This window comes from Sitodiplosis mosellana, unplaced genomic scaffold, assembly GCF_009176505.1.
Source record: "Sitodiplosis mosellana isolate CC-2019 unplaced genomic scaffold, AAFC_SMos_1.0 Smas_scaffold_6181, whole genome shotgun sequence".
In the NCBI taxonomy this organism is placed as follows: Eukaryota; Metazoa; Arthropoda; class Insecta; order Diptera; family Cecidomyiidae; genus Sitodiplosis; species Sitodiplosis mosellana.
This window is the reverse complement of record NW_022601422.1, coordinates 3,625,626-3,697,714: the sequence shown is the minus strand read 5'-3', so window position 1 is coordinate 3,697,714 and position 72,089 is coordinate 3,625,626. Positions and strand designations below refer to the sequence as shown.

Below are 72,089 nucleotides of genomic sequence, written 5' to 3'. Positions count from 1 at the left end.
ATTGAATGTAATCAATGTTTTATGGAGATATTACAAACACATGAATCAGCACTAGAACCATTAGCACTTTGTTTGTGTCTATTCCCATGTGAATATTGCATAATGTTTCGAAATTTAGTTGTATTTATTGCGATTTAATGGAAATTTTTCAAGGCAGATATTTTGAATTGTAATATTATCACAGGATTGCATGACACATTATCAAAGACACATTTCGACGAGGTGAATGACAAAATTGAAAAAATATCAAAGGCTCTTCAGTTTTTCTTCACTCAAACTATTATGGGTCTGATGATACCAAAAATGGTGGTCTTTTTGTACAAACTTTTCACAACTGAACTTCAAGCTGAAGACTATAAATTATCGTTTGTAGTATGGTGAGTGAATGTTTTTTTTTTTTTTTTTTTAATTCAAATTATTCGAAAACATTTCAAATTACACAATGATTATATTTCTGAACATTTTGCTTCAGTTGAGTTACACATATCGTTGATTGAATTAAAATTATTATTTAGCTCATGGTTGTTAGAATTTGTTAAAAAAAAGAAATAGGCATTAAAATCAATGAACAAATTTTGAATCTTTCTTGCAGGGTACCATTCAACCATAGTACACCGATTGGACACTTCATTGCTTGGAGCATTCAATTTGGACAGGTGTATTATCTCCTAAACTATGCTACTGTTATTTTAACTACTACAGTCGGATTGTGTTATTTGACCATTGCCTTTGCCGAGGAAACCAAAAATGATTTGAAAAGCCTTAACGAACTGAACAAAACTGAAGGGAGCCAAGACAAAGTTAGGCAGCGATTTAGTCAATTCATTCAGCTGCATGCGGACGCAAAACAGTTGAGTTTTTTTATACATCAAATTCTTTGATATGAAAAATGCCATCCGTTCTATCGACGAAAACAAATAATACAACTGTGTTTAGATTTGTGTTGCAGTTCACTTACACGTACCAATACATATTTGTGATTTATTTCGTATGGGGTCTGGTGTCGGTGTGCACTTCACTTCTTATGATTGAAATGGAAATAGTTGAGTAGTATTTTTATTTCATGTGTAAAATGGCTCAAAAATGATTTACTTTTGGCAACTAGATCCATCAATTTTTCAAACTAGATCCATAAATGAACTCGAATTTCTTTTTTTTTTTTTTTGTAATTGCAACACACCAGTCGCAGGACACCGTGAATTGGTCAACAATTCTGATTAACTTTTGGGAGCTCTTTTGGACATTCGCTGCGATGTTTTTATTTTGTTATTTTGGCCAAGATATTGCTACTGCATTTAAAAGTTTGAGCGAAGAGATCTATCAGTGTGATTGGAACACATTTCCATATAAGGTGCGACGTTTACTACCTTGCATCATGATGGTGGCACAACAACCCGTCTATGTTCAAGCATTTGGAGGCATCACATGCACACGCGACACATTCAAAACGGTAACTTCAGTTTTCGACTTTGAACAATTTGAATACATTCTGAATTGAATGATCGTTCACAGATTGTCAACACCGGATACTTTTATTACCAGGTACTTCGAACCATTGACTGAAAACCTTTTTGTGGCAATTCGTCGACTGTGGTTATTATTGAAGACTACATCTATGAACACCAAGTTCGAGCCCACAACATATACACAGTTTAGTTAAAAACTTTTAATTGCTGTTCATAATTTAAATGCACCAAATGCACTGTGTGTTTTTTCTTTATGTGATTCACGATTCAATCGGCTGGAAGTACGAAACATGTTCACAGTTTTCATTTAAAAAATTACCTACGATGAGATTTGTTTTTAGTTGAAAAGAAAAAACGACGTAAAATTGTTTCTGAAAGAGAATACGAGAGCGTTTTATTAGGTATACACTTTTTTTATCGTATTTTAGTACTTAATCAGTCAATCTATATTGTTCGTTTGTTATGCAGAAAAATATTTAATTTTCAAAGTAAAAGTGCATACTGCACAGTCTAATGATGAGCTTAATTTGGTTTCTAGTAAACTAATTTGGACTTGAAAAAAAAACGAACCGTAAACTAAAAAAAAGACTATATTTTATCTAAGATTATTGCAGTTTGAAATATCATTGTTGAAAAAAAACAAAGAAAATCTAACGAAAAAAAAAAATTGGATGAAAAAAAAAAAATCAAATGTAATAATTGCACATGCTCAATAAAATTGATTGTAAGCACAACAATTATTCGTGTTTCATTCGTTTTCAAGTTAGTATCTGCAAAACAAAACGGAAAAAAAATAAGTTGAATACTTTTTTGATGACGAAAACTCAGATAGAAGTTTGGATGTAAGAAAGGATTACAGAAAGCGAAAAAACTCACATTGGCAAATGAATGCGTTGCAAATTGCCTAATTTAACTTCTGCATTGCACAATGGACAATGATTTCGCGATGCGATGGCTTTTTCGATGCATCCAGAGCAAAATAGATGTCCGCATTGTGTTGAAGACACTCGCTGATGGATGATGTTCTCCAAACAAATGGCGCATCTGAGTTCGACTTGAAGACGACGCTTCCTAGGGTTAACAGCACTATTGACCGGGTTACGAAGTCGAATCTCGCATTCGATGACCACTGAATCGTCATTGACGATTCCTCGTTCCGGTTTAATTAAATTATGCCAAAGCAAAACGAACGATGCGTTTGGATTAGCTGAGTTGAAAACGCACTCGCTTACATTCTGTTTGAATGCTGGCTTCATTCCATTTATCGTTGACGATAAAAAGCTCAGAGAAATGGTCACATTCCATGACCAATCTGGATTTGAATTTTTGCATCGCACAGAAATCCCGAACATATCGCGGACATGGCCAGTCGTTGTACCAACTCTGAACGCGGATATTTCCCATGGAAGGCCACGTAGAAAGAATTGCGGTGAACAAGCTGCCAAAAGTTCACCAACATTGTACACCGTCCATCGATACGTTCCGCTTGACGCACTCGCACAACATCGATCCAAGCATTCAAATTCGGTGTTTCCGTCGCCGATTACAGGGCGATTTGCTTTTATAATTACTTCGATTTTGATCGCATCATCTTGCACAAATCCTTTTTCAGCGTCAAAAAGATCGGTCCAACTGATGAAATTAGCAATGCCCCAACCACTCATTGCATCATAAACATCGGGATTGATTGGCTTTGTCACGGAATTGAGGTCATCATTGAACGATACCAGCTTCACCAATGCCCATGCAGCACAATTCCAATTCGAGGATCCCCTGCCGTTGGAACAATGCAAAAATACACCTATGTGTTCATCGTCATTTTGAGTCGCAGTAAGTTTCGAAATTTGTATGTTCCAATTTAAATCACTAATTTTGACGGACGATGACAAAAATTCAGACATTTTACTGATGTTTGCAATCGTGATTTGTACTTTGGCTTCGGAAGCCTCGGTGTTTAATTCTTCGTTGGATGATTTAAACATGATGAATTTCACTTGATTTAAATCTTTGGACTTTTTTACTCGAAAATTGATCGTTGTAGTTTCGATATCTTGTGATAAAATGAGTGCTTAACACGATCAACAGTCAACCAGCTTGCAGTAAACTCTGTCTGGATTTTAACTTCCAATATATATTTTTTATCTTCTTTTTTTTTTAACTTTCAAATATCGTTTGAAAATCAAATTTTTATAAAAATTTCGATATCACGGCCCGTACAAATATTTTTCTTTGTAAAATGATTGAAATTTGGAAATTGAATGAACGAAAACCAAAATCAGAACTGACGAAAGAACGATGTATTTTCAACGATAGTCGCACTGTGAATGATCGCATTCCGAATTTTTCGAGCAAACGACAGCGGAACGCAAGCCTAACACTTGAGCCGAGATTTTTGACGCTCAATTCGGATTTGCCACACCGAATTCTTTTCTACGAAATTATTCAATATTTTCACTACATTTGGATTTCAAGCGAACCGAGTTCAAGAGCGTGAAATGAAAATGAAACCCAAACTCATTTCAAATATTTTTACGACTTACAGAGAAATGTGCGTGTGTCACCAGATAAATGAATCGAATGTGCGAGAGTTATTTGAGAACAAACGCAATGCATTGTTTCAATTCTGCTCTTGACCACCAACAATCGTCGTATGTAGTGTAAAACTAGAAGAAAGTAAGAGACACGATTTCATGTGGTCTCCCATCGCCATCCTTAACGATGGAAAGTGAAAGATGAGATAGTCAAAATAAACACATGAAACTCTAAGCGCTCAAAATATTATCGCATTTGTTTTTATGCTGCAAGGGCTGATGAACAATGAAATTGCTACAAGCATTTGACGTTAACTATGGCAACAACATCTGTTTCAAGTACCAAAGAATCTAAATAACCACTACCCATTCGAATGACTCTCCAAATTACGTATTCTCTTCATGTGCAGCTCTGAATCGAGCTGAACAGTTGAACCACCGCCGGATTTTTTTTTTAAACAAAAAAATGGTATGGTTTCATGTGTTTTTATGTGCATTTAATTAGAAAATGAAGAAAAAAAAATTGTGAATCGTAAAAAAAATGATGTGTATGATTGAAAAATACGACATGGTTGTGATGCACCATTTTTTGGTTTAAAACCAGTTAAACATTTGTGTACTGAAAGCATTATTCGATGTTGGAAGGAAATATGAATTCTTCAGAAGAAATTTTTTTGCATTCTGCACATTTTTCCGTTTGAAGGTGCTGTACATACTGCAGGCAAATATGTACTGCTTGGAGACACAAGCAAAGTGAAATAGAAGCCAAAAGGAATGTCACACGGATTGAATGTGATTATTTCGTAAGCGAGTGATGAAATAATTGGTGTAAACAATAGCAACAACTACGTAAAAGTGGCACAGTTCTAGCAAATACGCGCACTGATCGCTGACGACATGCCATAAAGGAATCTTAAAAGGCAATCCACAGCGGTATACAAGGCAAAAATTCTGGTAACATTCATCGCTGAGATTCTAATTCAAAAAGTAAATTCCATTTGAATTCCTTTGCGGCGTGTGTGTGTGTGTGTGTGTGAGAGTGAGAGAGAGAGTACGTGCTTGTGTTATTTGTACCGTACAAATCGGCAAAATAACCCTTTGGTTTTTTCTGTGTTTACTATATCAGTTTGTTTTCCCGTTTTTCTCTCTTTCTGTTTGTGTGTGTGCGCGCGCTACTTAATGAAATTGTTTTATGGTTTGGATAACGATATGGTAAATTCATACAGGATATTAATATTAAATCTCTTCATTGTTTTTTATAGTTTACATTCTTCATTCGGATTCAACCGCATGTGACATGGTTATCGAAGTGAATATTTATTTGATTTGTAATATTTGGTGGCGCTCCTCTTTTCATAGCTGGATGGGCCAGTCATTCTGCATACAGTATAAAGTATCAACGTATGTACAAATCCACTTGATTCGAATGATCAGTCGCTACACATACACAATTCCAACGGGGGCTGTATTGATATCCTGTTTATTGAAGTTGGTACGAAATCATTTTTTTAAAACCCAAAACAGAGTCGATTCTTGAATTACCGAATTCTTTTAAAAGACATTTTAAAAGAAAATGAGGTGATTTTGAGCCGTATCGAATATTTTTTTCAGTCTTTTCAACCAACGCTACAAGAAAAAAAGCCATCAAAGATAAAAAAGGAAGAAAGTTCTGTGGCATAAATAATGAAATGAAACAGCACATTTTCTAGTTAAATCCATGCACGGAATTGCTTTAATCAGAATAAGAAGAAAATGGCAAGCTACATCTATTTCATTTTTGTTTTGTTTTCAATGGGTTTTAAGTATTTTTTTTTGTCTTTTGTTTTTTGTTCATCACACTACGAACTATTCATTTCTATCAAATAATTTGTTTTTTTTTTCTCTTTGAACATTTTCTTGTGTTTTTTGTTTTTCGTTCCTAATGGAGACAATTCTTGATATTAAAATGAACTATTCCTGAGTTAGAACTAACAAAATATATGAACTATTGAACTAGTGCATGAATTTAAAACTATATTCAGAGCGTTGAGTATAATGTCAAAATATAGACAATGGATCGATCAACTGTTTCCGTTACTTTTACAGTCAAGAAATGGTTCTTCCAAAGAAAAAGGATGTGAGTAATAACATGTGCCAATTATTTTGTGTACAATGATTTTAAAATTCAAGTTTTTCTATCATAAAATTAAGAAATAAAATACAAAATATTTTAATTAAGGGATGGCTAAGTTTTTTTTTCTGAAACTTTTTTGGAATTTTTAAATTTGTTTTTCTCATTTTTCTTTTTATTGATTTTTTTCTATTCTTTTTTTGTACTGTTTGATGATCCATGAGTCTGTTGTGGTATTTATTTCATTCGGGTAAATATTAACTCCTTTTAACTTATGGTAGAAAAATTCGAATCAAGCTATTTGAATTGGCAGCCGTGTTGCATAGAGGGCAAGATTGGCGCTGTGCAATGGCATGTTGTATACAATCGGAACAACACCAATGGCCACATGAAATAGCGAATGTTTGTAGATCATCCACATTTCGTAGGCAAACTGGGCACTCAAATCCGATTCGTTGACCATGTCCCGATTCGTCGACACTGTCGTTATTTGCATCTCCTTCTTCTTCTTCAGATTTCACGGAACATTTTTTCGATGACTTAAACGGGATCGCGCATTCATACATCGACATCAACGCACCGAGCATCGATGCCATAGTGAACGGAGAAACTGCAAACGAATTGTTGGTGTAGTAGTGTGGGTTGCGGCAGTAGAGTGCTTCTTGCATCTCAACAGTTTTCGTTATACTGGCCATTGTGCGTGCGTTGATTTCCTCACAGAGAACGAAGTGACTGCGATCGAATTCGAACGTTGTATGAACACTATAGAAAAAGTAAAGAGGGTTAAATACCAACCATTAGACCATCGCAACGGTATGATCAGAACTCATGCACGCATCCGTATGCACTGATCACCGTGAAGCTGGTGAAGACCTGCATACGCATGTCTGCAAACCGATTGCACACAAAATCGTTCACCATCCCTTTGTGCTTCATTTGGTAATACATTTCTCAAATATCCCATGCAATACTTTACCGAACAATATTCGCTTCACTGCAGTGAATGAAAATGTTTGAGTACGCTTTCAGACAACAATTGGTCTCATTTCTTGTAGATCTTTTGGCATTGCTGACATCTGATTTTGAATGATGCAATCCCTTTTGCTTATTCTGACACCATTGACTCTGTTTTTCGTCGACTGAAACTAAAACGATACATGTGTTTGTACATTTTTGGCTGCTAAAGAGTTAGAATGCATCATGTGTTTCATAACTTTGGCAATAAATATGAACACTAAATGCAACAGACTATGAGAAAGAATATGAGATCGAAAAGCATTACCTTCGCTCATTTGAATGATCGTTAACATTCAGTTGGACATTGCTCTTCACGCATTTGACTATGAAACGCACTTTTGTCGCTGCATTTATCTGTTTAATGACCTGACACGGTGATTTTTGATCAGGCACACCGATTGACTTGTGTAGACGACGAATAGGTATTCAAAGATGAAGTTTTGAAATTTTTTTTTAACCTGTTGAACAGAAAAACGATAACCTCAATAAACCAAACAATTTGTTTATTATTTTTCATGTTTTTTTTTTATCCTCATTTATTTCTTTTTAATATTCGAGAATCCAAAAACTTTCACTTTAGTCCAAATTCTGAAGATTAAAATTCTTTTTTTAACGTTGGATTCAAAATTTTGTTCACTTCAACACTCATAACTTGAAAAAATGCACGAAATTCTTTGACACAAGTTTAAGCCGACACTTACCCAGAAAAGATGAAAAAAAATTGATAAAAATGAGAAAAAAATGGACTTAGCAAACAACGGTTTTGATTTCGAAGAACAATAACTGTTTTCTACTTGAAGATCGATTTTTTTCTCTTCATAATTTGGGTTTTTTCCTCTTCTTTCTGTGTTAAAAAAAAAGGAAATAAAGCACAAAACGTTTGAAAAATGCGATATAGAAGAGCAAAGAGTGAGTTTGAACTTGACAACTCGATGGTTGAAAAGAAACTGAATTCATGTAACGAACAAATGAAGGAAGAACCCCCAAATCCGAAAAAAAACCGGCCGAACATTTCTTATAGTCATCGGCGTTTGTATATTCCACTGCTTTCGTTTTGTTTGCATTGAGAACGAACCGAAGCAAGCGGTGATCTTGTCGCACACGCACACAAGTCTAATGATCGGTCGTATACGAAACGCTCATTCCACTTTACACACTGTTTCGTACGCTTGAGCAATATGCACTCAAGTGAGCAAAACGACTCCATTTGACTTTTAATCTTCTTCCAAAAATCCTGCTCAAATAAATTGTAACCATGTGTATGTGAGAAAAAACTTCAAGGGACATTTTCGGTAAGGAAAAGTACACATATCCAATACTCTGAACAAAAAGCCGTGAGACAAACACTTCAGAAACTATAAATGCGATGTTCATGTTCACTTTGTATTAAGATAAGAGATACCACGAACATACACACCAAATATAGAATCACACACTTGAGAATTACTAAGGGATGTATCGCTACAACACGTACGGTTCAAGTTAAACTAAATGAATGAGCTCACTAATGTTAGTGAAAATGAAACGATAGACGGTGTGTAGCTCAAAAGTGCGATTTTATATATATAAGTATAAATTTCAACTATCGCCGAATATGCGCGCTGTAGAGGTGTGTAGAATCGAAAATTAGACGAATCGCACCGTTTTCAAACGCTTCGACGATTGCATTCATGCTTGCCTTCGTGTATAACAGCGAACGATGACAAAAATTGGCTTCAAAATAAAAAAAAAGGACGTCATTGGTCTGAAAGGTTTGTTTGCACCATGTGCACTGCACATTTTCTTCTTTCATAATTATCAAGTCAAAACTTTAAGCCATGAATCTCAGAAATAATTGTGCCACAGTTTAATTTTAAGCGAACAGTTCTTGTCAATTAAGTTTATTGTTTTTTTTTCTGTTTGGTTTGAATAGGACTTTCTGGGTCATTTCTGTTGGAATATCATTGGTGTTGTGTGTAAGTTTGATTCAAAATGTTTATGTCAAATGGCAATAACGCCCAGTTATTGTGATATTCTCGGAAAAAGTGACGCCAGTTTCGTTGATCCCATTTCCCGCTGTAACTATTTGCCCGGAAACCAAAGCTCATGTGAACTCACAAACTCGACTATGCGACCGTTCTATTGAATTAATGGAACAAAATTTCATCGCTACGACGTTCCTTAACACCGTAAACAACATAGGACCCATTCTGAATGATATCATGTCACTCTGCCGTTGGAATAACGACGACACCAAATGTGACTCTCTTTTTAAAACAAATCTGGTCGAGGATAGTCTTTGCTACACATTCAACGCTCTCAATTCGCGAGAAATTTACACTGAAACGTATGTGAATATTTTCATTTTTTTTTTTCATTAATTCAATTCTATCAATTCATATGCTCAGCTCAGTTAGTGTTGATGAGCTCAGTTGATATATCATGCCCTGATAAAAATTAACAAATTCTAGCGTTTCGCTTGATTTGATGACAATGGCCAACAATCCGTCGGCCAAATATACAGAAGGCGGTTACAAAAACATTGATATTGAAGACAACACAACCTATCCGTATCGAGTATTCGGCCGAGGACACGTTTCTGGAACTACACTTATCCGACGGTTCAAACGATAGAAATGCCTCAACTTGCAATTGCTTACCAGCCTGCGTTTCAGTCAATTACGATGCAGAAATTAAGAAAGCGAAATTTGACAAGGTCAATTCATACATTGCACAAGAATATGAGGCGTCAAAGGGTGATTTAGTTAGGTATGTTTGTAGATCACAACTTTTGAATATTATTGCGTTGATTTCAATATAAATATTAATAAAAAATTTCCTATTTGTTATTTCCAGCGTGCAAGCCACACAATTGTCCATCTAAATACTTCAAGGAGCATCAATTTATTGCCATAAAACGATCCGAACTGTATGGTTATACTGATTTTCTTGCCAATTGTGTTGAGCATTATTGAGTGTATTTACTATTTCACATTTAACTTGAGCTGTGTACGTTGCCGCGAACGACAACAGTAGTTATTGGAGTCGATGTTGGCGACCGGAAACAAAATGATCCTGTCACTTTGATTAATAATGGTTGAAGCAAATACTATAAGCAGTGGCTACAAGCCATAAAAATTATTTTGCCCTACCACTTTGGAATCGGCACATTTTTCTGCGGAAATAACACAAAGAAAACTAGAATTATGATTTTTTTAAATTCAAGCTTTCAGTGTAGAGGATTCGTCGATGAAGACCACAGTTGTGAGGTTTTTTTTATGCCGTTGTAAGGATTTGTGCTTTTCAAGTGAAATCGAATTAGAATAAAGCACACCATTTGAAAACAATTTGTAAATTGGAAAGTGGTGCGTTAGAAAGCTTCCCCCTCTCTGATGGGTTATATGTAATCCCGTGTGCAAATATTGTAACTTACCAGTCAGTTATTTTTTTTTTTTAATTTTTTTTTTTTTATTGAGTATAAGGTGTAAATAACAGGAAAAATCCCTTTTACAATTTATCACCTATAGTTTGTTTTTACAATTTGATAGTTACTTTGGTCAAAGCATTTAAACATTTCAGTCAAAATTAAAAAAGAAAATTATTGAATTCTTGAAAAGTGAGTGAATAAGAAAAAAAGTAAATTTAGATTTTTATGAAAGAATGAAAAATAATCAAAATTAAATTCTATTTTTAATTGCATCTTTAAATTGCACTTTGCTCAGGCTCAAAATGTCAATGTCTGTAAATTTTCTATTATAGAGTAGTTGAGTTCGCATTGTTGGATTGCGATGTAGACCGTAGTCTGTTCTAGATGTCTGAGGATTGAAAAGCTGATGCGGTCTCCTAGATTGACGGTTCACTCTCATAATTGGCCTGTAGGTTCGGACCATATTTGCATCATGAACAATGTTGTGTAGGAGGCAAGCATCAAAGTATTCACGTCTCCCCTCCAATTCACTCATGTTTAATATTTCAAGTCTTTGTGAGTACGGTAGTGATTCATATTGGAGTTTAAAGAAGAGAAGACGAGTATACTTCCTCTGTACCTTTTCAAGTTTTGAGATTAACTAATTTCAGACAGTTAACTAATTTCGGACAAAAGTGACTCACTTTGATTGACATTAGTCAATCGTACTACGATACGTGTAGTGTAAGTCTATCAAAGTTAACTGAATTCGTTTAAAGTTACCAGTCAAAATAAATTGCTTATTTTGGGACAAAGTGATTTTCTTCATACAAAAACATAAATTCAATCAACTACAGTCAACTGAATCTAAAGTCAGTCAGTCATATATATTTTTTTTACACGGGATAGCATGCGTCTTTTTTTTTATACACCACACATAATGTGATGATAACAGGCGTATTATTTACACACTCAAGTGGTGGTTAGAAGTGCATAACGATAGTTAATAATAGCAGATCTATTGCTCCTTCTCCAGCTCGTTGCGTCTTTTTTCTCTTGTTCCGTTAGCTATCCAATAATCGAGCAATTTGAGCATGCGACCCTCTTTCGAAAATTCGCTATTCGAATTGGTGATATACGTTACAGTGTAGTCCGTCACAAACACCATTCCCTGAAACAATGATTTAACGAACCCAATCAAAATGCCAACTGCTGTATTTTTCAGATAATTTCCCGTGTATATTTTCTAATTTTTCCATTTGAAATATATTTTTATATATAACAGTAAATATGTGCCGAACCACATACGCTACACAGTATAAAATAAAATTAGTCCATTGTCCATAATCGTAATGATCTAAATAGAGTTTGTTTTTTGTTCTGTTCAAAGGAATGTTCAATCGTTAGTAAATTTACGCTTTCATCGATTTTATTTTATTATTTTGGTTTCATCATTCACTTTTGCTTCGCACAATTTTCTTTTCATGCGTAAACAAATTTTGTTGACAAATTGGAAACATAAAGAATTTGAATCGGAAATTCATGCTCCTTAATTAAAAGTTTACATCATGCAATTATCCAAAGTGCTCACTTTTAATAGATCAGCAATTAAATACTGCACTCAAAATGCCAATTTTTTCCCGTCTATCTTTTTTACTTGTTTTGAATTATTACCAAATGATAATGTTATCATATCAAAATTCGGAAATTTTGCTTTCAAAACCTTTTCCCCAATATTTTAGCTCTATTACATTAAAACGAGGATTAAAATCAAAGAAATATCTCAGAAAATTTTCTAATAGTAATTCTGAACAAATATTATCAATCGATTAATTTTTCAAACAAAGAAACCGAAAGTGTCCAAATCCAAACCAATTTTCTATAGTTTTTTCTTTCGATTTTTGTGTAATTGATTTTTTTTTTTTTTTCATTCTTTCTAATTTGTTGTCGGATTTTTTCCTGTTCTTCTGAAGACCTATGAATTTTGATTTTGAGCAATGTCGACTTGGAGTATGTTCGGTGAACATTTTGTCTACAGTCGTAACAGCATCATGTCTTTATGTGTTACACTTAGTTCTGCCTTAAGAAGCAATACTTTTCATTTGAAAAACTAAATGCAATTAAAACGATGAAATAAGCGCTTGATTGCGTGTGTCACCTTTTCAGTTTGATTCCTTGTTCAATTTAAACAAAAAAATGTCTTGTAAAATCATGGATTTTCTTTGTTCGATGGAAATATTCCATATCGTTCATTGGGGCTGTAGTTCGAGTGAGCTGTTAAAAGTGTGTGTGTGTGTCTCATTATAATATTTGGAATATTTTTGTTGTTATTGATATAGATTTTTGAGAAATTCGACGGGCATCTACCAATTCCGTCCAATTTCTGTGCTTATTATCTTAATTATGACAAAAAGAATTGCATTATTTTTAGATACGGTGATTACATGCTGCATTCTTTTTCTGGTATAATTTAATACTTATTTCGAATATTAGTAGTACACTCTTTTGTTTGTATTTTATTCTCTCATTTCTTGACTATTTTTGTTTTTGTTTTATTAAAATATTTACCCTGTGCCTTTGTTTGTGTTGTGAGTAGAATTTGCTATTTCTAATAATTCATTAAAATTGTTGTTGTTGTTGTTGTTGTTGTTGTTGTTGTAGATTCGCTATCCTTCGTGGTAGTAATTTGTGTCATCGTGTGATTATTGCATAATCTGGAGATGCGCTGTACATTCCCGTTGCATTTTTGTTTTTATCGTTTGCTTTTTGTTTTATTTCTTATGAGTTACGACTGGAGCATTGGCAAAAATTGTCATCATTGTTTCAAGTAAATATACTTCTGTGTTAAGTCTATATTATTATTGGTATCGCATTTTTTATTTAGTGTTATTGCGTATTTGGTTTATTCTTCATTTCTGTAGCGCACATTCATAAATCAATATGTTGAACAAGAAAAAAAAAGAAAAGGAAAAAAGGTGAAAGGAAGAGAGAATGATTGAAAAGACAGATATTAAAATTGTTCAAGATTTGAGCAATACCAACGATTGAAATTCAATCATTGAATGTTCAATTTTTACACAAAATGTTCGAAATGTCGAACGTTTGGTCAAGAAAGGGTTGAAAAATAAAAACAAAAGATGCAAAAGATAAAAACAAAACTAAATACTGAACTCAATGCTAAACTAATGGTGAAAAATACATTCCAGTTAATACTTACAAATTAAAATGGTGGTGGTATTGAAAAGCAGATGGATTTTTCAGAACAAAAACCAAAGCGAACAGATGAAAGGAGCGGAAAAATCATAAATTTACAGCAAAGTTAGGTATTAAATCAAAAAAAATAATTTTGTTTTATTGAACAAGAAGTAAAGAACAAAATTAAACAGAGGAATTGAGACGTATCGAGGAAGAAATACGAATGAATGAATTTTTAATTAGCAATTGATCAGCAATGTGCCACTGATTAAGCACATAATGAAAAAAAAAAAAAAAAACATAAGAATGACTTTAAAAAACGCGAAATTCCCGGCGATTATGCGCTACATTGAGTGTTTAAGAGTTAAGTTGCTTATTTGTTATTTTTAAGTGTTTTTGTCGAATACCCTGTATTGTTTTGTTATTGTAAAACAGGTTTGGATGTTGTGGCCAAAACCGTATGTTTCATGAGAATTCTGTTGTGTGTGTGCATTTCTTTTATTTTCTTTCGCTCTCTTTTTCTTTCTATTTTTCGCATCGTTTTGTGAAAGCGAAAATTATCTCGCATCATTTAAATGAAAAGTCCTGGCTACAGAATCAAAAAAAAAAAAAACAAATAAATGGAAAGAAAAAAAACGCGAATCGTTTTCATTTAAACACATAATTTGCATTTATTTGTAGAATTTTTATTCGATTACACATTGTCTTGGTGGTTGTTGTTGATTTTGTTTTAAGCTAAATAAATAAATAAAACTAAAATCAAATTAAATATGAGGGAAGCACTAAAATTCACATGATCGGTTCCCGAACAACACAGTGATGAAGGTAAAACCCAAAGATCAGAGATGACAGCGATTCCGAATATCAACGCAATGTGTGTCTGTTGGATTGACCAAGTGCGATTTTGATCAAAACCATTTTTGTTTCTTTTTTTGGTACTTTTCGAAGATTTTCAGTTTTGTGCTCTTCAATTTGCTTCTTCTTTTTGTAAAAAATGCCCCTTGCAAAACACTTTTTGATCCTTTGTTGATTTGAAAAAAAAAGAAGAACTTTTCTAAAAAAATGACATCAAAATCGCATCCCGTCAATTCCGTTGCTTGGTTGATTTGGAAATCTCTGTGATATAAATAAATAAAATTTGATAAATTTGATTGTATAACAAAAAAAAGGTGATTTCATTAAATTAGCGTTTGTAAATAGAAAAAAAGGTAAATAAAACGGTGACAAAATATGAATTGCACCGAAAAAATAAAATAAAAACAGAACTTAATGTTAATATCAACTGGATGACGAAAAAAAAGACACGAAAAAGAATCAGCCAGAAGAACGACGATGTGCCAAAAAAAAACGAAAAATTCTTTGGACCATCTCAACGCATTCTACGCGTCTGGTTCGGATTCTATGCAATTCCAATTCGTTTTGATTTCCTATATACGATTTGCTTTTTTCTTTTTATTTTCATGAAGAAGTTTAGTCGAATTGTCCTAAAAACAAACATTGGTCATGAGATCGGATTCTGTTGACCCAAAACGTTAATCGAAAGTCCTTGCCAAATGATTTTCGAAAAAAAAAAAAAAATCCAAAAATTGTTGCGAAAGGCGTCAATTTTCAAACAAAAATCAGGGAATGCGTGTTTCCAATGAGCGAATGACAAAAACAGAAAACCCTTTTTTTTGTCCATCTCCGGAATAAATATCGAGCGGAAATTAAAAAAAAAAAAGAAATAAAACGTAACGTTTCTATGTCGACTTATTTACATCACACCCATTCAAGGATTCTCTTGATAAATATTAACTAAAGAAGGAGATTTTCATCTGAATAAATATCTTCTCTTTTTTTTTTTAAATCTTGTTGTCCATTATATAAATATTGCCCCGTTCACAGGTTGAATGTGTGTATGTGTGTTTTGTCTTTTGTTTGCCTATTCAAGAGAATCTAAACTAAAAAAAAAATTCTCCATAATTTTCGCTTTTTCACATTTCTTTCTAACGCAAATTCCATTTCAAATCTGCCAGCTCCCGTGAAAAAAGAAACAAAACGATTTCATTTCCACTCGTGATCATTTGTTTTCATTTTACGGGGCGAACTTAATATAATTTCATATCATAATTTATTTTCAGGATTAAAAATGAAATCCGCCATTTTTTTCCTCGTTTTATTTACTAATTCACATTTATCTTGTTTCTTTTTTCTTAAATAAAAACGTTCTAAAGTAGTTTTTTGTGTTTTTTGTTTGTTTTGGATTTCCATGGAAAATTTGGTTTGTTTTGGGGGGGGGCCGGAGAGGCGTTCAGACCTAAACACACAGAAATCTTAAAATAAGTTGCTATAAATTGTTGTGTTTCTTTTGTGCGAATCGCAGGTTTTTCTTTATATTAGTGATCTCTCGACCAATTTTAGCCCAATTATACATATTTTTCTTTTATTTCTATGTTCCATTTGATTCAACACTTCTGCGTACCACCTTTTTCCTTCTTTTATTAATTGCACAAATAAACATCAATTTTTTTTTTCTTTTTTTTTTTCAAAAAATATCTTCGTATCAATATGAGAAAATCATCTTTCTGTTATGCTGTGTTTTTTCTTTTCTGCTTTGGTTCGCAGTGGAAAATAATCAGATTTTTCTGTTGGAAATGATGAAACAAAACAAAATCGGTTTTGTACATTGCACAAAACGTGTGTGTGTGTGTGGATTTGTTTGTGCCATTTGGGAGCTTTGATCATTGCGATTCAACCATATCTTAAACGGTATTATTTACAAAGCACAGAGAAAAGAAACATATGCAAGAAAAACAAAAAAAAAAAACATTGCAAAAGGAATGCATTTGAGGAGGGGGTCAAAATGGCCCATCCGTTTGAAAAATTTGGTATTGGAATCCAGTTGAAAAGATGTTGCTGTTGTTCATGTGAAAAATACTTGTGTTAAAGAAGTTAATATAAGGTTGCCGTCCGTTTATTTTAAGTTGTTAATTTTTCTTTACAAATCAGTAGCTTTTTGTGCGAAACTTGAGCTCAATTGGTTGAGCGCCAGCCGAAAAAAAAAACACCACGGTCTCCTCCGAAAAGAAAGACACACAAACAAATAACCTTCGTTTGAGAGTCATTTCGAGTCAAATTGCACACACACACACACACACACATACATTTGGAATTGATGTGTGTGTGTGTTGTTGTTGTTCTTGAGCGTGTTACTTGAAATTGGTTTAAGCTACGAATTCCCTATATATGGATAAAATAATTCCACACACCTCTTACTTATTGCTAAATACATGAACTATTGTATGTATAACTAATGTCTATAAGTAAATTGTTCTTTTTTTTTCTTCTTCATTTTTGTTATAAATAATATTTTTTTTTTCTTTCTTCTTTTCATCTTGCCTTTACTTATTTTTATACGTTTGGTTATTTGTTGTTCGATCATTTGAATGAATTTTTTTCTTCTTCTGTAAATTGTTGAATGAATTTACAAAAAGAAAACAACGAAAAATTCTTGTTTGTATTTTACTTAAATGTTTGGATGTTTTCCTTCTTTTGTTTTCATTAGAAAAGTTCAAAAAGTGAAAATGAATTGTATAAAATGGTGAATGCAAATGCAACCATTGGGCATTGCATCACATATCGCAAATGTATTCAATTACGTTGCATGTGTTTTTTGTTTGTTTGTTTTTTTTTTCTTTTCGGTTATTTTAATCTTGGCCATTTTGCTGAATGAGCTCGCGCCTGTCGTCTCGATTCAGTGGTAATGGTTGCGGCATCGGGTAGTCATCTTCTAGCGACTGTTTTGAGCGATCACTCTTGCAATCCTCGTCAATTTGCATGCCATGCAATGGTGGATGCCGATCCGGCGGCAGCAAATTCAACATGCTCAACGGCAATCCGGGAAAACCGGCCGAAAAATCGGGATAGAATCCAGGCGAAAATGGATTGAACATGGCATTCGGATTCGGTAATAAATCCGGCTCGGATGGTGTACTACGTTTCATTGAACTCAAACCACTCGCTCGACCACCTGCTGACGATTAATTGACGGAATTAGTTTGATGGTTTGTTTTTCGCATATTTTGTTTTTTTAAATATTCTTTTTGAAAATGATTCATACTCAATTAAATTAGAAATAAAACTGATTGAAAGTATGAACTAAAAATAATAAAAAAAATCTAAATCAAAGTTGATATCATCAAAATGAAATTTAATTTTTCATCAAAATGCAATTTCTTCATCTTTTTTCTCTTCTAATTTGATCTACCCCTGTCCCTTAACAAGTTCAATGTGTTTACCTTGATTTTCGTCCATTTCTTTGAGCTCTTTGTTGGATCGGCTGGAATTGTGACCGCTCTTCGACGGAGCGCCATTGTTATTCGTGTGTGCACCAAGGCCCATTGTCAGCAATTCAATCGGTGGCCCGCTGATGCAACCCTTTCGTAATTGTTCCAAATTCAAACTTTTACCGTACTTTCCGCGTACATACATCAATAGCGAATTGTACGGTATGCCAAAGAGTCGAGATGCTTGGCTCGTGGTCATTTTCTTATTCCAAACGTGATGCAACGCCTCGGTCAACTCAGCATTTGTCCATGAACGTGGCGGTCCACCGCGTGGCGCTGAATGTTGACCTTTGGGCCGGCTCACTGCAAATCATACAAATAAATAGAAAATACACACTCTCATATCACAAACGGACACCAAATAGTAGAAGAAAGAACTAATACAAAGTGCATCATCATTTTCGCATTCAATTTAAACGTCCGTCGCATTTTGAGTTCTACGGAATTCTCTCTCTCTCTCTCTCTCTCTCTCTCTCTCTGTGCCATTTAGATGGAATACGCTATCATTTTTTTCTTTCTTTCCATACTCTTCAGGTGGAAATCGAAAATCACCGGTAATTGAAATAATTGCAATTTGCGCGCGCCCAAACGCAACCCATGTCAATTTCTCGACTGTTTTGCGATTATCATTTCGTACATGATTCAATAAAACAGATTTTTTTTCTTTTCTTTCATGTATCTTAAAAACCTCAAACAGAACTCATGAACCAAAACGAACGAAAATAAACCAACAACAACAGGTAATTGATGGCGACGATGAAGCGTCGAGCGATGGACCGACGTGATGTGTGTATGTATGTATGGATGTGCAAAACACATTGACTGACTGCACGAAACAAATAACAACAAACAATGTACCAATGCACATGCCAATTTCAATCACAGCCATGCCATTGGTTCAGATCATTTCATTCTATTGCGAATTACTACATCAGTTCGGCTCATTCGCATCGCATTGTGTGTGCAAAATTCAATTTGAAGCACTTGATTCGGACGAGTTTTTTTTTTGTTTGCATGACCATAGAAGAACAATTCTTTTTATTTTGAAGACAAGCAGAAAAGAAGACGGAAACTGGTCGGTTTTGTGGACTTGATTTGCAAATGTGTGAATTGAAAATGTGCAGGACATTTTGAAAGTGATCGAGAACGAATGTCGATAGCACGAGCGCACGGTGAAACTGGTAATAATCAGAAAATTCGTTATTTCATCGGCTCCAATTCACACGCCATTATTTCATGAAACTTCCTAACAAATACACTCAACATGTTCGACGCAGTACAGGGCATAGCAAATAAAAATAAAAAGAATTATTTCGAGCTATAGTTTAAGAACAATTCAAGAAAAAAAAATTCTCGTTCTTCTCAAGTTTTTGTCATCGGTCAAAATGTATGACGAAATAAAATAGAAGTTGCGAATTGAAATGTGCCTTGTGAATTTTCTTCTCCTCACTTGATGTTCTAAAATACTTACGTTTGTTTTTCTTCTTCAAATATGGACCATGATGTGGATGCATTGATCTGGGATCGGGCATTTCCATTAGCGGATTGTACAATTTGCCAGGATCCATGCCAGGTGGAAAAAGCGACAGCGGCGAATCCAAGCCGAACACTAAAATTTGGAACAAATTGAATTGGAATTTAGATTTTTACGAGGAATTAAGGAAAATCCATCTAATTTCATCTTTAAAAAAAAATGATAAGGATGAGCGTAAAAGTGTTCATTTGTTCACTTTGTTATCTTCAATAAAACATTTTCTAACAAAGAATGAACGAATATGTTGAATCTTTTTTTTTCTCCTCAAAGCTGCCAAGTTTAAGTTGGTACAAATTATGATTTAATTAGGAAAAACGCGGATCATAATCGGAGAGCATGTATGTAAAATCACGTCACCGTCGTATTTGATGGCTTGCGGTGGTGTTTTGTGTTGGACAACACAACAAAAGAAAACAAAAACCAACTCGAGGTACTTAGAAGGAGTTAGTGGTTCGACCCAATTTACATTTGAAGAGTAGTTTTGTTTATTCCATAAAAGTAAAGAATAAATCGGATACCGTTGAAATGGTCGATCATTAAAGCGACTTGATGTGTTTTGTGCATAGAAGCGTTGGTCGATTTGCAGATGGCAATCGAGACTGACCTGAAGCAAAAAAAAAAAATCAACAACAATAACAGCACTGAATTGATCCGTGCGAGCAACAAAGAGCGCAATCGAACTGAGTCGATCCATCTGCTTCGGAGGTGAACGCGCCGCATTACTGTGCGGCGAGTGAATGCATGCATTCAAGTGAAAAATAAACTGTTCTTTATTACTCTAAATATTGTTTAATTTTCGTGTTGGACGCGAGAGTGTGCGCGCTCGTGCGCTCATGCTCTCGCTCCAGTTGCACAACAAAATCGGGTATATCATTTGGGATTAAATTGATTTCCGACACATCGACGGCATCGTTTGGATGCGTATGTGTGTTCACGAGCAAGAGAGAAATCGACCGGTCAATAAAGTACATGTAGCCTGTTGTTGCTTTTTCTTCTTTTTATTGTTGGTTTGATTGATTTATCTTGATTTTTGTATCATGTGTATAACAATATTATTATTTATTTCTCATTTATAGAAACAATAGAATCAAGCAGAGAAAAAGCAAAACGGATTGAAGTAAATTAGACCACTTGCGAGACTTGAAACCCGAACAGATTGAACCGTGATTATTCACTTTCATGTTTAATGTTTCATCGGAAACACCGAGCAAAACAACAACCGAACAAAAAGAAAAATAAAACATATAAACAAGAGTGCTATGTGTTAAGAGACTGAAATGTTTACCGTCGCGAACGATCTCTCTGTGCGCTCACAAACGGCGACTTAAATTCACCTGGCTCAACAATTTTCACCACATTTTGGATACCATTCGATCACGGCACGACTGTGAATGTTGTTGCCGCACTCTATTGTTTCACATTTCATTTTCCCGTTCAAATTGATATGTATTGTGTCCCTTTGAACACTTGAACACATTGTACACGAGAATTATTGACTCTCTCGAACATATCGTACACTTGAGCTACATTGAATGGCCAGTGCGATATCGTTTGTTTCGATAAAGTTCCAAAATTCAGGTTCATGCTTTCAAAATAGTAATGATGATTTGCGCATTTTATAACTCATATGTGCATGTTTCAGCGCTCTTTTATTTAATTTGTTTTTTTTCTTCTTCTCTCCTCTCGCAATCGAAAAATGATCTTGATTCACAATGTCTGACCATAGTTAACAATATTGAGAGAAAAAACGGTTATTAAAATCGTAGTTATAACTTTCAATGTACATTGTACAGCCACTTTGAAGCATATATCACGGAAATCTCAGAAACAGTTGTCTTCACGGAATAAATTCGATATTTTCGAATTCAAACGAAAAAGAGGGAGAGGGAAAGCGAAAGAAAATGCGAATCGAATCAAGAATTCAAACGACAAAATTCAATTTATTCCCGAAATAGCTTTCCCATTTCATAAAGAATACCGCATGGAAATTCGATTAGAGAAACATAATCGCTGTCATGTGAGCCAGTCGCTAGACTGAAAAGACAAACAACAACCATCTAGCTTTCTGCGATAAAATTTCCATTGCGTCAATTTAAATTCATGTCGCCGCAAAAAATGTGGCGCTCTCCGATGAACTATGAATGTAGCAAAAAACATCATGAGTCAAATATTCTCTTGGGTGTTATTTTTGGTGGGCTAATAAATAATGCATTTTCAGTCATGGAATATTTTTCTTTTTATCTGGGAATGAACTTCAGAACTTTACACTAGAGTAAATCACATTTCAATTTCCGGAGCATGCGTTTAATTTTTTATGAGCAAAATGGCGCTAAATTGATTGCACATTTAATTAATCACATGTGGCTCTGTTGATGATATAATTCACTTTGCGATGTGAGAAGATAAATGATAAATTATCATCAAGTGTCAATATAAAATCGTTGTTTTGCTTAGATTGATTCCATGGATGGGATTGAACGAGAAACGTTCCTCTGAAGCACATTTACTTAACACAATAAATTATTCGCGCTGAATACACGCAACACTCGTGGCATATACAATCAAAACATTAAGACCATTCTGTTAGACAGCTAGTCACTAAATAGCCCAACAACCTATCGATATCCAATATCTTTCTCCCTCTTGCCGTTTTCAATATCGTTAGCGAATGAAATTTATTTGAACGCGCGCGAAAAATGCTCGTGCGCTCATCTACACACACTTTTCTCCTCACCGTGGGGTGCGAACACATCAATATATCTATCGTTTTAACAAGCGCATACAGCGCGCGACCGTTTGTCTTGGGCGTTAAATTCCCCAACTCTCTGGATATTAATATTATAAAATGAGATATTTTATCCGATTTTTATGTGGAAAAAATTACTGCGCACCAACTATAGACGTACGGCATAATTTTAAATTATATTTTATTATAGAGTATCGAAATCGCGTCGACATCGCTATTTTGCACACAATTCATATTATTCTATGAATATCCATAATGAAATGATGCACATCTTTATTATCATCTCGACCGTACTAGAGAAACAAAAGAGACGAATAGAAAAACATTTTTGTTGCTATTTTCTTGATTTCATTTTTTCGTAGCTGCAAGTGAGAGACTATTGTTTTTGCGCCGCCGACGGAATCATAGTAAATGCAGTATGTGTGCGTGTGTGTGTTTGTGTGTGTGTGTGTGCGCGCTGAGAAATTGGCCAAAGAGATGTAACACATCATTTTGCGCGCCGTTTAACCTGTACGATATGCATTCGGGGCTCTCTTTCTCTCTCTCTCTCTCTATCTCTCTATCTCTCTCTCTCTCTTTGGCTGTGCCCAGCTATTGTGAAAATGATTTTATTCGCTTCGCGCTAATGTCATCGCACGATCGACACAAATGATTATTATGTGTGAACGATAATTTAAAATAATTAAGCGAGATTATGATCGTAAAAACCATGGACGATGGCTCTGAACAATCTTCGGCTGTCCTTCCTTCAAGGGATGTATAGAGTCGTTATCCGATAATACCTATCATTATTATCGACAATCAGTTACAGTAAGTGTGATACGATGCACAAATCGACTTCGAAAACGATTATCTTTTTTTCGGTTGTCTTCATCGTCGTCGTCGTCGTCGTCGACGCCGTCGTTTTCTTCATTCGCTTTGATTTATTTGATAAAATCAGTTATTTTAAAATCACCCATTAAATAACGCTTTTAACCGAGTTTATTTCATTTCCTGAGTTGCGATTTTTTTTCTGTCGTTCGTGGTCTTACTTCAAGTACTGAACAAACCGTTTCTTCTTCTAAATGTTTCTTCTACTTCTTATTTTTCATTATTTCCATTTTTTTTCTTTATTTTTCATGTTTTTTTTTGTCAAACGCTCGAAAAATACTCATGAAAATTAGATTATGGCCAAAATGTTTGTAGTAAAATGAAATGGTGACGATGCAAACGATTCGTGTGCATCAAGTGAAATTTTTGCCATTTGTACAACGAATGAATTTTTCATCACAAGCGCAGTTGCTTTGCACCTACGTCCATGTGCACCATTCATATTGGCTGTGTGTGTGTGTGTGTGTGCTTTTGACTAAATTGCAAAAACACTAAATTCAATATGGATAAACCACTGCAAAAACGGTGTGGCTCAAACAAATATGCTCTTATTTGAACTTGTTTTTCTTTGGTCGTTACAACTTTGTCTCCGCCGATTTTTTCTACTTACTTTTGATTTTTCAGATTTCCTCTCTTGGTACGCTTTGGCTTTTTTACGTTGTTTGCTTTAGCTCGTTTTATTTAACTTACATGGAACTCACATGCTTTTTTGCAATGTAATTTTTTTTTTTTGGATTGGCTTCATGGAAACTTCTTTTGGGGAAGTGCTCTGAAGTCATAGGACAAATAAAAGTCAAGCGCAGCAAAAGGAAATTGTAATCAAAGTGAAGGAAAAAAAAACCATTTCGGAAAAACGGAATATTAAATTCTAACCACCATTTTTTCGAACAAAACACGATTCCCAAGGAATTTCTGAATCTCAATTGAAACGGCAATTTTCAATTGTTCAACGCTCAAATTGGTAATTGTATAAAGTATAGGCTTACTGTGATGTGGCGGTGTTAGTGTCAATGCGGATGACATACCAGGAAATTGCAATGGCGACGGAGGATGTGGCGGACCTTCACGTGGATTGAAATGTGATTGTAGGCTCATGGGTGAGCTGGGTGTGAAGTCTGGAAGAATTAAAATGCATTGTAATTTAGTGCACACAAATTGATGGCGATTAATTTCTAAAGATAGATTAAAATGTAAACAAAGTCCCGACATGTTATTTCGAAAGGTACACAGCGATTTTTACGTCGAGATATTCATTATTAGGATTTTGTTTCATGTCATAAAATTCATGAAATTTTGAAAACCATATAAATCTTCATTTGTATCATTCATTGGTATAAACTGTTCTTTGTCCCGAGAAAAAAAAAACTCTATGAAACGATTTATCATTTGAGCAAATCACATTGGAAAATGTACTAACCTTTGTGCAAATTGTTTTCCAATTCATGGTGTCGCGAGTTCGGATGATGCAAACTGGCATTGTGATGATGGGCAGCGGCTGCGGCGGCAGCAGCTGCAGCCAACGATAAATCCATTTGGTCAATGTATGCATTTTCGCTTTCAAGCCGTGATTCGAGCGCTTCACGTTTCATATGTTCGGCTTGTGAATCCAAAAAGGCTTGACTATTGTGCGACGCCTGATGCAATTGACGTTGTTGCTGCTGCTGCTGTTGTTGTTGTTGTTGTTGTTGTTCCTGTTTATGCAATTGTTCCTGTCTCGATTGTGCCAAATGTTCGCCCTTTTGGTTGTGATGATGCACCGGAAATCCGGGAAAAAAACTTTGCCGACAATGTGAAGGTGGTCGATTCAAATGCCGAATGTCTTTCAGCGCTGTTTGGATGAGACGCAAAAGTGAAAATCAAAATTCAACCGAACAAAATGAGAAAAAGGAGTTCATGGGGAGGAAAAAGCAACGAAATTCTTACCTAAGCCTATCCGATTGTTATTATTGCTGTTGCTATTACTACTAGAGTTGTTGTCCTTGTTGTTGTTGTTATTGCTAACACCTTCGTTGTTTGAGTCTCTGGTATTTTTAATGCACAGATTTTCGGGGCCATCGGCATCATCCAGATCGTCATCGTGTTCGGGTGCGCTTGAGTCGCCATCATCGTCTTCGCAAAAGAATGGACGGCCTCGTTTCCTCAATTTGCGACCGTCCAGCGATAATTTGTCGTCATGCTCGTCAAGATCACGATCGTCTTCATCGAGATCATCATCCGCTTCCATGTCATCAACGCGCATATCATGCACGCCCGCCTCATTATCTGTGCAAACAAAGAGAAAAAAAAAACACACACACACACACACACATAATCATATCAAATGTTCTGCTAATTTCCCAACCAAAAAATAAGGTGTAATCTATCATATTCAGTTTTAATAGAACACGTTCAACTTGAAAGTGTTATCATTTGCTAAAATGTTTGTTGATAGTTTTTTCAGAATTTGTTTTTTTTTCTGTTGTCGGTTCAACAATAATAACAGCAGGAAAAAAAATAAAAACCATTTAATAAATTTCCAACTAACCTTCATCGTCATCGTCATCAAGCTCATTATCGGTCATGTCGTCCTCGTTAGCGTTCAGTTTGTCACGGATGATGGATTGTTCGATGGCGGCCACAGTGCAATCGACCACTGTGTCAGTGTCTAAATTGGCTGTATGATGTCCCGTCAACGATTCGATGCGTTTGTTCACCAATTTCCTTTGTTCATTTACATTGCTACTGTTACTGTGGCTGCTGCTGGTGCGGCTGCTGTTGTTTTCGATGCGTTCTTTGTGCATTTCCGTTTCGATTGTGTCATTGGCATCTGGTTCGATTGGTAGCGGTGATGCCGATTTGCTGGAATAATCGTGTGGACCACCTTCGCCCGACCGACGCCGTGGTCGTGCCTGTTTTCGTCGTGGCATTGGTGATGTACAATTTGTTTCACGGCTCTCGTTGGCCTGTTGTTGTTGTTGTTGTTGTTGTTGTTGTTGCTGATGATGATGATGAAGATGGTTTATCGACGACGATGATGACGACGACAACGGTTGTTGTATTTGTGTTGTGTTTACAGTTGAAGAAGTCGAAGCAGCAACCGAAATGTCAGTAAATGAATTCGAATTTAATAGACGCGGATGCTTTGTACCATTTTGTGCGGTTACCAGTAATGATGATGATGATGCAGCAGCAGCAGCAGTCGGTGCATCGTCATATTGTTCATTGACGGATTCGTTTGATAATTGTGGTGCGTCCAAGTAATCATCGCCGCCCAATGACGACGGTTCATCCAATGGATCAGCAGCAATGGATGCAACGTTGGTCAAATCCTTTGTAGCAACACGTTGCTCGACTAGACCACGGATTTGCAATGATTCGCCCACCTGGATTAATGTTTCTAAACGTTTTTGCGGCACACTGATTTCACCGCGATACATAAAATCAACAACGGCTTGCACCACCCAGCCCGGGAAATCTTTGAGTACGATCACAGGATGCTTGCACGGATTTTCGGCAAAAACATTTTGAAAAAATGGCGAACAGGCGGACAGAACGACTTTGTGAGCGCGTATACTGGTTTCGGCACACACCAACGTCACATCGACTAATGACTTTGTTTGTAACAGAGCATCAAACGCACGCAATATATGATTTTGGTGATTATTCCACCGCAAACTGTAATGTTCCTGTTCTGTCATTATTTTTTTGAAAGAAAAAAAAAACGTTCGTTCGTTCGTTTAGCTTCTATATCGCGCGCCCCAGACTCGCACTCTCACTCACTCTATTTGTTTCTTCACTCGCTCACACTCAGCGTTTCACTCTTGGCCTCTCTGTCTCTGTTTGGCTCTGTTTGTGTTGTGAATCAGTTTTGTTTGTGTTAATATTACCGCTATCTTTCAAGGCTCTTTCACTCTATCTCTTTTACTCACTGCACGCACCTTTTGCTCGATTTTATTCTATCTCTTTCTGCCACTGTCACCACGGTGTCTTTCACTGTTCAATATTGTCTCTTACTTTTTTTCTCGCTTTTTGCAACTAAATAAACACACTCTATGCACTGTTCGATTTGTAATGGCTGTAAATCAGTTTTTCGCCGCACTCGATACTCTTTGTCTCTGTCTTCATTTACGCACTCAACAACACTTTGGTTATTCTTATTAATTTTTATGTTGCTTCTTCTTTGTTTCGTGTGTGCTGTGTGATACCTTCTATATTTTTTTTTTATTCACACAATTTATTCCGTTTCCTTTCTCTTTGTTCGAAATCTCTCTCTCTCTCTCTCACTCACCGATACTCAGCACCGATGCACCGATATTCCCATTTGACTTTTGCTACGATTTTACTATTTTTGATGCTTTTGTTTATTATTTTTTTACTCTCTTTGCGTTGTTGTTGTAATCGGCAAACGCGCACGTTCGCTGATGATGATGATGTGACACACACTCTAACTCGATACGCGTCGTCGTCGTCGTAGTTTTCTTTTTTCTTCTTCCGTGTGTCGTTCCTTGCAATATTTTATGTGTCGGTGGTTAAACTGGCGTGAACAATGATTTTTAAATGTTTATCGCTTGCGGTAATTCAGATATCTGCAGAAAAAGGAAAAACGAAAAACAAAACAAAAACAATCAAAATAACAATGTATGAATATGCAGAATTTATCTTCCTTTTCGCTTGATTTGTATGTGGAATTATGATTCTTTTGTATTTTTGACACAAAACAACAGAAAAAAAACAAGCACACAGTGAATTACAAAAAACGATACAAAATAAAACACATCAGCATACACCGCACACACACACACACACACACACATACATAAATACACCAAACTCAATAGCCCAACTTTGAAATTGTCTCAGGATGAAATAAACAACTGAAAGTAACGTGCATATGCACGAAGAAAAAAAACAGTTGCACGACAAAAGCGCGCGCTCGTTCTACATCACACGCGCATCGACAATAAAGGAGAGAGTGAGAATGAACAAAAAAAAAAACCACAACGATGTGTCATTTACCGTCGCCTCCTCATCCAAATTAGAAAACCCTTTTGATTTGACTTTTATTCGTTGTCTCGATGCCCGTATGTGTATGCATATCTCTATTTTGTGGCGAAGTTTGTTTTTTTTTCGCTTTTCTGCTGACGATTTTCACTTTTATTTCATACAAAACAAATGAAACAAACCTAATACAGCAACAAATTGCTGTGGTTGCAATAAAACAAAAAAAAAGTGACACGAAAAAAAAGACAATAAACAAACGAAAAAAAAAAACTAACAGGATCACACACAAAAAAAATGACTGAAATGAATAAAACAAAGAGAAAACAGCCCAATCCTCACCGCCCACCACCAACAACTGAATTGAACGATGAACACAAAACACATGCTAAAAACAATTTCAAACACAAAACAAATGCACAACGAAAGTAAATCGACCCGATATTTGAAAGCATAATTCGTGTATGTTTTTCTCCTTTCGCCTTTCTTGAAACGCAAACCATTTCGACTGACTCTGACGGTTTGCTACACAGTTCTTGTTGTTGCTGCTGCTGTTGCAAAACGGTTTTCGGATGTGAGATTGCTGCCAACGAGAGAAGCATGGTGCAGGAGAAGAAGAAGAAGAAGAAGAAGAGGAAGACGACGAATAGAGAAAAAAGTATGTAAAACCACAACGGTATGTGTCTAAATGTCAGTGTCAGAGTGCTCGTGTGTTGGATCGCTTAATTGAGTCAAGACGGTAATAACTCACAGAATGCGTTGCGCGCGACTCTTCGCAAAACCGAATTCAATTCACAATTTGCACACCAACAAACGCACATGAATCGAAATAGAAACGCTACGAACAGCAACAACAATTTGCATGCCAACCGAAGAATTATGCCAAACGATGAGATCGATCGCTGGTGGTTTTTCTCTCTCTCTTCTCTCTCTCTCTCTCGTCTTCTTGGAATAACTTTTTTTTTCTTACCCGCCACTAATTTTACACACAACGGAAGCAAATATTTTTTTTTACGCTAATAATTGCTTTGATTTTTACTCTCTTTCCATCGGCTTTCACGTGAAAAATCCTCTCGATGGAAAAACCTTGACTTTGCAATGTATGTAAACGAATGAGCGAAAAAAAAAGAAATCAACAACAATAAATACAACTTACTCCAAAGTAAGACTCCAATTAGAATGAAAAATAGATGGAGAACGCATAGATTGTCACTGAAACGTATGGTTATCGAAACACTACTGAATGCACACAGCGGTCACTCATTTCGTATTTGCTTATATGCGAACACGAGATTGATTCGCTACACAAACACATCACACACATCCCAACCAAGTGGTTAGATTTTCGATGTGACATATTGAACGAATTGGGGAAGAGAGAAAGAGAGAGAGAGAGAGAGAGAGAGAGAGAGAGAGAGAGAGAAAGAAAAAAAACATAAGAAAATGAACAACCAATTGACAAGAGAGGTTGGTGATGTGTACGAATGAGAATCGAAGTGTGTTGTGTCAGTGTGAGCGAAAGGGTGATGCGTATGCGTTAGGGTTTTCGCATTTGGCCAGAGTGAGATACATGTGTGGCAATCGGCACGTATATATTCGGACACCGAACGATTAAAGATAAACACTTTTTGGCCAAAATGTGTTGACTTAGCGTAAAACGACCGCACACACCGAATCAAACGACCATATGAATACACTTGACTTACTATTAAGTAATTATGTATATTGATACATTGGCATCGACGCTGATATACACAGTAACATTGAAGGCGAAGGAAATTTCCAGACACTTTTTTCGTAATAGAATTTTAATAGGGGGTTTGTTTTTGTATTGCCTTCCAATCAAATTTATGCGGAATATTAAAAAAAAAAAGTCAAAAAAATCATCTGTCGCGATTTCGAAGAAGCTAGATTTTCCTTTCGCCTTCAATGTTACTTGTTGATAGTCAACAGATTTGATACGTTTGATACGCATTTTATAAATTTTTTTTTTCTAAAGAATATTGCGCATTATCCATAATTACGGAGGAATGATCGAAAATCTCTCATGGCATATAATTGGACAATGTACCATGTCTCGAAATATTTCAATGAAAGTTTTTCATCATTTGATAAAAGTACTCGATTCACGTTCTCTCTCACGTTCTCTCTCTCTCTTTCTCTATCTTTATTTTTCTGCGCATCAATTGAACTCGATTTTTTGCAGAGCTAGTAAAAAATGTCACATAAATGTACATTTCGGCTCGTTACATTCAAGCCCGGCTGTGGGTGAGTGGTGTGCATACTGCAAACATCATCTCAACTATGAACATAAATTATTTTACTGAAATTTGGATGCAAAAAAATAAAACTCTTGTACAAAGGGACACAAGATGATCTACTTTGGAGATGTATCACTACAAGAAGATGCGTCTAAACATGTTCATACACAATTCGATTTAGCTTAAATCGATCGCACATACCGAGTCAAATATATGAATACACTTGACTTACTATTAAGTAATTTGGTATATGTTGTTTATTGATGTATTGACATCGACTAATCAAAAGTACGAAAGAAATTTTTGGAGAGTTTTTGTTGAAGTGTCAAAGACTCTTATTGTTCCATCTTCTAAGAATCGTTTTGAGAAAATGCAATTCTTTCATTCGTTGAAAAATAATTCTCAGGCCATTCAAACTTTATTTGTTTTTCCTAATTATCTTGAGGGTTTTGCACTTTTAAGTGTGTGAAAAATGAGGATGTGGCATGAAACATGATATCCCACTTTTGGTTGTTGCCATATGAAATCCCGTAGAGCCCGGATCAAGTTTGGTCGAGAGTCGATAATTTACTAATATTATTGTTTTTGTGGAACAAATTGACATGTTTATCCTTTTTGGTTTTTAAATGAAAATAAACGAAGACATCAGCAGAACCGACTTTTTTCATACGTTCTTTCTACGGGTAAAAATTATTTTACTGAAAAATAAAATCTTTTATGTAATGAAGAAACATTTTAGATGTGTGGAATCGGGCTACAACCATATATTATGCGGTATTGTTATAAAAAAAAAAAATTCAATTCGACAAAACCAATTTAAAATTATCCATAACAATTCAATCATATAGTCGATTTGCGAACATCAACTAGACAATCACCATTGCCAAATCATTTTCCATTTATTTATTTTTTTATTGCAATCGAATGGGAGGCTGGATAGCAAAGCGTCACCAATCATCATATATTTGAATAAAATCAATCGGAATTTGGTGACGGCAGCAGTGTGTGGTGTTGAGCACCGTCTCAGTTTTCATATCGGTATGGGTTGTGTGTGTGTGTGTGTGTGTGTGTGTGAATGGTCCTCGTATTTGATTTTGTTGTTGCTTCTCGTGTTGTTTGCACAGCAAAGGCTATAACGGTAGTTAAAACTCACACTGGACTATTGGACAATGTGTTAAGAACGTATTATTCCAGTGCGAATGGTTAAATGTATCAATTTCGGTTTAAAGTAGAAATCTGACGGTCAAACATTTTGGTGCTGTGATTGCAGTAGAGAAAGTATCTAAAACACACAGTTGAATAGAAATCTGTAAATGTTTTGTTAATTCACGCTCTAATTTCTGTGAATGTTTGCGCAAAATGTTGTGTTTGCAAAGGTACCGATAGCCGAGAAACGGCATCTCGGTGTGCGCTTTAAGTCGAATGGTGTGTGGAAAGAGTGTGATGCGATGTGTGTGTGTGTATGAAGAGAGAAAAAGTGAGAAACGGGGAGAGAGAGAGAGAAAGAGGGAAGGAGAGAGAGAATACACTAATTTACGACAAAACCAATGAGATGAACATTTTGTATAATGTCCAAATGGTCATATTTTTGCGGCAATCATACCGTGCGGCAATTTTGATGGTGTCGATGTCATAATAGCCAGCATTTTTCATTATTTCATGTGATCCGTGTGAAATAACAAGCTGGAAAAAAAACCATTGCCCAAAATATGTGTATTGTTTCGGCTGTGTGATATTGCTATTTTCGGGTCTTTATTTTCCGATTTTTTTTTCTTGTTGTTGTTGTTTGAATGAGGCGATTTTTGTTGTCGCCGTCGTGGTCGTTTCTCTTATTCCATCTCTTGCCACACTCATTACAACCATCATTTGCACCATGCCACTCAATTCTTTGACTAAATGGTTTCTTTCAGCCGGTGCTTTTCTCGCTCGCTTCTTTCAATTCATTTCGGCAACACCCTGAATACACGAGCCATACGCACATACACACAACTAGAAACAAATCAAACAATTTTTTATGGAAATTCGTAACGACTGCTGGAAAATAATAATGGCGTTGAAAAGAATTATGTGCAAATGAATGTGTTACTGTATAGCCGTTGTTGTTGTTGTTGTTGTTGTTGTTGCTTTTTCCCTTCTTCTTTCTTCGTCGAGGGAAAACCGAACATTTTATTTATACAAGGCTGGTCAGCCGATTCTTTTTCATTGACAATAACGACGAAATGGGCACGCCAAAATAACACCACACCGAAATACATCTATGAACATATAGAATTGCCGTCAAACCGAATCCAATGACTTTAAACTATTGTTTTTCGGCTGTGTGTGTGTGTGTGTATTGGTGTTGGTAGCTCATTCTAATTAAAATATAATTTGACACACAATACCGCTAAACGTATTTAATACACATAGAAAAAAAAATCAACTAACGGAAAACCATTTCCACAAAACATAATCATACTTGAAAAAAAAAAATGACGCTGATACATCAAATTTATGCGAAATATTTAAAAGAAGACGATGAAAATCGTTTTGCGCCATTTCGGGGAGGTCGAAAGTTTTTTCTTTTCCAATTTGACGGTCAGCCGATTTCGAAACGTTGAGTACGCACTTTTAAATTAATTCACGCATTTTTGATAACTAATTACAAATGGCCTAAGATTTAATTGCAAAATGACAAACGGCCAGAAATGCTGTGACCAAAGATAACGGAAACATAAGTGTATGTGGCCTAACCAAGTAAGAAAGATTTTCCAACATCAACAGCAGTTTCGAGGGGAGAAACAATAAGCCAACAATGTTGGCCATGGAGAACGAAAATGGAAATGCTTCTTTTTGAAATGGCCAAAATGAAACACAATTTCAGAATTTCTGAATCTGAATATGAAACAAAATGCCTTAGATGCGAGATAAAACATGATCTCAACTATGAACATAAATTATTTTACTGAAAGTTGGATGCCCACAAAAAAAAACTCTTTCACAAAGAGACACAAGAATTACTTCGACAAACAGATGCTCCCGCACATTCGTCATATGCATTAACTTCTCACACTGCAATCGCAACGGCAGCAAAACTTCGTTTTTAAAATCATACGCCGCACAAAGTACATGCAACAATCATTACTATTAAACATACTTATGCAGGCTTATTCTTGCCAAAGTTGACAATTTTCTCGTTCACGTTGAACGACCAATGAAGCTGCATTGCATGAAAATCACACGAAAAACTTTGAAAAAATACAATTCGGCTAAGTGTTGCAACAATTTATGATCATTAGAACTTGTGCATGCCATATTCCAAAGACCAAACGAAAACCGTCTTGAAAAACGGAGATTTTTTCAATTTCTTCTAACGGGAATACATAGGGGGAGTCTTTTTTTACTAATACAATACATGTCCAATTACAATTGTCTTGCTGTTCTCAATAGAAAAAAAAATCAAATAAAAACTATTCCATTTAACTCAAAGAAAAAAAACGGAAACAACTTAAGAAATACCAAAAGTACTAAAAACCAAAAATTCGATCAAATTTCTGCTAAGTATTGAACTTTTCGCGTTTTTTCTTCGCAACGAAAGAGATGAGCAAATGTGCAGTGATTAAATGGCGTTATTGAGATGTTTGTCTGTTACAACGAAAGATATCACGTTTTTGTGTGCAACGATCGGCTTGTGCACATGATTTTCGCTCCGTATCTACACGATGAGTTCATGTAGCGACGACGATAATAAGCCAAAATGTTATCGTTAATCAATCATGATTCGGAAATTTTCTGTTATTATTTAAATTTATGTATCGTTTAGTAAGGTTGATAGAGAAAACGATCGGAAAATGTACCATCGGCGCCCCAGCCGATTTACAATGCACTAAACATTGGACGAGAAATATTGGATAGAAATGTTTCCTATGCGGGACGAGCATGAGACACACAAACGTTGTCTGAAGATGATGAAATAATTAGCGATGAAATTTATTAGTTTGATTCCCATGAATGAAAATTGCATTTTTTTTGTTCGTTTGTTGTTTGCTTGGAAAAATCGTGCATCCGATCGGCTGAATTTTGACCTGATTCACAATGGTATCCAACAGTTTTTTTTTCTTCGTCGTTGTCGTTGACGTCGTCTTCATCAATAGCTCGATTCGTTGACTAATCGAAATCAATCATGACTGACATCATTGATCACAAACACTTTTTCTTTCTGATTAGATTCCACTCTTTTCTCACAATCCACCACCCCGGTCTAACGAATAGTACATGCGTGTCTACCCAACATAGATTTTTGTCACTCTGTGTACCATTTTTTGTGTGTCTGTTTCTTTACTTTCGAAATGACGAATTTTATTCTATTTTCTTCATTAATTAGTTTGAAGATTTTCACACGAAGAAAAAAACATAAAATCATTTTTTTCAATACAGAAAGTAACAATTGTTAAAACGAATTTTGTCTTAAACACTCTTATTACATAGAACCAAAAAATGTGATTCAAAAATAAAATCAAAAAGAAAACTTGTTGAAATTCAACAGTTGAACCCTTTCTCAGAATCATTCCATCCCAAAAATATTAATAGAAACAAAACTGTATGAAAAAATTGGAAAACAACTGCAATTGGATAATCGGCGTTTCAAAATTCATTTGAAGGGGAAAATGATGAATCGTGATTATTGATTTGAAAACCGTTGGAAGTTGAAATTTTTTTATGTTCATTTGGCTTTTCTTATCAAATCTGAAGCCAAGTCAAAAATGGCCAAAATTCCACTAAAACACAACAAATTGCATTGCTAAGCTATTATTTGACACCGCTACATTTACGGAAGATAGTTTGAAATTCTCTTCAACAGCAATGAAATCAAATTAGAATTTTCATAACAACTCAAATGCACTTATAACTTGAAATTCAAGTCTTGAAAACTCCCAAATCACACATTTCAATTTAAATCACATTCATTCAAATTATTCTTCTCTCAAAATGAAAATTTACACAAAAAATGGAACGAGAAAAAAAAAGATCAAAAATAAAAGCGATGACATCGACGGCAAAGTGGACAAAATACGAAAAACAATTACAACTCATACAAAAGTTGCGCCAAATTAAAACTCTGTGCAAAGTGCCGAATTTGACGTTTTAATTCGATAGTTTAGCTTGTTTTGTAGCCAATAATCATTCAAAATATGAATATTTTGATAAAAACTACTCCAATTTTCAATAATAAGTCACACAACGAACACTTCTCATTCATACTCGTCCAATTTTCCATTCGAACGACACAAATAAATTCAAAATTTCAATCACGAAAAAAAAAAACAACGAACATACCTTAAATTTTGTATGTATCCAAAAAATTGTACTCGTTGAAAAACTTGGAAATCGGAATGTAATAAATGTTTCATTAAATTGCACAGCATTTGTTTTCTTCATTCAAGAGTAAATCATCACACATAAGCACATCAAAATGGATTGAACATGTTGGGTTGCACTTTAATTTCACATTTCATGTGTAGGTTCAAAGAGATCACAAAGTGCAAAAACTCGGTAAGTTTTCGCTGTTTCAAATTTTTTTTTTCGTTTCGAAGCACTCAAATGGATTGGTTAGTCAATTTGATTAGTCAAAGTGCTCCTAATATTTATTGCATATTTGATATGCCCGCTGGATCTCACATCGGTTGCGGTCATCACAGTCTTTGCGATGTAAATGGCGAGCATTTCCTAATTGCACGAACAAATCAAAGTCGAATCCAATCGATAAAATGTCACAATTACACCGTTCAAATTGTTCTGTGTCACAAATGTATCAGGCGGCGCGATCATATTCGAAAAAAATAGTTCCAACGAAAAGAAAAGAAACAAATCACGGTCTCCTTTGATTGTGAGCCATATGCTTGTGATCGGCGTAAAATGTGGACAATTCACCAATAGTAAACATTTCACCAGCAACAAAAAATGGTTGTCATTTGAATTTTCTCCCCAAGAAAATCCGGCCGCCAAGAAAAAATTTCTTATCAATTCTGTTTTTTTTTTTTCACTATCGACAGCTTCTTATCATTCGATTTTCCATCACATTTCCATTTAAGCGGCTATTTGGATTTGGGAAAACGGTTTCACAAATATTTTCACATTTCCCGTCAGCGCGAAATCTTTTGTTTCCACTTTTCCGATCAAGTAAAGATCTGTCGTTGATTTTCTTTTTTATTTGCACCGTTTGGAAAAAATTCGCAAAAATCAAAACCAAACAATTGTTTATTTTTTTTTTTTTTTTGTTGCCCAAAATTATTTTTTCTGGCTATTTCAAATCACGCGCGTTTCACAATTTTATCCATATTTACTCATCTATTCAATTCCGTTTCGAAACACTCGTTCGCGTTTGTTTTCTTTTTTCTGCAGTGGGAAATCAAGGAATAAAAATAAAATAACGACGAAGAGCGAAACCAAACACAAAACAAACCGAGTAACTATACTGAACCGAACATTTTAAGGTTAGCGCCGTGACTGACTTCGACCGACTGATTGTGTATATATATCGCTCGACTTACGAATAGTAAGTGCTTAAAATGCTACACATTATATTTTTTTTTGCTTCTCATTCGTTCCCATACACGCGCGGGACGATATGTACGGTAAATATTTTGTTTGGTGAAAATTCTCTCCATATAGAATAAATGCTGCTGCCTTCCAAACCGACGACTTAACGACGACGACAACAACAGCAACAACGATGACGAGCGCCGAACTATACAGCCAGTGCCTTCCACAGTCAGCCAGCCAGCCAGCCAGCGAGAGAAGAGAAAGAGAGCGAAACAGAGAAAGAGATGAAGAAAAAACACACACACAACACACGACAAACGAAAAATAAAACAAGCAACAAAATCGCTCAAACAGATATGTTTAAATGTTTATGTGTGTATATAGTCGTACATGTATATATAGGGAAAAAAGATATGTGGTGCCTTCGACTCAGCTCAACTCCATATACTACATGTGAAGCGGTGGATGAATGTGCGCGCATAAACACGAATTGTGTGTACTCGTATGTACCTACACTAGGGTGGAGTGCTTGCTGCTTTCCTTCATGCTCACAACTCGAACCCGTTTTGTCATATCTCCGATACACGAACAGAACGATGCTCTCGTCGTCAACAGAGCTAGTCATACGAGTCGATTTCATATGCCGATGAAAACAACAGCAACACAGTGCACTTTTTACACACAACCGCTGTACGACTCAGAGCAACGTTGTTTTTCCATTTTAAGCATCGACCATTTTTATAGTAAAGTCTAATTTGATAGACTTTTGCTATGAATTCCAATCAGAATAACGAGAAAATTTAATTTTTCTTGTTTTGTTCATTGTCAATTTGTTCGATTTGTCAATGGAAGAGTAAAAAAAAAACTAAACTTAGCGAAAAAACACGATTCAATCGACAAAAGAATCGAACTTGGCAAAATCATTTCTTTGACAATTACTCTAAAAAAAATTGACAAAGTCGACGAGAATGAACAAAACAATGCTGAAATCAAACTTATACTCAAATAAAACGGAGTGTCATCATGGTGAGCATCGAATGAAAACGAAGAGCATAAATCCATAATCGTACCGTTCCACCCTAATCTACACTCGATCTTTTCATGTACTGAATGTGTTTTTCATCATGTTCTCATTGCACACACGAATCGAATCGAATCGAATCGAACGGAATGAAATGGAGCGCGCGTGGAAAAGAGACGACACGACTCTTTTTCCACATTACATGTGAAGGCGATGCGATGATATATCTAGCATCGCGCACTCCGCATTTATAATAGGTTCTTCTGTTCGGTTGTGTCGGCTGGTGCTTTGCTGTTGCCTGTACACACGAACGAATAGATATATGTATTTATGATGCTTGTTTCATGTTCTCGGGATGTGGTATACTGAGTGAGTGGTACAGAGTAGCGAGGCGAGCGAGAGTTTGGTTGGGCGCGCGCTCGAGAGATCGAGAGATTTGTGTATGTGCCTTCTCTTCCACTTTACTTTCTTTCTCCATGTGTTTATATATTTGGTTCACATGTCTCCTCTTATGTCGAATCGCGTCGTTCGTTTCATAGCCTCTTTTAGTTGGGCTCTCCTATGCTAAGGGATTCTAAGCGTAAATCGAGTAAACGAGGTTTGTCGCTTTGAGCCGATGCAGCTGGAGGAGCCGTTGCCGCCATACTGTGCCGTCGTTGATGCTTCGACGAGCAGCAGCAGCAGCAGCAGTGTGTGGCACAGGAGGGAGACGAGAGCGAGAAAGCATTTTCAGTTAAAAGAAAAATACTATTTGTTTGTATATAATAACAATATATACACACGTTTCATTTACGACAAACGTTATGTGTGTACTGTGTGCTTCGTCGTTAGTCGTCCAAATCGGGCGCATTTTCACCACTTTCGCACATACACACCGACAGAGCGGCCAGCGCGCTCAGCAAATAATAACAACAACAACAATTACAATAATAGCAGCAGCAGCAGCAGCAAACGGCAGTAATAACAGAAAGAAAAAAACAACGAGAAAACCTAAGAATAAGAACAAGAAACACACACAGACCATACGAATGTAAAATTGAATATCGTGCGCATATAAGTTTTTTTAGCTCGTTCGTTTGCTCTTCTCTTTCACGCATTTCGGATTTTCCACTGTTTTTATGCTGTTTGTGCGTTATTATTGTTCGTTCACCCGTTTCTACTTAAGCTTTTTTTTTTCTTCATCTTTCTTCTTTTTCCCGTTTCGTTTCTCTTTCTCTCGTTTTGCCGCTCGTGAGATGCTTTTGATGACGATGATGGTTTTGGTAGTTAGTGGATAAATTTGTCGGTACGTTTTTTGCTCTCGCAACATTTCTAACCACATCTCGCACATTTTAAAGACATGGCAAGCTGGAGAAATGATGATTTCGAAGCTTTCACAGCGACCGATACTCGCAAAATTCCGCTTTATACTTTGTTGCTGCTGCTCTTGCTTTTTCTTCGCGTTATTTGTTCGGTTGGATCTTTTTTTATTCGGCAACTTTCTGGGCACGTAATTTGTAAACAAATTTACTAAGGAGGGTCACACATGCTTCTCATTTGTTTATACAATTCTGAAAGCGTCAAGCGACATTTGCATTTGCCGAACGGTTTTTGTGGAAAGAAAAACCGAAAAAATTCGATACGTATTATGGATTAGTGGGGGCGCGATTGACGGTGAACGATGACTGCAAACTCAATACCCATATTTAAAGCACGATCGTCCTGCAATCAATTCACTAGAAACTAGAACAAGCTTTTTCACACCAATGTGCGAACCGTGTTTTTTTTTTTCTCTTCGAGATGAAAAACCGAAAAACTTTTCACACGCATAAATTTTGTGGCCAGAAGTGAAGGAAAAGTAAGAAAAAGCGTCAAGAAAGAGAGAAAATGAGATAAACGAACAGAGCTGAGTAGAACGTCGTATGAAAAAGAGTTCAACCAACACAGATCACACAGCGACCAAGAAGAAGGGCAAAATAGATATTTTATGTACTGACAAATCGCACAAAAATAACATTTCATATATGCAGAGTGGAAAAACATACATTGTTCTGGCCGAACTCTCTCCCTCTCTTTCTCACTCTGTCTCTGGTGTGTTACATCTTCACATGAACATCTCGCATTCTCGAAGAACGATTACAACACGCTTGCGCATCGCAAAAAGTGATACACATTTTTCACCCATTTGATATATGCGAGTTTATGAGACGAACAGATTCATTGCGTTCGAGATGCTCGGCTCATTCGTTATTACTGCTTAAGCCACAGCCAAGCGATGATGTGTGTGGTTGATCCAACTGGCTGGATGGATTTCAATGGATTGAAACATACACATATTCAAGGAATGAAATCAATTAAGAACTGGAACAAACTGAATTTTGAATTTGAATTTTTGGTTTGCCAATTGAAGAAAAAAAAAAACGTTTAGCTCAATTTGATGAGATTTTGTCGAGAAATCATTTTTTGTTGTTGTTGAAAAATCATAAAATCTTTCGGAAAAGAAAGCCTGTCTTTTGAGAAGCAGAACAAAAAAGACTTCAAATCAAAATAATTTCTTTATTCGATATTTATAGCCAGAGAAACATCCACAATCATATTATTGCATCAGTTTAACTTTTCCAAGTGAAAATATCGACGTTTCGGAAGCCTTTCGTTTCACCTACAAAAATAATGACCGATTTTTGAAATCGTCCCAAGATTTACCCTCCGACACAATTAACAAAACGGTTTCTTTCTCTTAAATGTCACAATATTCCTCTGTTCACAGCAAACACATTTAGTTCGAATGTTCATTGGGACCGTTCATCTTCATTGGATCGGCGTTTTTGTCATTGCTCTCGGACACTTTATTGCACTATAATAATTTATTTAGTATTCCTTTTTATTCGTGTCTCTGGTTGTGTGTCCAAAACGACTTTCTTCAGTAGCTCTAAATGTTTCTTTGCATTGGCGACGACCGTGGACGTATTATGGACGAATGTCTTTTTTTCAAGTAGGAAAACAGTTTTTCGCATGTGTGTTCTGTTGTTGTTGTGCTCACATTTTTCCACTTTTTTGTTGTTGCTTTGCGGTAATTTCTTAATGGGCTTGCTGCGTTATCAATGGAAATGAAATTGAGTTGCAGCACTCACAAAAAGTTACGTATGCAAATCTACTTTTTTTTCCACATCGTCGTCGTCTGCTCGTGGAAGAGCATCCAGAAGGAACGTGCCATATGAGCTATTTAACATTCATGCGTTTTATTTGATTGCATGCGTGTTGTACACCGACTGAAAAGCCAGATGATTCACATATATGCAGACAGCATCCCTCGTCTCGTCATATGTAAAACAGCGGGTAATGATGTGTGTGTGTGTGTGTGCGCTCTGTTCGGCTTCTGTATTTATTGCGTACATTTGAAATTCCATTAACTCATTATTCAAATTTTTCTGGAAATCGTCGTGAGTGAACGACACAAATCCATTTTTCTTCTTCAACTTCGATAAATGTTCTTCAATACCGATTCGGATATAATGCCAAATGACTCTTCAAAGGAACACATAATGTGAATGTGGAACAACTGACAATTTTTTCGATGCAAAACAAGTGAAATGCTTTTTAAATTGCCGACGAGTAAAATAGATATGATAGCATCGAATTTGCATGTCATTTTCACTCTCGATTTCTTTTTTTCTTCTACAGACGTCGTTGTTAATGTTCTGTACTACAATTAAAATCGCATCGTTGCGCATTTCCGTTAGCAATTTTTTTTTTTTGCGAAATCATCGCATTTCCATCAAGTGCCTCTAAACTTTGATTGAAACCCAGCTTTTTGACCTAAAAAAACAGCCATGCGTCCCACTTTTGAATTAATTACTTTAATTCACTTTTTGTCGCCTCGGCGCTTCGGTCGAAATGTGTTACGGAAATGTGCAGAAAGGACTTGTCAAGCGGTTTGCTTTGTAATTGTTCTATGATTAACAGCGTATGTGTTTTTGCCTTGTGTTATTTCGATTTTTTAGCCCTCTTCGCCGGTATGTTTCTTCTTCTATTCGCATTTCACCTTTCTTCTCTTTCTCCTTTTTTTAGATTCTTCTTCTTCTTCTTCTTCTTCTTCTTCTTCTTCTTCAGTTCCCATTCTTCGATTCTACTTCTTCCATGGCACTTTGCGGCTTTATTTCTCCTTCTCTCACTTTGTCTTTTTCTCTCGTCTCGTAAATTCCTTCTTACCTTAAAAAAAAAGTTGGAATGATTCTGCCATCCTTCGTTCCAATTAGATCGACTCCAATTTAAAAGTTGACCTTCAAGCAATTAAACCCCTTCACACATAATCACATTTGAATTTGAAACAAAGGCGAAAGGTGCGCGCGCGCACAATAACACCAAGGTGTTGATTAGCTTGTGAGTTTAAAATGTGTATTGTTGTGTGTTTTAAAAAGCCGACTCAAGTTGCAACTCGATTCGAAATTAACAATTGTAGCAAACAAATTGAGAATCAAGCAGAAAAACCCACAATTGCTAAGCATTAAGGCATACACATGCCATACAGAACGAATGATGAGGAAAAGAAACGACACAGAGACAGAATGAAAAAAAAAAACGCACACGCAAATTCGAATGATGAATAATGTTTTTTTTTTCATTCTTCATTCATTTGCATTATCGAGAGAGCGCGCGAGTGATAGACCGATTGTTCGTAGCCTTTGTTTTTGGGGTTTCCTGAAATTCGGCAGCGCGTGTTTTTTTTTTCTTTTCGTATTCAGTGGCGTTTCATTGTTGTTCGTGGCTTATGATCTGCGTTGAGTGGTGGTGATACGTGGAGAATGAAAATGTCGAAGAAAAAACTCCAATGAATTACACATACACTCACCCATATCTAGGGTGGATTTTTTTTCCCGTCGATTCTTTTGTTATTTCACATATCTGATAGGATTGTTATAATTTGCATATGCGCGCATACTTTCAAGAACAGCACACGATATTGAGTGTGTACTTTTTTTTCCCGTCATGTCGTTATAATCATCGTCATCGTCATCGTTGTCGTCGTCGTCGCTGTCGCCCGAAATACTGAATGAAAAACCGATTTCTGGCAATATTCGCGTTGCACCACAATTACCATGTACAAAATGCGTTCCAGAGATAAGGAAACAGTAGCAAATGAATGCCAAGCGGGAATAAAAACAGCAACAACAACGACCACGATGAAGACACAAGTAGAAGACGACGACGACGACGACGAAGAAGGAGAATAAAAAGTGAAATGTCGAAATTAGTTTTGGGGTCTTTGCGTTTGATATTTCATTTATTTTGTTTAGTTTTAAGCATTATTAAAAACGCTCGACGCAACAAAACAAATGATTTATAAGAAGCTAATGCATTGATGGGAGCAGCTCGTTGCTCGCTGAGCTATGTCTCTGTCTCTTTCCTTCTCTCTCTCTCTCTCTCTCTCTCTCTCTCACTCTCTGTTGCTCATTGTACACTGTACAGTCATACATCATGTATTTGCGATACAGCACATGTAATTCAAAGCATTAAAGAGGTTGTTTTTCTGTAGTTATTCTGCCAAAGTCGTCGTCGTCGTGTTCGTCTTCCTCCGTTTTGCTTGCATACTTCTTTTTTTTCTTTCTCTCGTCTAATCTGAACTAAATGATAAATGGTTGATGTTTAATAGATGCTAATCGATGATTCGTATATGTTTTGCGCCTTCATTGTCACATAACATGAATTGTATGGAACAATTGCGTTGCCGGCCTCTGTTTGATTTTTCATTGCAATGAAAACCATTTTTTTTTTGTCGTTTGTTCGCGTGTTTAATCAAAATGTGCGCGGTTTTTGCAAAGACGAACTGAAGGAAAAAAACAAAATCGCATTTTCGACTAAAGAAATAGGTATTTGTTGCATTAAGCGAGGCGATTCCACCAATTTAATGAATTGCCTACCACACATAAACCACATAATGAGGCAGCTAACAGAATATATCTATATAAGCACGACAATTGCATATGATGCACTCTCGCGTCGCAACCATTTATATTGCTTGAAGTGTACATTGTGCTTGGAAAGTGTTTGAAATTAATTTCCGCCAAAGGTGAACAATGTGTCGCCATCATCGACAAAAAAAGAAAGAAACGATGATACAAATGTGCAATTCCATTCATTGCAGCATTCAGGCAAGCACATTTCTCATCGCCGCACCAACAAACAATATCAAAAAGATAGAGATTAACGTGTATCCAACACATAGAGAGAGAGAGAGAGAGAGAGAGAGAGAGAGAGAGAAAGACACATCGAAGATCACCGTTGCTCCAAAAGACCACATATGATTTCCGCGACAAAATAAACAAATAGAACAATCAGAATTCAGCATCGTTTTTACTTTGGTCCAAGTGCAATTTTCAAGCTGTCCACTCACAAAACGTTCATCATTTTTCCAAAACGACGACGTGAATACGATTTTTGAAGTGTTTGAACGCGAACGAGTGAGCGCACGACTTTAATGGGCACCTATATGGTTCAACTTTAACGACCTACCATCTATATCTTGGTGATAAAGATCTCTTTTTCTCTCTCTCTCTCTCTCTCTCCGGCTTTCTTGTTGTGAGCGACAATAATCGCTTCCTTTTGGCCGATTCACTGAATCAGCGGTGTATGTGTCGCAGGCGAACGAGTGTTTACTCACATTGTGTGAGTGCCACCACGCCAAGCAAGCGACTTATTCATTTTTACATAATTTCTTTTTTGTTCGTCGTCTACTTCGTTTGGCTCTTAAGTACATTCCGTCCATTGTACGAGCGAAAAATCTCTGTTTTCCGACGAAACTTGTTCGTGTTACTCTGTGATGCTCTTCGTTGTCATTGCGGGTGTTTTTCATCTCACGACAGCACCAACCATCGCTTGTTCGAACACTCTCTTGTCGCATTGTGAATAATTGAGTTTCGCGTAGCGTTTTTTTTTTTTTCATTCGTTTTCTTCTGTTTTATTTTCTCGCCTTTGTCTATTCCGTTAAGCTGACAAATGGCACATGTCCGACACATATATAAAACACACCATTCCAAAACACTTATACTATCGCACCGCCACCGCGCACCCAACTAATGCATGCATATTATTAACCAACGCGTTCGCTGACCACATATAACTTTAATGCGTGTATAATGCCAAGCATTCGATTGTTGGCTGGAAGACGAAACGAAATGGGAAATATGTTTGAAAGAATAATAAAATAATAACCATAATGATAATATACACGGCGATACAAAGCGCCAAACAACAACCGAAAAGAGGAAAAAAAAAAATTAGAAAAGAACCGTCACATATTCAAAATCAAATCATGTGAATTTTTTTCCCTAACGTCAACCGCTTATTATATGCGTGCAATGGACGAAAAAGTAGCAATGAAATTGGAGAGAAGCGAAGAAGAAAAAAAAAAACGCCACTGACGGAATAAAGAATGAATTTCATCGTGCCGAAAATCGCCTGGCCGGCGTTATATTCATTGTTCATCTATTTTAATTTCAGTCACATTTTCATGAACAATCAACGTACGCGAATGCGAGCGCGCACTCGGGCACTCCAAACAATACGCATATGGAAAACAATGAAAATGACGACCCGAAACAAGGAACACACATTGAAGAAAAAAAAAATACCGAATTAATCGCTATTTATACATCTGATAAAAAGAAACCCACCGGTTAAAATGTGTGCTTATGCTCACATGAACACACCAAACAACGAACAAATTAAGTGTTTCTTCGTTTTTTTTTTTCTTCTCTAAACATTCTTCATTCCCTGAACAGTCTCTCTCATTTTTTTTTTTTTTTTTTTTGCAAGATGAAAGCCGATAGCAGTTATAGTTATGGTCATAGTTTGGCGTGATGGCGTGTGACCAAAACATAAGTGAACGCACATCCGCGCACAGTTGACACCATACAACAGACACAACACATTTCCCACAACCATCCAATTTTTTTTCGGTTGAAATTGTATGTCCACCTGACTCGTCCGAAAAATTAGAAAAAAAAAAATCATCTTCAACCGCGAACATCTTCAAACCAACAATGGCCACATTTAATGCTCTGCTCAACGCATGCCATCGCAATTTTTTTTCTCTTCTCTATGCGCAGCATTTTAATCACATTCAGAAAGTCAAGACATAATCACACAGATGCCGAGGGAATAAAAATAGCTACAAACATACATGGTGTCATGAAAACATCGCACTTAATTTTTTTGGGAAAATTACTTTCCCAACTTTTCTGATTGAATACAATAGAAACATTGGACATTCAAATATAACATTACATATGGAATAAAGTAGTTTCATTTATGCCTGCACTCATTCCGTTTTTGTTTTTTTTTTTTCATCTGCTTAACTCGTCTTTTGATCATATGCGCGAACAATCGTAATGAACAAATCCATTTTTTTGGTTTCGTCATTTTTTATGTGTATGGAAATTTGCCTACTGGACTTAATTAATTCGATGTATTCATATAAACTCTCATCAACATCATCATTTATAGTGGTTTTTGCTCTTGGACGATTCACACCACACAGAAGCACACATTCACAACGAGTGAATGCAATCTTTATCGTTGCATCACACCATCGCACAAATTGTTGCTAAACAAAACTGCATTTTAATAAATGATGGATTTAATAATCCAACTTATAAGTTGTACTTTGGTCATTTTTATTGCTCGTCATACAGAAAAAAGACATATGAAAGAAGCATGCATAAGCATCTGGGCTTAATACCCACATACTCGGTTCGTCGATTCCCATAGAATGCAATTCATCAAACCTACTTTGAATTATGTGTCAAATGAAAATGAAAGCTTTTTTTTCCACTTTTCGGAAAGAGAACTTTTGTAGTAAGTTAAGAAACTTGTTCATAGGCAAGCAGTGGGGACACTTTTGGAACTCAGGCAAAATTTGAAATCTTTAGATAATAAATGGAAGTTATAATTCAATAAAAAAAATTGATTAAAAATTTAACGAACAAAAAAAAAACGACAAATTTCAACAACGAACTGAAATTTTCGTCAAAAACCATCGCAATGGATGTTATCGGTCAGTCGAGCAATTATTAAACATCTTCCTTTGTTCCAATTCATTTAAATATTCTCGTCACATTTGCCCATTTTTCAGATCAAGGCCAATTCATGTGCACCGCTTGTGAATTAAGTTTTAATGTGGAGCGAGTGTTGAGGAATCACATTTTCGACGTACACGTGAGCCGCTTTAAACGTGAAATTTTCCAAGGTCAAATGGTGAAATTGATAGATGATGGTCACGATTACAAAGTGGTGGAACAATATCCAAATGAATGTAAAAAGTACAAACTTGTGCGGTACGTTGATGGGCAACCGATGATTGCGTATGCGAATTTGGAGAAATTGGACCTCGTGCTAGCGAAGAAAACACTGGAAAATCAAATGATTTACTATGAAAACGGTGTTCGGCCTTTTGAACGCAAATACATCGACAGTCTTATTTTGGCACGTATTTTAGAAATTGTTTACGATACCGATTTGCACAGTGAAATGTTTGTGATGGAGAAATTGACAACGGGGTGGGTTGATTCATAATAATTTAACAAGACAATGCGGTTTTTCTTTTTGTTTCGTTTCAAAGGAAAAAGGTGAAAACAGTTTTTCCTTTTGAATTGAGCGACAATGAATTAAAACGTGGATTTTTCATGAAGCAATTTTCAATAAATCAACTTTTTCCTATCGAACATTCGATTTCCGAAAAAATTGGTATGAAAAAGTTCAATAGAAAAACGGTGAAAAATGTTGACCATCAAAATCACATTTTTTTCATCTCAAACTAAAACGATGCGATTCCCCTATAGAGACTTAGACTATGTGCGACCAGAAGCTGTGATTTTACCGAATCAAAAGGAAACCGATGAATATGTGCGAATATTGTCAACGGCCGAAATTATTGTGAAATCCATTGCAAATGCGTTAGCAACATATGAATGCGTCTGATTTGTAACACATTTGGAATAAAAGAAAAATTATGTAAATTTACCTTTCGTTTAGAAGAATCATCCAAGCGTATGGTGTGCTCTGTAAAAAAAAACCATAAAAAAGAGTTTTTAATAAAAATTTCTTCAACTTTCTCCATACTCACATGTTATAAATCATATCCAATGGAGCCCATCACCGTATAAATTGAAAGAGCGATTAAAGAGAAGCGTAAAATGATTAACAAATGCCAAAACGTGCATATTTCCACAAAGATTATGTCCTTCCATTGGGAGTGAGTAGGATGAGTTATTTTACCGAATTGCGCCGTGAATGGGAATCTGTTCGGTTGTCCATAAAATTAAAATAAACTGGACAAAGGATAATCCTAGAAATGCTTTTTGGTCGATTTCATTTCGAAAATCGTTCGCTTCCAAAAATGTGGGACAATGGATTTGTGTGTCCCTTCAACAATTGTGCCAAATGGTTGTTTCAGTTGTTTTCATCAAACAGACACACAAGATTGTCTGCATCACTTATGCAAATGAAGAAGTTTGCAAAGAAGTTTCGAGTATGAGTTATGAGCGCGGGCGGGTGCGCGCACGATCGTTCTCATACACAACATAACTTATGAATGTGGTTTTATCAGTTTGGAAGAAGACACGATATTTATAATAAATTATATGTTGTTATTATTATACATTCTTGCTTTCGCATGCTATTTCGCCCGAAATTTATCTTTGAATGTGTTATTTGTGTTTCGATTCATTCGGCGTCGTCATCGTCGTCGTCGTCGTCGTCGTCGACGTTGTGTGAGTTGGCTACCGTCTTCCCTGTTAGTCGTTAATAAATTTTACAGACGACAATGTGTTACGAAACACACACATATCGTTCGCATGCATCGCCACGAACTGGCAAAGAATCATTTTCGGTATTTTGTTTTTCTTTCGGAGGGGGATGAGTGAATCAGTGTGTGCGATGTGTATTTTTTGGGGAATGCATCGAGGGCTTTGCATATCACGAATGAGTGTGTGTGTGTGTGTGTGTGTGTGCGCGTATGTCGCTGGAATGTCACATGAGTTAGTTACACATGCAGACGCTGTTCACCGCAAGCACCGAGTCTCTCGTGTGATTGAACCCTTTTCAAACAGTGTATCAGAATGCATGTCACCGAAACAGAAAAGCATATTTGCCCAGTGTCATATTACGGTCAGTTTTAAAAAGGGGGCCCCTCACCTCCACCCTCCTTCATCAGGCAAAAAATGTTCTTAATTCATTTGCATATGAAGAAATTTGTCGGTGTCGATGTTTGTGCAAACAGATTCATAAATAGTAATCGCAACAATCTCAGCAGCCGGTTGGGTCGATGGCAATGGTGGTGTTGCTGCTGTGTAAGCAATCGCAACGCTAGCAAACCACATCTTCCTGTTATCGTTCGTCTTCGTGTCGCACAAAGTGACAATGCGGTTTCATGTCTTGCCCTTGAGATGATAAGACACAAGCGTCTGACAGACGCTTCAATTGATTTCGAAACCCTTTCATTATTATTTTTGCTTTCTCAATCATTTGAATCATTACAGCAAATAATAGATTAGGAATTGAATCTTCAAACGTATTTGTGCGAAGCGGCCAGACATCGTCGTTTTCCATGCATTTGCGGATGGAATGAGGTGGGCGCGCGCATGTACATAAATTTTCAACTTCAGACCGTAAACAATGCATACATTTTTGAACATCTTCAATAAGTGCGAAAAAGAGAGAGAGAGAGAGAGAGAGAGAGAGAGAGAGAGAGAGAGAGAGAGTGAGAGAGCTTGAGAGAAAGACACCTTTAACCGAATCATCATTTGGTGCAAAGCAAATATGCAAATTTCCAATTGAAACGAAGGGATGAACGCGAAATTGATGAATATTTTTGTGATTTTGTCAATGAATTCACACCTTTAACAATCCACTAAAAATAATTGTTCACCGAAAGAGAAGAAAAAAAAATCGAGCCGAACTGAACCGAAGCGTATTGAATATTTTCAGTTCGACGCCACTTGTTGTTTCCACTTTTCAACACTTCAACCGTTGACTCATCGATTGTAATGAGATTCTGGGCGTAAAGAAGCAAACGAGATGCCGTTTTTGAAAAAACAAAACACATTGGACGAGCACCCGTTTTATCACCCTCCCGACAAACTCCAGAGCGATGAATGGCGATTATTGCGATAAACAACATTTTCGTAAAAAACGAACAAGGCCATACTGCCTTGACGTCACCAGTCTCACTCTCTTTTTATTTCGAGTTTGAACATTGCCATTCACATAAAATCATTTTGTCTACGCGCGCAACCACTTGCTCTCTCTCTCTCTCTCTCTCTCTCTCTCTCTCACTCTCTAACAAACAATAAAAACAAACTCTGAATACAGTGTACCTTCTTTTGTTGCGTGTGCAAATTTACGACGTTTGAAAAAGTTCTTTCTTTTCTTCCTTTCTTTTCATGTTTCGTTATTTTCATATCCCTTATTTTACTTCTTCGATCTTTGCAAATGCATAATTTAGTTTGTCGATAAAATAATCTGTAATCGATTTGAACTTTAATTCAACAGAAAAAAAAAAGATTTCGTTTACGAACGCCGAAAAATATGATCCACTTGGTCATGTAACGAGCTCGAATCGATAAATTCCGAAGAAGAGCAAAAAAACTGTATTTTTGAGGTTTAAATCGCTGTCAAAACTGTGATTTTCCGCCGCACAAATGACTTTGAGGTATTTAACCGTCGTTCGTTGACATGGAACATGACTTATGGCGATTTGAAATAAAACTTTTCTATTGACAATCAACAAGTTGCCGTGCATTTTAGCTTCAATAATGCAATTTATCCAGGATAATTGACGTGAAGCGAACGCGTAAGCGGCGGTTGGGGCGGACGGGCGCGTTTACACTATTGACGGAGGTCTTGCGTCCTTCGGTTTCACTTTCAAGAAGCCAATATATTCTAGCCACTGTGCAAAATCCATGCACAAAATAATTTCTTCTTCGTTTTTTTTTTTTCTCTCTTCTGCAAAACTTATTTGCTAACTTAAATCGAATGCAATCTGCAAACAAAGACAAACAGTGAGCTGTTTGAAGAAGAGTTCAGAGTTGTTTCTTGTTTAAACTATCGTTTCTTGAATTGCTGGAAATTGTGCTCCGCGAAGAGCGGAGCAGGGAGACGATGTGGCAAACATACGAATGCAAAAAAAATGTAACTCCATTTATCTTACAGCCTCATTTCCTCGTTGCTTTTACATATTCGCATGCAATTCAACTTGATTTTTCTTTCCCATTTTAGCTCTTCTTGTCCTTGTTACGTTAAGAAAACAGCGAAAAAGAAATGCGCGCATAAATGACAAATGTCATACGATTTCAAAACCATTGACAACGAAAGTCGCATCTTCATCCTACCTGCATCCTCTCCCCCATTCCAATAAATCACACACACACACACACACACACACACACACACCGTTTGGCTTCCACTCCGTCAAGATTATGCCATGCACAACATTATTCTATAACGACCTATATATGTTGGCCACGTTCACGGCCAGTAATGCCATTCCCATACAAGAGCATACATTATTCGCAAGTAATATTATGTGCAAATAAAATTACGAAGAAAATACTCTTAATACATTTAACTTGCTTGAAAGAGCACACTGTGCAATTTATCTGTGGATGATGACGAACAAGCGGCAAAACGACTTCGATTTCTCTGACTGCATACATCCTCGTATGCATGCAGATTTCATGAAGTGTCTATTGTATAAGAGGGAAGACAAGTTGTAACGAGTATAATGGCTATGGGATTTTTATTTGTAAAGACTTTATTTGGATTTTGGAAAAAAGATTATTTTAAAATACGCGATGGATGATAAGAGGTGGGTTTGCAGAGGAGTCAGAAGGAAGATAGAAGAATGGTGATAGGGGCAAAAAGGGACGAAAAATGTGAAAATGTTGAAAAATTTACTTGGTTTGAAAAATATTAGCAGAAAATTGTTAAAAAAATACGACAAATTAAGTCGAAAAAGTAAAAACGTCAAAAATCGAAGAGATAAAAATGGCAAAAGATATAAAAAAGTTGAATAAGATCAAAAATTCTTCGCCAAAAACTGCTTCAAAAAAAGTCATTCAATCATATGATATACGTCGATCGCATATGATTAATTTAGATGTGTGATTATTTTTTCACCGTCAAATTGAATTCCGTTACTAAAACCACATTATTTATTTCCACATTCCGAAGTAACAGCATCTGAGCGGTACGGTACACTTACTCGCTCTTCAAAAGAGACGAGTATTTTTTTTAGCACTACATGGAATATAGGCTATTGCATTTGTTTTTTTTTTTTCCAAGAAATTTTTGAGACTCTTTAGGCCTTATTTTTGGACCGAAAATTAACTCTTCTTTCTATCCAAAGTTCTAATTTGAAATAAAGCAATTACGCCTAATTACAAAAATAAAATAATGTCATGTTCATGTAATTCATGTTTGAGATAACTCAAAAAAATTTTTTTAATATTATTTTAATTCTCAATGTGAACTAATGTACAATCCACGTTCACATTATCGTTCCCAAAACCAAAATAAAATAATTAATTATACCATAATTTATTTAATTAATATATATTAATATTTATTTATATATCCATATGATTTATAACCAAATTTTTTAATGTTTCTCTTACATATTTAATTTTTTCAAAGTACGGCAATTTAGTGAAAGATTTGTCTAATGAACTTTTTGTCCGGGTCGAACATTATTGATTTTGATTAAAATAATTTTCATAAAATACAGAAATGTATACTTCGATTGAAACTACATTCCATGTAGTGCTTGAATGAATAATTTGATGGGAAAATCAAATTAACGTTTTTAAAAAAAAAAACCATTTTAAATAACGCAAAAAGAACGCAGAGAGGAGCGAAGCGACGATCTGCGGTCTTGTTTTTAATCTGAAGCAATTTTAATGTGATTCTTCTAAGAATGTTCTCTGCATCGTTCCTCCTCGGCTTGCGAGAACATATCACACAGAATGCATCGAAGGAAGTGGCGTAGCAGAAAAAACCGAGCGGCACGGAAGCGCACACCGGAAAATTTAAAAGATATATGCTTTGCATCGAAATGCTCTTTATTTGAGAGTTGAATGCTTTTTGTGTACACATTGCAAAAACCGGTGGCAAATACTACACACATACATCGGGCCCAAGTTGCAAGGCAAATGGCATTATGTGTCATCGAAATGTTTCACATGAAAAGAGAAAGAAAAAAATCTCTATGCGTGCATATGCATCTCGTCTGTGCATGTGACGAATCGAATGAGTGAAAGACAGCCTGTGGCTGAAGCAAAAATAGAAAATTGTAGTGAAAATGTTATGATAATCGAATGGGAAAAAGAATTGAGCAAGAAGAGAGAGATGAAGAGAGCGAATGATATGGAATGATATGAAGAGAGAGAGAGAGAGAGAGAGAGAGAGAGAGAGAAATAGAGAGAGGGAGAGGGAGACATCGGGACACAGAGAGAGAGACGATTTATAAACACACATTCATTGAGAAAATGACGAGAAGAAATTAAGAAAAACCGAAAAATCCGGGAAAAACGGAGAAATAAAATGTGCGGCAAATACGAGAGCATACATCGAATGCTGGCAGACACATTAACATATTTCTCTATACACACACACACACACACACCCACCGATAAATAAATACAAAATATTTTCATTTCCTTGCGCAGCATACGGGGCTGCAGCTAGGTATACGACATATAATCAGGTGTACATCAACGCAATTATTTATGAGGAAACTTAAAAAAAAAAAATAACGATGCGATGAATTGATTACTCAAGCAACCCATACCCATTCGTTCGCTCTATACTCATACCATATGTCTATGGCATACACGTTTTGTATGGCACTCTCAACATTCAAAACCACCGACGACTCAAAAACTTATTAAATTTTCCACTAAATAAATGAACAGTTTTTCCATAATTATTTCCGAGAAATTGGATGTAGTGCATCAGACAACTAACCGAATGCAAGTAATCATCAATTCGACGTCAAACTCATATTCGACAGGTGGGTTTTAATTTATCGGGCCACATCTATCAATTGAATTTTCAGTTCATTCAATGTGGATCATTTGATGAGATTTCGCTAATGATTTATCCAAACATGTGTCTTGGGCTTTAAAAAATTGGTTCTCGACATCCAATTAATGTGTTTCCAACTTTTGCAGAACTTTGGCCAAAGAAAAAAGAAAAAATGTTCGCGCCACAAGAATAATTGTGCATGTTCTTGGTGATTTGAGTGTTGCTGTTGATACACTGGGAGTGAACCGGTGATAAGCGAATGCTCAACCAATTTTTTTTCGTTTGTATTCAATTCATCATACCTTTTATTAATAGTGCGCGATGCACACGAATCAGCTTTTAAAGCAACCGGCATCTTCCCGAATAATAAATAAAACTTTGCAGAGCAACATGATATAGAACTCATCCGCATAAGAGTTTACTAAACAAAATATACGCACATCGATGACGACGTCGAAGACGATGACGACGACGATGCACGCAAAAATAAGTTTGTCGATGCGCCAAACAGCAACCGAAATACTGGCAACACAAAAAAAAAACTCTTTCGGCGCGCGTAAAAAGTTTATCAATTAGACAAGTCTTGAATAAATAAATTGAAACAATGAAGATAATATCTGGTATTACACATTGGGTCGCATCATTTAAAATACTTGAAGAAAAGCACGTATGCATTGTTTGCTCAATTTATAAACTCTCTTTCTCTCTCTCTCTCTGTGTGTGTGTGTGTCTTCGGCTCATTCGCACTCGCGCCCATAATACGTATATGTTTATTCATTTTCTATAGATATTTGATGAAGAATATTTCTGTACTTTACAACGGAGCAATGATGATGAAAAAGTGAATGATTTAAATGCTTATTGATTGCGAATTCTTCGAAGTGGAATGAATTACGGCCGATGACCCATGGACGACGCATGCGAATATCTAAACCCTCGCCGGTAAACAGTACTTAACCCATAAATAGGTGAATGAAAGAGATAAATGTGAGCTCAACCGAACCGTTTATAAACGCTTCAAAATTGTAAATTATTACTCAGGTCAGGAATCTTATTTTCACACATCTTTGGAAGCATACATACAAAGAACAGCATTTATGATACAGTAATGGCTTAACAGGGTCTCGAGCACATTAATCGTTATACAAATAAAACATATATACGTATTAAAATATTTGCCATTCAGTCTGTGAAGGGGATGTGCATGTAAATTTATCACGAAACTCCTGAATTTGACAGGTTTCGCATGCATTACAATGTGCAAATCAAATGAATCCAAATAAATATTTATTGGATGATTTTCATCCACTTGATGCGCTAACCGGTCGCCTCACATGTGCTCGTCCAAGATTCAATATTGCTTCGAAAATTGTTATATATATATATTGATCAATGGTTGAACCATTCAAGCCAACTTGAATGGTCGATGTTTTTGTGTTGCCAAGGGAAAACAAATCGACTTTGAAGAAACTGAACGGAAATAAATTCAGGATTGAAAAAAAAACGAATGCTGAAGCGAAAAATGTTTGCATTTGTAATTTATATTCGAATTTCTATTATTGTTCTTTTACTTTTTCAAACATTTTTTTATAGATTCAAGTAAGAAGAATTGAATATTTAAAAAAAGACATTTTTTCTATCTTTGAATGCCAGCTTTTTTTTCGTATGCATGATGAAAATGGTATACATTTAGACAAGTTGGTTGAGCCAATTAACCCAAATAGCTGAGCTGGATGCAATTGCGTTTATTTTTGCGTATGGTTTGTCAAATGCATGTATTGAATAGAATGAGACTAATAAGAATCTTCCACAATGCGTTCTATTGTTTCGATGGGGCCATTGTCAAGTATCTGTTTTGGAATATACAGTGATTCCAGGGTGAATCACAATAAAAATGGATATCATCACACACACAATAACCATATCACATCCCCTCTCCTTCACCGTGTAAGTAGTAAGACAAATACTTACCTTTGTCAAAAAAAAAAGTCTTTTCTTACTACGAGCGAACCAGAAGCGTACACAGAATGAGAAAAGTCTCATTTGGTTTTTGAAGAACGTGATGATGGCATGGAGGGAGAGTGGCAATGTCTTACAAGATGTATTTGAATCGCGAAATTTTTGTGAAAAGCAAACAAGTCAACGAAAGCACACGACAAAGGATTCTTTTTGCTGGTTGATTCTTTTTTCGGCAAAAAGAACAAAAACAAAATAAGAGAGAGAGAGAGAGAGAGAGAGAGAAAACCACTACATTACGACCACATCTCACACATGTATACATTTCAGTCGCACTCCAACATCCCAAAAAAAAATGTATAATGTCACAATTTCACCATAAAGAAATGAAATAAATCGCCTTTGGCGTGCATTCAGATTATGTTACGGGCTTGATCAAAATGATACCAACGCAATCTTCAATCAGTTCAGAGCACAACGGAACATACCACACCACATGTATTTATGACGAGTGAAACCAACAAAAGCCACATGCCAAATGATTATTCTGCGACACTGAAGCAAAAAAAAAAAAATGATTACAAGCATTCCAAATCGGAATCAAATGCAATTTTTACACAGTCCAAAAAAAATCCTCAATCGAACAGAAAAAAAAACCCAGGAAATTTCGGTGACATGACAAAAAGAGACACACACACACATGAAAAAGACACCCTTTTTTGGAGAGAATGAGCGTTGCTTCAAGGAATTGAATGCGAACATGATACACGCATATATGATATGAGGCCCATATTATGAGCATAATGACACTTTTTCCGTATTTTGTTACAATGGATATACTATAGTACAATAAGAGAGAATTTCTTGGACCAGACATAGATTACACACAATGAAATGAATATGTTTAATAGAAAATTGAGACTTTTTTCGTTATTCGCGACGAATTGGTTCGATTTTGGTTAAAATTTAGGATCGTTGAAGATCTTCGTCGATTTTTGTCGATGCAGAGTTTTTGCTGTTTTTTTTTTTTTCAGTTCTTCTCCGTGAAACATTTTTTATTCTTCTCCGTGAAATTTCTCGTGAAACATTTTAACCCAATTACGAAATCGAAGACAAAATTTAGTAACCTTATTGCGGATGAACGACTAGACCATCATTTCCATGTTTTCTGATCATTTTTGACTTTAACTTGAGATCTTTTGTTGTGTTCATCTTCTGCATCGTTGCCATTCAGTTGCGGGACATGTGAGTGTGTTCTATCAATTCATATGCCGAAAATATCTTAATTCTCCTTCTTTTTGCCCTGGCACTTGAATTGACTGCATCAAAATGTATTGAGAGTCGGAGTGTTGGTTGCATTAATCGATAGGATGTTTGCCATTGCGATTTGACTAAGAATGTGTTCTTAGTCTTCGATGGTGACTATGTACTTGAAATTGTGAAAAGAAACCGATTTTGTTGGTTTCTTTAGAGAGCGAAAAAAAAAAAATCGCTGAGTGTTCTTTTCATCAAACAATACATATCCTCTCTCATTGACTTGTTCCATTGAAATCCGTCTTTCATGCACGCTCAAAACATACGTAAGAAAACTTATACGCAATCACCATCTCTCGACTGGAAAACCTCATCCATATTCACAAAATTTTGCGAGACAATGATTTTGAGCCGAGTGGAAAAAAGAAATGGAGATGAGAAAACAACGAAACAGCAACGGCAGTCACATTTAAATTTGTTAATAGGTAGTAGCTCTTTGGCTCATTCTCTCTCTATTTTTCTCTGTATTTATGAATACGGTGAAGTTCATATATGCAATTTTGGTTTGAATGTAAATGATTTTGAGCTGCTGTGAGCGATATGACCGAAAAACGGCGGAAAAGTCGTTTAATCCACTTGTTTATGCCTTTAAAATTCGTTGTCATTCATCGTTCAAAGCATGTGTAGCGGGAATAGGGTGGTAGCTGCACATACAAAAGCAATCGTATCATATTTTTGGTGCTCATACCGTCGCACAAAACCCGGGTGGTGGTTGCGGTGCACACATGAGAGATGTCGGTTCTGTGTGCCGAAATAATTTCGATGATGAAATACTATTTATAGCTGAGTGAAAACGTTTCGGTCATGTGGCAACGACAATCTTAATCATTTCGGATACACTGTGTGTGTGTGTGTGTGTGTGCTGTTGAGTTCAATGCGCTCGTGCATTGAACGTCGTCTCATTTATGGATATATGTTGTTATGATATGCTGAACCATGTTTCTTGTTGCACTGCACGCGCACAACAACCAAGCCATAACATACACGACCCAACGTGGCATTTTTCTCCATTTGTATGCATTTTCGATTTCGAATGCGAACCTCTTCACAATAACACACAGATTCATCCCAAAAAATATTCCCGCTTGATATCTAGCAAATTCGGGTATTCATATATTCAAGGCACTTGAAATGCGACAACAACAACAACAACAACGTCGAAAGACCGGGGAAACAACACACACAAAAAATGATATGCACACCGAATTCCACATAGTCACAAATCGAAGCAACTAAACGATGTCGACTCGCGTACAAATCAAACGTATTTCATTTGCAGCGAACGAGAGAGTGAGAAAAAAAATGCATGGTTTTTTAAATTGAGATTTGTGCATCAAAGAATGCTCGCAACTGTTTGATCTAATTAGCATTAAATTGTTCGAAGGGAAAAACAATTCGTTTGTTCTCAGCAAATTCTAAATTGTTGACGAGAAAAAAACACGAGCAAAAGCGATTTTCATTGAGAAAATTGCATTTTTCGACTTGCGAACAAAAAAAAAAAAACAAGTTGAAATAAAAATGGATTTTTGTTTGTCTCCAAATCGACAAAGAATAAGGAGAAAAATGCGTCCAATGCAAGAAATCAAGAAATAAATCCCCCAATTCCGAGTGTGAAAATCCCAAATTGTTCTCAGCTTAATTCACAGACTTATTTGTATTTAACGTGATTGCATTGGATGCACAATTGTTTTGGCTGGAGAGAAAAAGCTTTTTAAACCGTTCACTCTTGAGAACGAGAGAGCATGGAAGAGAGGGAAGGCATTTAAACGGTCTAATTGAAAACGTTCCAACATCAAAATGTGCTCCATTTTCGATAACAATTGATGAAACAATTCATTTTCGTTGATGTTTTGCCATTTTTGTTGTTGTTTTGGTGGTTTTTTTGTCGCAAGAAAGTTTTCCCTTTCAAGAATTCGTCTTGCAAAAAGTCCAAGAATATATTTATTGATTCGTCAGTGAAGAATTGAATGGTTCGATGGATGGTTGTTCGCTAATTACATGTTGTGCACTTTGAACAAAGGCTAAAAGGGAAAAAAAGAAGAAGAAATGTTGGAGAAAAATCGAATCTCCCCTTGAGCGAATGCGACGACCAACCGACCGATCGACACACGAAAAAGAAAATGCATCAAAGTACTAAATGGCAAGTAAAATATCATACCGAACATAACGCTATTATAATATGAAAGGAGAAGAAAGAGAAAAAAAAATCGACGGGAAACATACGAGAAATGCGAAAGGACAACAACAAGATGACAAAAAACGGAACAACAACAAGAAAAAAATTACTTTGAGACAAGTATATGATATATTAAAGCTGATGGCTGATGCTTCTGTTCAAATGTGACTTCGGTGTGGTTTTTTTTTTTCTTCGTTTGCTCTCTCACTCGCCTCTCATATTTTGCATTCTTCTATTTTGGGCAGCTAGCACGTTCACTTTGAATGGGAGTGTGGTGGGCTGAATGTGCGCGTCGCTCTTCTTATAGTGCCCGCGACCAATTTTCTTCGACGCAGCAATGTAAGTCGCTTTTGTTCCTTTCGAGTACGCACAAGTAACATAAAAGAACCATTTCAATTTTCTATAAGTCTTTCTTTTCCTTCTTCTTCTTCGTTGGTTCACTCTCTCTCTCTCTCTCATCATCATCTTGTGCCTTCATCATTCGCCTTTCTTTTTGTCGCTTCGCGTCTGGCGACCACGGTTTGAGTCGCGTTGAACATTGTTTCGTTGCATCAAAAACAGCGACAGCCAAAAGACAAAAATGAAGCAGAATATACAAAAAAAAAAAATCGTAAACAAATAAATCACATAGAAAAAAATATACCCGTTAAAATGCCTGTACCTATTTGGTAGAAATGATGTAATCAGATGACAGTGGGGAGAGAGAGCGAGAGCAAGAATAAGAAAAGAAACAACGAGTTGAAAGATAATATGACGCGCGGTTAAGACGTCGTCGTGGCATTGTTCAGGATACAGCAGACACGGAATGAAACCGGGAAATGTGTATGGAAAATGAAAGGTGAACATTAAAACGATCGGAGAGAAGCGAGAAAAAAACAGCCAAGCCACAACATATACACCAGTCGATGAATCGTTTACAGCAATCAATGATGTCTACCAGTGCAAAATGAGTTGAGGCCGGAGAAAAAAATGGATCGAATCTTTCATCCACAGTTACCGCAATTTTCCCGAAAATTTTGTTGGGATTGAGACATGACTTCATTTTTATGCCAGTTATTAATCCAATGCGTTTTTTTTTCTCGCAACTTAATTTTCTGTCAGTTTTCCCAACGTTTTTGACGGATTTTCATGACAGTTTCAGTAAATTTTATTCAACAATTTTTTCTTCTTCTTCTTCTTCTTCATATACAAATTTTTCATTTCCTCATTCAAAAAAAAAAACGACGAAATAAATGAATAGAGGAATGAAACAGACGAAAAATGCGTTCAATTCAATTTAAAATGTTCGTCTTTAGTTCCGTTTGATGGTCAACACGTCCATTCATGAAACTGATCGGTGGGAAAATGCTCTATCAAATCTTGATAGGGTCATCCGTGTATTAGCTGCCACTTTTTTTCGCGCCTTTTTCTTCTCTATTTCTTCACTCTCTCGAGAGATCAATGAATTTTTGACGAAAACAGATTGAACGAATCGCAATTGGAAGTGGATGCATACAGAAAAAGAAGGTATTGTATATCAATTTAAGTGACCAAGCGATGAAAACTGCTCTCTTTTTGTTCGAAAACAGAAAAAAAACAACAACAACAACAATGATGTGGATTCGTTGGTGCTGAGTTTTGTCTTCACACGCTTATTGCTTATAGGAAATCATTCGTCCACATCATTAGTTCGATTTTGTGCATCCACACACACACACACACACACACTATTCATCTTTTGTTTTCCTCTTTTGATTCTCTTGTTCAGCATCACACTCTTTTTTTCTATATTCGATATGGGTTTTTGAATTGTGCATCTGTGAATGCAAGTGCACGACGACGACGACGACGATGATGATCAAGAGAGGGGAAAAAAGCCAATTTCAAGGCTATGGTTTGAGTGTTTTGTTCTCATTGACATCGTTTTCACATGCAATTTAATGCATGACATATTACATGTAAACCGTAATTTTTACCTCATATTGATATAAATAATTGCGAAAGACCATAATTACTCTCTGCGAGACTAGCCTCTATGTTTGCGCACTCGCGCATACGCTTGCGCCCCGATTAAAACCCATAAAAATTGCTTATTATTTATCTTATTATTTCTGAGAATCTCTTCGGACTTTGTGAAATAGAGAAGAGAAGAGAAGGAAAAAAAATACCACTAAACTTATAAAAAAAACTTTGACTGTATGACTCGAGATCCAATCATTAGGAATATAGTCTGAAAAAAAAGACGAAACAAAAGCGAACGAAAAAAACCTTGTGCCTTCAGTGCATGTAGGTACAAGTAGCACAGGCTTGTGTCTATTGTATCACAGTCACATCGAAATCAGCAGCCAAATCTCCTCTCTGCCCATACTAAGAAAAAAAAAAACTGCTGAAATTTTGCTCCAGAAAATGAAAAGTAAATTTTATTGAATTTGAAACTGATAAGAATCGATCGGGGCAATTGAAAGTCACGTCTTTTTTTGCTTCTTTCATTACGATTTTTTTCCCGTATTACAGTGTCTTTTTTCTGCTTAGTTTTTTTTTATTCTCTCATTTATTTTCTTCAATTTCTTTAGTTTTGATACCTCCATAGTTTCAAACTACCTCATTGTTTTGTACATTGGCTAATGCGATGCCACACACACACACACACACACACTCATCTCTCCCGTCTTGCTGCGGCGTTTGATAAATTCTGCTGATTCATGCTCATTATGACTTGGCCTAAGACGATGCCGGCTGCGCACATCCTAATTGAAGTTGTAACTGAACTGCCTTGAGATAGAATGTACGACTCATTTGAATAATCATCCATTCGATGGGTTCATTTTCGGGTGTAATGGAACCGGAGAGTTATTCAAGAATTACTTAAATATTTTTTAATGGGCAATACACAAATGGTTCCGAATCAAAATCGATCACAGATTCTAAGATGATTTTTTTTTGCTTGAATATATTAGAATAACAATGCGTTGACATGCATATTTCTCTCTATCTCTCCCTTGGTTGGGTATGTGTCTTGTATTTCTCACATTGTCATTACGAATGTTGTGTGTGTGTGTGTGTGTGTGTGTGTGTGTGTGTGGAGAGGCGAATATTTGAAAATTTGCATGATTCCAAGAAAATTGTGTGGAGTGAAGCATTTCGTGCCGTTTGCCAATGCGAATCTTGGCTTATTTGTATATGAATTAACGGCGAGCATACATGATGTGTTCGTGTTCGTTTCGCTCATTCTTTTGTTGGCTGTAAGCATAAACCAGTTAGTAGCTACTGGAAAGAAAATCGACGAAAGTCATCGAATGCCGAATTGAATAATATTACTTACATTTATGGAAAAAATCTCGGCAAGTCGAAACGATTGTTATTGATTTGATTACAGATTAGTGGAGCACACACAGCCTGATCAACCGATTGAACTGAGTATGTTGTTTTCGTTGAGCAAATAGAACGTTACATTTCGAGCGACGGTACATATACAATGCGCCAAACAAACATAATATTAACATGTTTGTTTGTGTGCTGTTTTTTTTTTTTCTTCTCTGGATTATTATTGTTGTTGTCGATATATGCTCCTTTCCACCTGATTTAATGTGAATTATTGCTTTTTATGCGCTCGAGACGCTCGAGCTTCTCCAACAATCGCATTTTAATAATATTCTCTCATCGATTTCACAATTTTACAATATCATCACATAGTTTAACTTGTAATATATTCCAGTGTGAGAGTGAGAGAGAGAGAGAGACAAGTCGAACTCATCCGAACAAATTGCATAAAACCGGTGCTGCTGGCTGCTGATTCCTCCACTACGAGATATACATGTTTCGAAGAAACAATCATATTTGCGAGCATTCGTATTGTTTATGTGAGATAGAGAGTGAGCTGTATGTGCACACTTGATCAATGCTAATACCCACCAACTTTATCTACTCAAAATCCTCAAGATGTTTCTGTTGGCAGGCGACCGCTACACATTTCATTGATTTCAAGTGCTGCAGCACAAAAATATGTTTTCGTTTGAGGATTTTCACATTCACCAAATAATAATCCAATGTTTTAGCCGGAAAAGGGAGAGAATGAAAGGAAGGGAGACTCTTGATTTATAATCGATGCCGTGAGACAATTGCAAACCCATTTTCAAATACCCTTTCAAAATCTTTTACTTTATTTCATTCATTGAAATATTTTGGTTAGAATTTGATTCGCATTTTGACTAGCCTCAATTTATCGGGCAGACGATGATACAAACAAAAACCACTGGCGCATGGAAAGTTTTGGAATAATGGCGAAATGTTTGATAGTGTGTTTAACAATTTTGAGAATTTTTTCTCCAATTTTGAATGATGATGAACATTTCTTTTTTTCGTTTTTTCATGAGGCTCATGAAAATGATGCACGCAAATTACTTCAGATGTTTTGAGTCCATTGTAAACCAAAGCAGTTTATCAAATTTGATACTAAAACGACTCTACTAATACCTATATTCTAGTCCAATTCAAAAGGGATTTTAGTGCAAAGTATTTCTTGATGTTTCACATCTTGATTTCCATAGAAAACTCCACGACGTTCGGTTTGCACTTTCATATTCATGTTCGTGTGCGTGTGTGTGTGCGACTCGAATTGGCTTGGTTCATGTAACAAATCAATTTAGTTGTATTCGATCAGCGAGTGTGGTATTTGTCGTGATATGTTGGAATATTTGGTTTGCATGTCAAACGAAACAAAAAGACGGTCAATCATGTGAATTGACAATTGGCATTTGCCAGCTCGTAAAAAGTCATGTTCATTGATCAGGGCCCCAGTCGATATAAGTGGTGGGGCAGTGATGGTTGAGGGGGAAATTTTTCTTTATTGTCGCCTTCATTTGAATACATCGGAAATAAATGTGATGAAAAGTATGTATATTTTCGTGTGTAGTTGAAATTTCTCTTATCGGAACCATCTAAAAGACACAAAGTCAAAGCGGTGTGTTGAAAATGAAAGAAAAGAAACAGAAAAAAAAAACAGCGAACGGTCTTATTGAAATACAATTTAGAGCATTTAAGACGACAACGAAAAAAAAATGTGCGTGTGGGGAGGACACCTTTTTTTTTTTTAAGGTGAACATAAAAGCAAAACAGCATTATTCAATTCAATCGAAATGACGAATATAAATAAAAGCGATTTGATTTCCTTTGGATACGAGACCCACGGTAAAAAAAAAAGAAACACGGCAGTAGCAATAGGAAAAATAACAAGAAGAAACCAAAAAGTAAATGTTTGGCATTTGACATACATGCATTCAATATATGTAAACAAGTATTAAAACCAATAAAATGACAAATAAACAAATCGACAACGACAAAAAAAAAATCGGCTTGCATTCGTCAAAAGAAAAGAAAAACATATAAATAATAGGCAATAGAAAATTCACTCAGAACCGAAAAAAAAAATTTACTCTCGAATAAAAGCAGCAAAACAACAACCGAAATTAATAGAAATGACGCTATGTGACAAAAAATAAAACCCATTCATGTTTGACATGAAACAAGAAGATATTTATTTTTTTTTTTCGTTCTTTTTTTTTCGATATGTGCAAACGATATTGCACTTTTTCTTATGGAAGAAAACTCTGCGCACACAACAAACAAACATAATTTGGATTATTTGATTGAACATGTAAATGTATTCGCCACAGTTAAGCCATTTGTCATTTTTCGATTGGCTGTTGCGATTTAAACACACGGATCCACAATCTCCCTTCCTTCCTCTCTCTCTTTTTCTCTTCCTCTCTTTCTTTCTTTCTTCCTCTTCGGCTTCACATTGAATGCACGCAAATGCCAGATAATTGAATTGCGATTACTTCAATACGTATGGTCACTGATTGATTCGATGGTTGTTGTTGTTATTATTAAATTATGTACCCAAATCGAACCCTTCGTGAAAAGTGTGCCACCGTTCCTGATCAGTCGAATTCACGATGACGAACTCTAACAAGTTAATCAAGTTACGGCAAAGAAAAACACTAGTTTGTAAACACTATGCTGTGAGGGCATAAATTGGTTTTTCGAATCGGCATTGAATACATTCTCTGACTTGACTCTTTAAACACCGAAAAAAGATGACGATTTAACTAGTAGATAGCATTGAATGCGAGCATTTGATCGAAAATGCAAATTACATGAATCATATATACATACCTGCTGAATATTTGCTTTTTTAATATAAATTTTTGCATGCCATGAAATCGAGTCCACGAATTGTAAACTGTTCGTGCTATGATCGATATTATTAGATATATACACATACATATTGCCTTCTGAGCCGCGATGTATTTTGCCGGTAAAATCGTTTTTTTTTTCTTCTTTGCAATAGACAACCGATATTGGAAAAATTAACAAAACGAAATGGAAAACCGTGTCTAAATAGACTGTAGTGAAGTAACAGAAGAAGGAAAAAAAATTAGCATAAAAAACGGTAACAGATTACATTTTGGGCTAATTCATGTGCAAAACACACTATCTGATGCACAAAACCAAAAGACAAAAACACACACTGCACATTCACAGCGACCAAACCTACGAATGAACGAGAGAGAGAAAAAAAAAACACGTTGGCATCAACGGGAAAATCTAATGTGCACACATTATCAGATACCAGTGTAAAGCTGAAAATGTGCATGGCACACAAAAAAAAAACGGCGCTCGCGCTCCACATTCTCATCGTGGTGTGATGGTATAAAGAGCCATAAAGCATGCGATAAAGATTGTGAAATGCAAAATAGAGGAGAAAAAAAAAACTGCACAGTAGAACGGCGTTCTACTAGAATGCGCTACACAACCGAATTCGTGTGCAAAAACCGATCGCTAAATTAAACATACAATTTCTGCAAGCCACCTGTACACACCGAAAATGCCGTCAAATGTGTATCACTGCTGCTCGCTCAATCGCACACTAAACGCGTATGCAGCCGAACATCGTCGTGCCCCTTGTCGTGAAGATGCTGGAATATAATTTTGTGCAAAGTACACATCAAAAATGAGATTAAATACATATCGTAAAATGGTATGAAAATATTAATGCAAAATGTATTTTACATATTATTCACATAAACTGTTGCGCTCCCTGGCTAAGCAAGACCGCTCTTTATCTCTCGCTTCCTTGTTCGGTTTTCGCCTTGCCCATGTGAGCGCGAAGAATTAGAACAAGAGACAACGGAATGGACGAGCGAAAGGGAGAATGGGAACGAGAGCAAGAGAGAGAGAGAGAGAAAGAGTCAGAGATCGGCTGTGTGTGTGTGTGTGTGCAAGTTGCAAAATATTTGCATGTGGTGTGCGATATGCGGTTGCTTGTCATTTAAAACATATCGTTTTAAAGTGTGCAAGTTCGTATGCTTCTCTGTGAACCGTAACAGTTCGTCAGACTTGAGCTATTAGGCTATTACCCAAAAATTATTCACACTCGCCTCGAATGCGAATTGAGACATGAATCAATGTATCGGAGCGAACACACATTGCATAAGCGACGACCACGACGACAACGACGACGACGACGACGAAGAAGAAGAAAAAGAAGAGAGACGAACAAAACGAAGCGATTGAAACACATTTGAATATGGTTGGTACAAGAGAAAAATGAATGGATATTGCAAGAAGAAGAAGTAGGAGAAAAAAGGCGAACATACACACCAAAAGAAATGACGATGTGAATGGGTTAGTAATATTGTGGAGATGTGATGTTAAAAGGTGTTCTGGCATCACATAACGTCTGATGCAAAGATATGGAAATGAGTTTAATAGCAGCGAAAAACGAGCGCTTTGCCACCGCTATACGTATTACCCGTCCGACCAAACGACATGCAAAACCCATTTTCACAGCACCGAAGTGCAGTTCGTATGAAAATGAATAAATTGCAGTATGTTTTTAGTTGCAATTCAATAAAATATCCACTTCTTTGATGATGAGCTCCGTATAAAATGGCGCTTACTACACTTCATACATATCTTATTATGCCATTTGACACTTGCAACCGGAGTATGGACTCTCTTTTATCCGAACGCACAAAAGTGAGTCCTCGCCAAAGTGTAAACCAAATGGGAAAAAAAAAAACTAAGCACTTCAACAGAGATATAACATACATACTTAACACATGAAATCAAATATGATTTACTCGTTCAAATGCATACGAAATGATTAAAGTGGCAAAACCAAGGTGCAGAACTCAAGTGAATTAGTCTCGACGACGTAGAACTCTTTTGAAAATCAAAGCACACACACACACACACACACACACACATGTTAAATGGTAATGAACTTTGAGCTAAAATTGAGATCAAAGTCATCAATTGACCTAGAATTAGCCAGAAAAGAGGAGTGATTGGGAATGGATGCTTGGATTAATGCCTAGATCAACATTTGGAATGAAGTCAACATTAAAAATTCAATTGGAGCCAAAATCAATGGTTCAAAATTGCAGTTTGGATTGAAATCGACAGTCGAATTGAAATCAGTGTGAAATTTGGAATGAAACAAAGGCAGGCGTTTGGAACGAAAAACCATAAAAAATCGAATTAATTCAACAGAAGCCAAAATGATATTTCGATTCTAATCCAAAAAAGAGATTAAATCCATTTTTTTCTATTGTCACATTCTGTTTCAACTTCATGGCTTGAAAAATCCACTTATCCCCTAAAGAAAGAAAAATCTTCTTTCCAGACGCCGCAAAATCTGAAAGGTGTTATTCAAAGCGGCATTATCAATAAATCAATTAATTGACATTTAACAAAAGGAAAAAAATGCCGAAATTGATCGACTAAGTGGTACACCACACAATACGCAAATATTAATCGAATGCCGTTGGAAGGCATAAACGGCGTTCGGATGGTAGCAAATCATTCGGCTTATTGATATTTATTGGTTGTTTATGGTTGAAAACGCATGCACTTTGCCCGATTAAAAAACGATAATAAAATTACAGTGATAAATGAACCCATTTGTGATGTGATATTGTCACTTAGCGCTTCGGGGCCGAAAAAAAAAACGATGTGCATTTTGGAACAAAAATTACGCGGGCGCTAATCGAAAATGCCTTGCAGTCTAATCGAAGCCATATACTTGTCAATTGATCAATAGACAATCAACATAATTGATTCAGATTAAAGCGACAGCCGAAAAAAAGGAACCAACAAATGCCAATTTATAATCAATCGATTACGGGTAATGTGAGCTGGTGTGCACTTTAAAGCAGGGGCCGCAGTATGTTGTTGTCGCGCATTCACTGTTAACCACCCACCGCGTCTTCTTTTTCGGCAAACACAAAAATGTCTCTGTGTTTTAACGCAGAGAAGAAGCGTAAGCGCGCACACGTGAGCGAGTGAGCAAGCGATGGAAAAAAACAAATGAATAAACAAATATTCGTACATATTTTTTGGCAAGACACTTTTGTACTGGTACAGATTGGAACGCGAAAATAAATGTTGGCGAAATATTTTTGTGTGATTTTTTTTTGTTCGTCGTGGGCAACGTGCGGAATAAAATGTAATAGAAGAAGAAGCGACAGCAGTTGCAGCGACAGTAAAAAAAAAACGCAGCCGTTCAAACAAAGTCGAAGAATCATACATGATATGGCCCAGAGACGTGCTTCATATGAAAAAACATACACATAAAATGCACATTTAATTTCACAAGCGTTCGCTCACCGAACAACGCGACTCCTTAAAGCGCACTCATTTTTCAGTATGGTAACTTATACAAGCCACCCTTCTTTCGTCATATCTTTTTTTTTGCAATAGATTTACTACGTTTCCTTTTATCCATTTTCCATTTGTTTTTTTTTTTCGGGTTTTTTTCGACTTGGATACCTTGGTCGTCTCTCACACAGTCTTGCACTTTTTGGCGGATTTTTCACCGCCAAAAATCAACACAAATAAGGTAAACACGGTAAAGTTGCATGTGTATGGCCCATGGCAAAACACAGAGAGAAAGAGAAAAAAAGGAAATCAAAGCGTGCAAATTGTGGTACGTGTAAAAATGCATATACCGTTTTTATGGGTCGCACAAGGATCACGATGGTGGTGGTGGCGGTGGTGATGGTCGCGTGAGAAATATCATTCGCCGAAGAAAAAAAAGATTTAGCGAGAATCGACATTCGTTGAATACCAAAATTACAATGACACATCCACCCCGATGTTTCTGGAACTTTTGCTCTTGCATGCTCCAACACATGGCAGAACGACACACACACACACACACACACACACACACACACACACACACACACAAAACATACTTAACTCGTTTGAAGTTTTTCATTTTATTTTTCGGCAATTTACAGCAACAAACACACGTCTTAAATGCTACAACATCTTCTCAATCATATAGAAAATGTGGAAACAACGCCATAAACGCTTACCATTCAACAAACACTGACTGTTTACGTAAAAGAATGCCAAAAAATAAAATGCAAGAAGAAAAAAAAAACAAAAGCCATAACTATGTTCATTTCTTTTCCTGCCTGCAAGAATACTCGTTATCACAATGTGCGAACATTTTTTCGACGGCAAAGTTTCCGCGAACAGAAACACGTATAAAAAAGTGCTCATGCAACGATACGGAATGCATGTGTTTGGGTGGAAACATACTGAATTGCATATATTCAAAAACTTCAAATTGAATGCTGGATTGAACACACTGAAGGTGCATTAGATTTACTGCAATGTTCTGGCGATTGACTCAATCAGATTGAGTTCATATGGGGTGATTGATTTTGAATGGATGAATCCAATGCGGATCTGAATTAAAGAGATTATTTGAATTTGAATGAAAATCTATGAGATTTTAAAAAGCCAATGAACGTTGAAAAAAGTGATCAACGTTGTGTGTTGAGCTTCTTTAATGGATTTTCCACCAAAATAATCTCTTTTCAGAAAGGTCTTGTGGATTTCTTCAGTTAAATGACCAATTTCACAGGACTTACCTTTCTAATTGAACAGAAGTGCGACAAGAATCTGGAAAAAAAATGAGAAAAAACATGTTTCTAATTATTGAGCGTTCTTTTCAAGAGAGAAAAATGCAATTTTCAAATTTTGTAGCACAAATGACTCAGACCATTTAGCACTGAACCCAAATTTCATCTAATTAAGAAGAGCAGATCTAAACTTCTTTTAATTAAGAAAAAAAATATATAAAAAATTGTGTCCAATTAAGGAAAAATGGAAGCATATCGTGAAGGTAAAATCAGTAAACCCATGCATATGCACATGCACTTCATGCAATCTAATTAGGTTTGCACTGTTTTTTTTTTTATATCGAGTTTCCATTTCATCCATGCAAAAATTCCATGACATTAGTGTACGCCGGCCCCAATTTTTTGTAGCCATCTTTTGTTTTGAACTTTGTCCATATGAAAAAAGGGAAAAAAGCATCTGTGGATTTGCATGGATTTTGGATACATACAAGCATATGGTAGAACTACTTAAAGCCCCACGGAAAAAAAAGACGTTGAAAAAACCGGAACGGAAGCACTCCGAGTACGGTTATTCATCTTTTCAGTTGGTGAATGTGGACAGAAGAAGAATAGCTCGGCAGCTGAATGTTCAAAACGTGAACTGGCATCAAGACTCAAGCACCTTTTAACTGGTTTTTGGCCTTATATTTAAGTACACATTCATATGGATCATCATCGCACACAAAATGCTAGAATATTTTCTCCAGACAAACACACACACACTCACACAACATCTCTGCCTCCCTTTCTCTTTCTCTCTGCTTCCTTCTCAGCGATTTTCAATCTCCGTGTTTGTTTACCGTACCTGGTCATATAGCACTTGTTTCACATTTCGAATAGTAGTAATTTGTGTGTATCGACGCTAATAGGCGAAAAGCCAAAAAACAAGTTGCTGACTCTGGTGGTGCTACATACAAAACCTTAATATTCACGTATGGCAAATGAAAATTTGGAAAAGAATTTACAAAAAAGTGAATCATTCCACATGCACACTTCAAAGGTGCACCTGAACTAGCTCAGTCTCCGACAACAAAAAACGCGTGGTGGTATCGTGAAAATTGTGCATGAGAGAAAACAGCAGCAGCAGCAGCAGCAGTAGTAGTAGCAGTAGTGATAGCAAAAAAGGGGTTTCTGGATTTCTAGTTGTTGATCCACATCGACTGTGTGTATGTGTGAGTGAGTGTAATATCGTTTCTTTTCTCAACTCGACCAACTTGATTTTCGAGTATACGACTAATTGTTCCATTCAAACATTTTCTCCGACGAAAAGTCAAAAGTAAAAAAACAAACCATAGCGCAAAAACTCCCCAAATGCCCCAAATGAAACGTGTGTGTATGCTGCTGCATGTGTTTGATAATGCTACTCCAAAAATATTCATTTCAGTAATTGTTGGGAGCAAAGTAGCTCAGCATTTTTTTGATTTTTACCGTCTTATACTTTGGTTGTTTCCTCGGGAGAACGGAGAACAACATATGCTTGTGCTTGTGCAATCACATTCACGCATTCATTTACATGTCATTCTCGACTCTCTCTCTCTCTCTCTCTCTCTCTCTCTCTCTTTCCACCACACCGCCACATGCATTACACATGCAGGCAGAAAATATTATAGCGCACCAAGGCAAATAAATAAATCATAAATCAAATTTTTACTTGCTTCTTCAACTTCTT

At 36.2% G+C, this 72,089-nt stretch overlaps 2 protein-coding genes across 29 annotated transcripts; both read right to left on the bottom strand.

The window, feature by feature from the left end:
- Positions 1 to 5,704: 5,704 nt before the first annotated feature.
- On the bottom strand, positions 5,705 to 8,045 carry LOC129576278 (uncharacterized). Its single transcript, XM_055461064.1, has 4 exons — positions 7,826 to 8,045; positions 7,390 to 7,582; positions 7,084 to 7,252; positions 5,705 to 6,869 (listed from the first exon to the last, which is right to left on the bottom strand). The coding sequence occupies exons 2-4, from the start codon at positions 7,415 to 7,417 to the stop codon at positions 6,380 to 6,382; spliced, it is 687 nt and encodes a 228-aa protein (XP_055317039.1). The 5' UTR covers positions 7,418 to 7,582; positions 7,826 to 8,045; the 3' UTR covers positions 5,705 to 6,379.
- A 9,046-nt stretch (positions 8,046 to 17,091) lies between these two features.
- Positions 17,092 to 70,418, bottom strand: LOC129576274 (protein jim lovell). 28 transcript variants are annotated; one of them, XM_055461046.1, is made up of 9 exons: positions 70,391 to 70,418; positions 47,958 to 47,995; positions 25,704 to 27,744; positions 25,103 to 25,441; positions 24,597 to 25,007; positions 24,166 to 24,294; positions 19,501 to 19,638; positions 17,982 to 18,332; positions 17,092 to 17,713 (listed from the first exon to the last, which is right to left on the bottom strand). In XM_055461046.1, exons 3-9 carry the CDS (start codon positions 26,854 to 26,856, stop codon positions 17,391 to 17,393), a joined length of 2,844 nt encoding a protein of 947 aa, XP_055317021.1. In that variant the 5' UTR covers positions 26,857 to 27,744; positions 47,958 to 47,995; positions 70,391 to 70,418; the 3' UTR covers positions 17,092 to 17,390. The 28 variants fall into 28 exon arrangements, with proteins under 28 accessions (XP_055317021.1, XP_055317009.1, XP_055317019.1 ...); XM_055461034.1 differs by lacking the exons at positions 47,958 to 47,995; positions 70,391 to 70,418 and adding exons at positions 28,175 to 28,360; positions 28,499 to 28,732 and having other exon boundaries at positions 17,092 to 17,716; XM_055461044.1 differs by lacking the exons at positions 47,958 to 47,995; positions 70,391 to 70,418 and adding exons at positions 28,175 to 28,360; positions 28,499 to 28,732.
- Between the last annotated feature and the right edge of the window lie 1,671 nt (positions 70,419 to 72,089).

Coding starts and splice junctions, on each gene's coding strand:
- LOC129576278 (XM_055461064.1), bottom strand. CDS start 7,417: ATGTTAACGATCATTCAAATGAGCGAAG. Junction 7,253..7,389: donor GATCATTCAAATGAGCGAAG/GTAATGCTTTTC, acceptor GTATCGTTTTAG/TTTCAGTCGACGAAAAACAG. Junction 6,870..7,083: donor AGTGAAGCGAATATTGTTCG/GTAAAGTATTGC, acceptor CTTTTTCTATAG/TGTTCATACAACGTTCGAAT.
- LOC129576274 (XM_055461039.1), bottom strand. CDS start 26,856: ATGACAGAACAGGAACATTACAGTTTGCGGTGGAATAATCACCAAAAT. Junction 25,442..25,703: donor TGATGACGATGACGATGAAG/GTTAGTTGGAAA, acceptor TTGTTTGCACAG/ATAATGAGGCGGGCGTGCAT. Junction 25,008..25,102: donor TAACAATCGGATAGGCTTAG/GTAAGAATTTCG, acceptor TCATCCAAACAG/CGCTGAAAGACATTCGGCAT.